Source organism: Corvus hawaiiensis, chromosome 27 (assembly GCF_020740725.1).
Source record: "Corvus hawaiiensis isolate bCorHaw1 chromosome 27, bCorHaw1.pri.cur, whole genome shotgun sequence".
Lineage (NCBI taxonomy): Eukaryota > Metazoa > Chordata > Aves > Passeriformes > Corvidae > Corvus > Corvus hawaiiensis.
In genome coordinates, this window is record NC_063239.1 from 2,357,172 (window position 1) to 2,422,235 (window position 65,064).

A 65,064-nucleotide genomic window follows, 5' to 3' on the forward strand; every position below is an offset into this window, starting at 1 on the left:
GAGCGCTTTGTGCTCGGCTCGCTGCCGGCCTGCGATCAAAACCACCCCGGCGAATGTCGCTGAATGCGCGGGGACAATGGGTGGCAGTGAATGAAAGCCTTGTTGTGGGGCCCCGAGCCACAATGCAGCACCGCACGGCCGGCGCCTGCCCGGGCAGGGGCTGAATTCAGCCCCGTTAGCGCCGGGAGGGGCGCGGGGACCGGGTGGGGGCGAGGTCGGGTCCGCTGAGGGGGCTCTCCAAGCCCTGGCGGCTGCTGTTTGTTTGGGGAGCGAAAAGAGCAGGGCTTGGAGAGCAAAAAGAGCAGGGTTTGGGGAGAAAAAAGAGCAAAAAGAGCAGGGCTTGGAGAGTGAAGGGAGCAGGGTTTGGAGAGTGAAGGGTTTGGAGAGCGAAGGGAGCAGGGTTTGGAGAGCGAAGGGAGCAGGGTTTGGGGAGAAAAAAGAGCAAAAAGAGCAGGGCTTGGAGAGTGAAGGGAGAAGGGTTTGGGGAGCGAAGGGAGCAGGGTTTGGAGAGCAAAGGGAGAAGGGTTTGGGGAGCGAAGGGAGCAGGGTTTGGGGAGCGAAGGGAGCAGGGTTTGGGGAGCGAAGGGAGCAGGGTTTGGAGAGTGAAGGGAGCAGGGTTTGGGGAGCCAGGCCTCAGCTGGGGAGAGCAGCAGGAGCTGGAGCAGAGCCGGGCAGGTGCTCACACAGCCCAGGACGGCTCCCGCTCCTCAGCCTGGTCCATCAGCATTTGGAGATCCTGGAGGCTCCGTCCGGGTTTGGTTCAGCTCCCAAACCCAGCTCAGTGGGAATGCTGCACTCCAGGTTCCGGATTGAGCCATGCCTTCATTAAAGCACAACTCAGATGCTGCAGGTAGCACCTGTGGGGCTTTTCACCATGGAAACGCCCGGTTTCCCCTCTCAGGGCCACATTCCCGGCGTCCCCAAGCCCCAAATCGCCGAGTGGGACAGGGGCACAGCACCTGGCAGCACTCGAGGGAAAGAGGAAGGAGGCTGAGCCCTGAGCCGGGCTCTTGGCAGCCGCTCGGTGTTATCCGCGCATCTCCCAACGAACACCCAAACGTGTGGGAGCATCTGCACGGCGAGGATGAATAATAATCCAGGAGGGAAAAGGAGTGGGCGAGAGCTCGCGGGGAAGAAGGAAGCGCTGGCATTCCAGAGGGGGGGAAGAACAGGCTCGGCAGGGAGCAGAGTAACACGGCGAGGCCTGGGAGGAAGCGAGGGTGACCTGCTCGGGAAGGTGCAGGGAAAGCTGCTGCCTGCGAGAGCTCGGCGGGGAAGGGGGCGAAGCTTCGGAGGCGCCGCGCTGAGGGAGATAAGATGAAATTCCTGCCACCCGTGGGGAAGGAGGCGATGGGAGAGCGGCGCTCCCACGTGCAGGGGAGGCATGACTGGGATGATGAGATGCCATTCATTTTTTCCCCCTTTTCCTGCACAAGCCCGAGTGGGTGAATCCACGTGTTTTGCCCGATCCCGCGGGTTCAGTCCGCGCTGTTTGTCAGGGTCTGTCCCCCAGGACCCCCGCGCTCCCCACCTGAGGGTGGGTGATCTCAGCAGGTGCCTTCCAGCCGTGACCATTCCGGGATTCCCTGATCCACAGGGTGCTGGAAGGCCCTGGAAGGGTCGCAGAGCACAGACACTGTGCTGCTCAGGGAGGGGACACGGGGCTCTCGTGCTGCTGCCACCGCGGTGCCGACAAAAGACCCTTGAAAGGCTCATTTGCTGCAGGCACAGAGCGCCAGGGACAGGCTCGTGCCTTTTCTGGCTCTCTGTGCCCGCTAATTGATGAGTGACAGCGCAAACCCGGCTCAGGGGAATCACACTCAGCGCCCAGAGCTCGGCGGGCGGAGTGCGGGCTCAGAGAGCGGCTCTGGGGACAGCCAGGTTGGTGCGGTGACATCGCGGGGCCCAGCGGGGACACCGTGACCCCACAGCCCGGCACTGCCCCACACCCCACGCGCAGATCCCCGCTCACTGCGGGGGCACGTTTAGGTCACAGGTTGGACTCGATGATCTCAAAGGTCTTTTCTTTTAATTCTGTGATTTTGTGACCTCCAGCCATGTCACACCCCCCAGGCACCCAGTGCTCCCCCTCTGCAGCTGTGCTCCCCATAGCTGGGACACCCCCACTGTCACTCCCTGCATTCCCAGTGTCACTCGCATTTATTTTTTCCCCATTTTACGCTTTGCAATGTTCCTGCTCTGACTCAGCCAAGCTCGAAACCCCCTTAGATATCCAACCCCGATATATCCACGCAGTTACTGCGTGTGAATGTCCACAGTGACGGGGTTTGGCGGCTCAGCAAACCCCCTCTGGCTCCTTGCAGAGCTGCAGCATCACCGTATTTCACACAGGGGAGAGGCTGAACAAAAAAAGGGGGACAAGCCTGACCCCTTTTTGGAGGTCCCCACAGCTGGAGCAGGAGCTTGTGCCCTCCCAGCTCTGCTGTCTCTTTTTGCCATCGTTGTCCATGAATTCCAACTCCTCCACGGCTTTCCAAGTGTTCATTTTCAAGAGGGAAAGAGAAGGAAAACGTGCCCAACCCTCCCGGGCGCGTGTGGGAGGGCTGGGGTTGATGGAAACGCCTCCTGCCGAGAGGCTGGGAAGTCCCAGCGCTGCCTCCCCGCTACTCCCATCTCCCTCCAAAAATCCAAGGGCGCATCCAGCGAGCCTGGCACCCCCGGAGCAGCAGCTCCGCGCACCCCGCGATCTCTTTAGGGGATCAACCCCCCCCCAGCCCCGCCGCGGGTGCGGTGTAAACGCACCTGGGTGCAAAACAAACGCCCGGGGCTGGGTCACAGCCCGGGGCTGCTCCCCTGCTCCCGCTGGCCGCTGTCTGGGGCCGCTGTGGCCGCAGGTGGCAGCGCTGTCGGTGTCACATCGCCTTTGTCCCCCGCGGGCACCGGCACGGGCTTCTGTGGGGGCTTCTGTGCCGATTATCCCGTCCCTGCAGCGATCCCTCCCCTCATCCCGCGCCTCTTCCCAAAGCCGTTTATCGCTGGTGCCGTATCAGCAGCACCCCGGCAGCCGCTCCGGCCTCGGGTCTTCGTGACTCCGCTCCATCTCCCAGGAAAGGATTTGGGGATTAGCGCGGATGGTCTGTCCGCCCGCCCAGGATTTTCCTCCGGCGCTTCATCAACGCCGGTCCTCGGGGAGAGGAACGCGGCCAAAGCTGAGGGATGAGCGCGGGTGGTGCTGCCCTGCCTGGGAGCCGCCGGCACCGAGCGGGTGTGACAGGGAACGGGAAAAGAGGAGTGGGAAAAGAGAGGAGTGGGAAAAGAGAGGAGTGGGAAAACAGGAGTGACTCTGAGCTTGAGGATGGCGCAGCGAGGAGGCCCCGGCACAGCGTTCCTGCACCCCCTCCACCACCCAACCCTCTCCCACCCCCGATTTAACCCGCAGATTCCTGCTTGGACAATGAGAACTCGGCCTGGGGAGCTCTGGAGCGGAGCTGGAGCACCCAGTGGGAGCTCTGAGCTGTTCCAGGCACAGCACGGAGCAGAAACGCTCCCTCTCTCCTCCTCCTGCTCAAACAGGATCCAGCTCATTTCATTTACGTGCCTCCCCCCCTTCTCCCAGCTCCCCCCTAATTATCGAGGTGGGTCTGCGTCCCCGTTAGAGCCGAGTGTCACAGAGGCCACCAGGAGCTGGGATTTTATTTTATTTATATTTTTTTCTCCCCACAACAAAGCGGACGAGCAGAGAGCCCCGCGTGCCTCCTATCGCTGATCAGCACTCAGCGCACACAGGGCCTCTTGTCCCCTCGAGGGCCGCATTAATTAACGGTAATTAAGCCTCGAGGCGTCCCTTTTCGGGCAGGTTAAGAGGAGCACTGGGAATTGGAGAGGAATCCGGGAGTGCCAGGGATGCGGGAGAGGTCGTGGCTGCTGAGGAGCCGGGATCCATCCAGGAACGGGGGCTCGTTGAGATCGCGCCTGTTAGACACCTAAAACCCGCCATAAATCCCTTTTCCCCCCTTTTGCCATTTTTAAAGGCTCCCGTAGAGAACATTCTTGGCTTTATCCAGGATGATCCCAACCGGAGCCGGGTCAGTGCCCCACCACCCTCTGCGGGAAGAACCTTTCCCTGGTATCCAACCTAAATCCCCCTGGCACAGCTCCAGCCGCTCCCTGCGTCCTGTCCCTGTCACGGAGAGGTCGGCGCTGTCCCTCATGAGGGGGCTGAGGTCCCCCCCGTCTCTCCTCTCAGTTCCCACCCTCACACCCCCATCCCGGGGAGCTTTGCCACCCCCCAGGTGGCTTCTCCTCACTCCCGCCGTGTCCCCGTGTCCCCAGGCTCGCCGCTCCCGGCCGCACCGAGGGCTCTGCTATGATCTGGCCGCGCTGGCCGGCCCCGTGTCCGCGCCGGGAGCAGCATGGGCAGCGTCAGCAGCCTCATCTCCGGCCACAGCTTCCACAGCAAGCACTGCCGCGCGTCCCAGTACAAGCTCCGCAAGTCCTCGCACCTCAAAAAGCTCAACCGCTACTCGGACGGGCTGCTCCGCTTCGGCTTCTCGCAGGACTCCGGCCACAAGTCCGGCTCCAAGAGCAGCAAGAATGAGGATTTCTTTTACATCAAGGTCAGCCAGAAGTCGCACGGCTCCCACCGGCCGGACTACACCGCCCTCGCCGGCGGGGAGCTGGGCGTGCCCGCGGGGACCAGCGGGCTGGACTTCGGGACGCCCACGCCGCAGAAGCTGATGCCCTTCCCCAGCCAGCTGGAGGTGGTGAGTAGGGAAGAGTGGCCCTGGGAGTGCGGGGATGTCCCACGGGAGCCCTTCTGTCCTCAGAGCGGGTCCAGGGTTGTCCTGGTCGTGGTCCGTGAGGAAGCTCAGGGAAGAGAGGGGCGGCTGGGGGCACTCACTGCCACCCTCTGCTTTTGGGAATTTGGATCGCCAACGTGACCCGAAGGATCTGGATCCTTCAATTTCCAAACCCAGCAGGTTTAGCCAGCGGCATCCTCCCGAGCATCCTCCCGAGCCCTCGGGGGACACCGGAGCTGTCCCACCGTGGGGGTGTGGTCCCGGGGGGCAGAAGGGGCGGGAGGACACGCGAGGAGTTTGGGCGGGTGCTGACGGGCTCTGCTCTCCCCTCGCAGGGCGGGGAGAAGCCGCTCCCTCGTCCCACGGCCTTCAAGCCGGTGCTGCCGCGCTCCGGGGCCATCCTGCACTCGTCCCCCGAGAGCGGGGGGCCCCTGTCCCAGCAGCTGCACCCCCCGGAGAAGGCCAAGGAGCAGGAGCTGCGGCCGCTGCCGTGCTCAGGGGGCCTGTCCGACTCCGGCCGCAACTCCATGTCCAGCCTGCCCACGCACAGCACCAGCAGCAGTTACCAGCTCGAGCCCCTCGTGACGCCCATGGGCCCCATCAGCCGCTTCGGGGGCTCTGCCCACAACATCCTGCAGTGTGCCATCATCCAGGACAGCAACATGATGAGCCTCAAGGCCATGTCCTTCTCTGACGGCGGTAACAAGATCCTGAACCCTGGCAAAGCCCCCCACCACCACCCCGCTGTGGAGAAAACCACCTGCGTGCGCTCACCCATCTCCACGGATGAATCCACCATCCAGGAGCTGGAGCAGAAGCTGCTGGAGAGGGAGGGGGAGCTGCAGGAGCTGCAGTCGAGCTTCGAGGAGAAGGAAATCAGCTCATGCCAGGCCTACGAGGAGAAGCAGCGGCGCTGCAAGGAGGAGCTGGAGGGGCTGAAGCAGAAATGCAACAGCAAACTCAAGCAAACCTCGCAGAAAACACAGCGGACACAGCAGGTGCTGCACCTGCAGGTGTTCCAGCTGCAGCAGGAGAAGCAGCAGCTCCGGGAGGAGCTTGAGAAACTCATGAAGGAGCAGAACCTGCTGGAGACCAAGCTGAGGTCCTACGAGAAGGAGAAGACCAGCTTTGCCCCGGCGCTGGAGGAGACGCAGTGGGAGGTGAGGGGCAAAATGGGGCCCAGAGCAAAGGGGGTGTGGAGGGGGAGAGTTCCAAACGCCCCGGCCCTTCCCCATTTCCATTCCCACACCCAGCAGGAGCATCCCAGGCTGTAGGAAAGGGATATCAAACCCCAGGAGAGCCGCAGGCTGTGCCATGGAGAGCTGGGATTGAGGTTCTCGCTGCCCCTCTTCACCCTGCCCCTCACCCAAGGGAACAACCACAGCACAAAACCCCTCAGTCATTAAAACACCTCGGCATTCCCGGCCTCCAGCGTGGGGTTTCCCAGCTCCTGCCCTCCAGGAGCAGTAAAGCTGCCTTGCCACAAGGAAATAGGAACTACTCAGGCTTGCCACGGCCGTCTGCTTGGGAGCAGTAAAACCTTCCACTCTCTGCTCCAGCTTGATTTACTCACTCCTTGGTATTGCTGAGCAAAGAGCATTAAACTGCTGGAAATTCCAAAGTTTAATAGTAGCTGTTTGTAATATTAATGATAAATAGTAACTATAATTAAATGAATAATAAATAATCATAAATAAACTAAATTCAGGCTCTCCACATGCTGAGCCCCAGCTGTGCCCAGCTCACGTGGGTGCCCTGGGCTTCCCCCAGGGCCCAGCCCTAACTCAGGTGCTCATCCCCCCCTCCCAGGTGTGCCAGAAATCCGGGGAGATCTCGCTGCTGAAGCAGCAGCTGAAGGAGTCGCAGACCGAGCTCACCAGCAAGACCACGGAGATCCTGAGCCTGAAGGCGCAGCTGAAGGAGGTGCGGCTGAAGATGGAGGGGCTGGAGATGAAGACCCAGGAGCTGGAGGTGTCGCTGCGCACCAAGGCCATGGAGCTGGAGGTGTGCGAGAACGAGCTGCAGCGCAAGAAGAACGAGTCGGAGCTGCTGCGGGAGAAGGTGAACCTGCTGGAGCAGGAGATCCTGGAGCTGCGCTCCGAGCTCGCCGTGCTCCGCGAGCAGCTCAGCGAGGCCCGCGAGGGGCCGCGGCCGGCGGGGGACGATGCCCAGGCCCTGCAGGGGCAGCTGGAGCGGCTGCGGGCGGAGCTGAAGGCCGAGCGCGACAACAACGAGCAGATGAGCTGCAGCTTCCAGCAGGAGCGGCAGACGTGGAAGGAGGAGAAGGAGAAGGTGATCCAGTACCAGAAGCAGCTGCAGCAGAGCTACCTGCACATGTACAAGAGGAACCAGAGCCTTGAGAAGATGCTGCAGCAGCTGGCGGCGGGGGAGGACGGCAAGGAGCCCATCGAGCTGGACATCCCCGGCGCTGACGTCCCCTACGAGGACATCATCGCCACTGAGATCTGAGCCGCTGTCCCCTCCTCGCAGCCCGGGGAAACGCTCGGCCCCTTGTACAGCCGAGCTGAGCCGTGTCCCCCCTGTCCCTCCGCCGCCCGTCGTGTTCCAGAGGTGACCAAGCCACTCGTGCCAATGGTGACGTGCCCGCAGCTCCCCCGCCCCGGCACCGCCCCGGCACTGCCCCCTCTGCCCCCCGAGGAGCCGCCGGCGGGGCGGGCAGGGATCAGGACTCCAGGGAATTCTCTGCCATCCGTGCCCAGTGCCCAGGGGATGCTCCGCGCCAAGCTCGAGGGAACCCGGCCTGGCACAGCTCCGGGGATGGCACAGCACAGCCCTGCCCACTGCCCGTGACGGGAATCAGCCCCAGCTCCCCGGAGGAAGCTCCCACTCCTCCTCAGCCTCCGTTGGTGCCAACCCCAGGGCGCCGTGGGAGCACAGAGCCACCTCCTGCCACTGCCACATCCACCCCTCCCAGCCCGTGAGGGCCTCAGGAAGGTTCCCCACCTGCACACGCCCTGCTGGGCACAGCCCACACCCCCCGAAATCACTGCCCAGTCCAAGCACAACCCACCCTGCCCTGCCCTCGCTCCCTCCCCCTGCCCGGACCATTCCCAGCTCCCACGGACTCTGTCCCTTTTCCCGGCTGCCAGACAGCAGCTGGATCCAAGAATTCACAGAAGTGTCCCAGCCACGGTCTGACCAAGGAGTGGGGTTTGTGTTCACCCCACAGCACCTCGCACTCGCTGGGAGTGTCCCTCCCGGGACCCCCGGCTGCCTTATCTCCTCCCGTGCGGGATCCCGCCAAGGGAAGCTGGTTCAAAAACCCCAAACCGACCACTCTCACCTTAATTTCTACCCCAGCTCTTAAAATTTCCTCCTGCCACCAGCGAGTGGCTCCATGGATAAAGAGCTGGCGCTGCTGGTGACCCTCGTGTCCCCGTGACTGGGGAGCCAACCAGTAGGGTCCAGTTTGTGGGGTGGGGGCTCCAGCCGGGACCCCTCTGTGCCAGTGCAATGATCTTTTTGCTGCAATTATTTACCCACTGCCCCATTCCAGGGGTCTGGGAGGGGAGGGGGGGAGGGGGCCTTGCACAGTCCCAACGCCGCCAATTCGGCCAAGGGCTCCAAGCTGCGCAAAATTCCGCGTCCCTCGCGCCATTCCAGCCTGGAAAGGTGACACACGGGAGCCAGTCTGTGCCTTCTGCGCCCGGCCCTGAGCACCCCAAACCACTGAGCCCCAGTCCTCCTGGCTGGGCTTGGCACTCCCCAGCCGGTCCTGGCACTCCCCAGCCGGTCCTGGTGCCGGCACAGCCGATCCTCAGCCCTGGCCCGCTGGAAAAAGCCAACGTCCGATTCCCGCAGGTGCAATCCGGGGCCAGCCGGGGCCGAGCCTTTGCCCAGACCTGCCGAAGGATGTTTTGGAAAACTGAAGGATCAGGGCTGGCGAGGCCAGAAGGGATTTTGTGCATCCCCCAAGGCACAGCCCCGCGCCGAGAGCTCTGCGCCCGGAGCCTTCCAGAGCCAACCCCGGGTGCCGAGGGGAGCAGAGCCCTTCCCAAGGCCCCGTCCCGGCAATTCCCTGCTCCTGCTCCCGCCGGCCTCGGTGGCACCGTCCCTGTCCCCAGCCCCGCGTGCCCTCGGCCCCGTGTGCCCCCAGCTCTATGATGTGATCTCCAGAGGCCTCGCCGTGCTGCCTTTGCACAACTCCGCTGTGTGTGCCCGTCGCATTCCAGGTGTGTCGCTCCAGCCGGGAGCCGTGGCCACGCCCGGCCCCAGCCTGGACAGAGAATTATTTTTCTGCAGGTTTTCTTTTTGTTTGGTTTTGGTTTTATTTTTTGGTTTTGTTTTTTTTTTTTTTTTTTTGGATGTTCTTTCTGGTGACTGATGTAAACTACTGGTTAATTTTATGGTTTTATTTATAAATAAATTTTTTAAAACTCCCCCAGCCTCTCCGGGTGCTTGGCGGCGTTCCGGGGGTTTTCCCTGCCCAAGCCAGCCCCGTTTAGCACGACCCACCAGGGTCCCCTCTGGGGACATCCTTCCACCTGGCCCTGCTGCTTCCAGCCCAGCGTTATCTCTGCTCTGCAGCTGGGATAAACCGGGCATGGAAAAGCAGGGATTGGTGGATTAGGAAGGGTGGGATAATCCATCCAGCCCCGCTCCCAGCCTGAGCCCAGCAGCTTCGCCCTCCTGCCCTGCAGCTGAGCCTGATTTTCACCCCATTCCCACCACCCTTGAGCAGGCAGGTCCCAATCCTGAGGAGTTCCCGAGGGAGAGATGAAGCGCGGCCGCTGTGACAAACCCAAGGTTGTATTTTGACTATTTCAGCTGTTTTGCTCCCAACCAAATCAACTCCAGAATAAACAGCATGGAGGGAGAGGCAAAGGGGGAGGTTGAGGAGCAGAAAATGGGGAAAACACTCTAATTTCAGGAAACTCTGCTCATCCTGCCCCATTGTGGGGCTGGGGGGGGTGATCTGGGCACCCCAAAATGGCACCTGGCACCTGCTGCTGCTTTCCAGGGAAATCTTGGCTGTGCTCCCACTGCCTGAGGAGCGAGGGAAGTTTATTTTTAGAGCCTATGGAACTGCTGAGGAGAGAAGGGAAGGGACAGAAAATCTCCGTGAGGGCTCGGTGTCCTGAGGGTCCCTCCTGTCACAGGCATCCCACCCCGGCTGGGGGGGCAGCCCAGCCCTGCCCAGGGAGCCAGGACAAGGGAGCAGCAAGGAGGAGAGCCCTGAGCTCCCAGCTGTGCCCGGGAGAACTCGCAGGGGACATCCCTGTCCCTCAGAGGTCACAGCCGAGCTCAGCAGCACCAGGAGGAGCGAGGGCAGCATCCCTGAGGCCACAAACACCCCAGGGAATTCTTAGGAATGCCCAGGGAAGCCAAAACCTCATCCCTGGAGGCCCAAAGGCCCAGCCCTGGGCCCCTCCTGCCATTAAAGCAGGTGATGGTTCCACCTCGTTTTCTTTTCAAACCCCTCCCGAAACTGCTGCTGAGGACGAGCTGTGCCTGCCTTGCCCTCTCCCTGGCACAAACCTGGCACCGGAGCCGTGCCGGGATGCTGGGAGGGCACCAGGAAATCTCAGACCTTGCTCCTGCAGGAGACTCGAGCAGCAAGGAGCAGCAAGGCCGGATAATCCTAGGGAAAAGTCATTCCCTGGGGACAGCCAGAGCTCCCTCGGGGGCAGGTTGAGCAGGACCAGGGTGGCTCCGGAAGCACCTGGGGGAGGTTCTGGGGGGGCAAAGAGAAGGAGCCCAGCTGGAGCATCCCCCGGCCGGGAGTCCCCGCTCTGGGCCAGCCCCGCTCCAGCTGCCGCAGGAGCAGCGCGGATCGCCGGCCTAATGAGCGCACGCAAATGAGCCCCGAGGCGGCGAGAAGGCGATTTGCATCTCCTTGAAACGCCGGGTGCCACGGGCCCGGTGCCTGGCTGTGCGTGGGGGCAGAGCCAGCCCCAAACCTCCTCCGCCCACCGGGGCTGGTGTGACAGAGAACGGCTCGCAGGGCCGGGGGGCGCGGAGGCAGAGCCGCTTTTGATGTGCAAATGAGCCCGCAGCTCTGCCCACCAGCCCGGCCCCGGCCCTGCCTCGCATCTGCCACCGGCGCGGAGCCCCCGGGGCGGGGAGGGACCCGCCCGGCGCTGTCCCCTGCCCTCCCCAGCGAGGGGACAGCTGGTGCGTGCCCGTGGCAGGGACCGGCTGCCGTCCCTCGGCGAGGGCTGAGCCCCCGGGCGCTGCTCGTTACTCATTAGGGGATAAAGAGCTGAATTAGAAAAGCAGCCGGCTGTGAAGGCCCGGCGGCGGCAGCTGGGAGAGCAGCGCGGCCCTTGGAGCCGGTACCTGCTGTCCCCGCTGTCCCCGCGCCGGGACAGTGCCAGGAGCTGGCACAGCACTGCCAGGGGACAGACGGACAGAGGGACAGCCCCACAGCCGGCCCTGAGCAGCCTTTGTTCATCCCACAACGCTGAGCAGCGCGGGGGGAAGCGCAGTGCTGAGCCCCAGGGCCTGCCGAGGGGGGACCCAAAGCCGGGTTTGTTCATTCCTGGCTTTGCCATTCCCGGGCTTTCCAAAGCTGGCTTTGCTATTCCTGTTTTCCAGGGCCCTGGGCCAGGCTTGAGCTGTTCCCACCTGGGACAGGGTCTGTCCTAACCCTGGGCCCTGCCCAGGGTGACAGCGGTGCCCAGGGGAGGGAACGGGGCTGGGGTCACTGACTGAGCCCCCCTCCCCAGTGCTGATTACATCAAAAATCCCAACCAAACTCGGGCCTAAAGCTCGTTTTCCAGGAGTTTCAGGTTTCCAAGCCTCCTCCAGCACACACTGCCCGTGGAGAGGGAGGGATGTGGGGACAGAGGGATCACAGCCCCTGTGCATTCCTGCAAAGCCTTTCCCTGTGACTGCTCTGAGCACCCCGGCCGAGGCTGAAGGTCAGACCCTCCTCCTCCTCCTCCTCAGCCCCCAGCTCCAGGGACAGCACAGGGGTGGCTCCAGGGACCCTCAGTCCACACCAAAGGTGCTCCATTCCTATTCCCAGGATCATCCCAGGCCCTGCTGAACACCCAAAGGGATTTTCCAACCCCGCAATCACCGCAGCTCCCGTTTGTTCAACACCTTCCATATTTAATTTATTTAGAGGTTCTCTACATTAAAGTATTTTCATGCCAACGCTTTCCGCCCTCTCGTCCTGAGCTCAGGAAAAAGAGACTGGACACAGCTTTGGGTGGAATGCACTGGAATAAAGTTGCTGTTGCAGCCACAGAGAACACGGAACAAACCAGAGAACTGCACACGGGAGACGTCAGGGAAAGCTGGAATTAGCACATTCCAGTCATGTTAGCACCTTCCCAGACGGCACTGGAGGCGTGCAGGGAGGTGCAACATGCTCTGGTGAGCCAGACCAGAGCTCAGACTACAGGAAAGCCTGGAAAAAGCATGGAATTGTGCCAGCAGCAGCGGGCCCAGAGCCTCGGCTGAACCCGTCGGAAAAGGAACAACACGGAATTGCCCAGCCAAGATTGCAGAGTTTGGGAATGCTGAGCTCAGGGCTGAGGCAAATCTGTGCCTGGAGTGCAAACCACAACAGCTTCAGCCATGGCACAGGCCCAGCACACCTCGAGCAGGTTCAAAATATCCTTTCTCACACTGAAAGCTGCCTTTTTGGTTAACTCCTGTTACCTTGTGTAGTGCAGGCCACTGAGCTCGCTCCAGCACACTTGGGCCAGGTTTTAGGTTGGTTTTCACCTCTCAGGATCCCCTTCAGCAGCAGCACAAAGCCCTGAATTACCAACAGCTGTGGTGACACTGCTGAGCTGCTGGTTCTGTCTGGCATCTCCAGAATTCAACCAAAGAAGGGTTAAGGAGGAAATTTACTCTGTAAACTCAAAATTTAAAATGTAATTCAGTAATTAAGCTTTATCCTGCTGCTGTCAGGTAGCACCTCACTGGCCTTTGTCCTCGGAAAGGACAAGGACTTTTCCACCTTTGCCATTGGGAGAGTCCCCAGTGTCACTTCCCTGTGTGCTCAGTTCACACAACCCTTCCAGAATGCGCAGCCCTGGTTAAAAACCGGCATTTTCACAGAGCAATGTTGTCCTGCAAGCCCCATTTCCTCTCTCGTTTTTCTAACCCACGGCTTCAAAGTGAAGATTTGCAATTCCTGCTCATGCTCAGCCTTGAAAACCCTACAAAAGGCTCAGTTCAAAGCCCAAACCCCGTGGTGGTTATTGCACATTTTCAGAGCTGGCCTAAACATCCTCCTGAAGATCCAGGCTTTGGGAGAAGGGATATTTTCCAAACTGCTCTCAGTGGGAACACTGCCACAGGTGTCACCTGCTGCTGGTTCGGGCTGGGAGGGTGACAGGGGAACACCAACACATGGAAAAGGAAACCAAACCAGCATCGCACGGGGCAGGGGCACAGGGAGCCGTGCTAGTGCTTGGCATCCCGAGGGTAGAACTCGGCCAGGGTGCTCTGGGGGATCCTCTTGAGCATCTCCTTGGGGAAGATCCTGAGGAGCTGCCAGCCGATGTCCAGGGTCTCGTACACGGTGCGGTTCTCGTAGGGCCCTGGGGGGACAGCCACGGCGGGGATGTGGGGCAGGGAATGCCAGAGGCAGCCCTGGGACAAGCCAGGGAGGTGCTGGGATCCTTACCCTGGGCAATGAAGTTCTTCTCAAACTTCTGCAGGAACTCCAGGTACAGGAGATCGTCCGAGGTCAGGGCTTCCTCACCCACCACGGCCTTCATGGCCTGCACGTCCTTGCCGATGGCGTAGCAGGCGTACTGGGATGGGAACAGGGCTTGACCCAGCTCAGGAACCCATGGAACATCTGCCAGGGGCCTTAAACATCACCTCATCCCCCCCCCGCCATGGCAGAGACACCTCCCACCGTCCCAGGTTATCCCAACCTGGCCTTGGACACTGCCAGGGGTGGGGCAGCCACAGCTTCTCTGGGAATTCCAGCCCAGCCCCTCACAGCCAGCAATTCCTTCCCAATATCCCATCCAGCCCTGCCCTCTGGCAGTGGGAAGCCATTCCCTGTATCCTGTCCCTCCATCCCTTGCCCCCAGTCCTGCCCCAGCTCTCCTGGAGTCCCTTTAGGCTCTGAGGTCTCCCTGGAGCTTCTCCAGGTGAACACTCCCAGCTTGGCTGCTCCCTCCTCTCTAATCACCCACAATTCCTGTTCAAACCCAAAACTCCTCACTGCACACTCAGCCAAGGCTTTAAAGCAGCCTCAGGAATGTTCTGGATCCCAACCACTCTGGCCTTTCCAGGCTGGGCAGCCAAAGGCGTGCTGGAAACCAGCCCCTGTTGCCAGAGGAATGTTTTACCCACCAGCTGGTTGGACACATCTGCGTGGTCCTTCCTGGTCATCCCCTCGCCGATGGCCGACTTCATCAGCCGGGACAGGGAGGGCAGGACATTGATGGGGGGGTAAATCTGGGGGAAAACCACACAGGCATTACCATGAAGCCTTAAAAAATGAGAGCAACCTTCAGCACGTTGTGAGCAGCGTGGCACACACCTGCCTGTTGTGCAGCTGCCTGTCCACGTAGATCTGGCCCTCAGTGATGTATCCAGTCAAGTCAGGGATGGGATGAGTGATATCTGTGGAAAAAAACCAGCTCAGTAGTTTTCAGTCCTTTTATATTCATTTTAGCACTGAGCTGCAGCTTTTTGTTACCAAGTGACTTCATCAATTATTCCCCTCCACAACTCCTGAGTGCTCTTGGATCGGGGCTATGAGCACCAAGCCTGATGCCTCAAAGGCAAAGCACTTTTAGTAGAAGCAGCCAAAAAGTGAAATATTAAAGAAACCTAAAGGCCACAGGACTGCTGTGCTGCTGTGTGCCCCAAAGAAGGCAGGGTGCCCTGAGGGAGCCCCTCTAAGTGCTGCTCCTGAGAACAAGGGACCAAAACTCACCGTCATTGGGCATGGTGAGGATGGGGATCTGGGTGATGGAGCCATTCCTGCCCTCCACTCGCCCGGCACGCTCATAGATGGTGGCCAGGTCCGTGTACATGTAGCCAGGGAAGCCACGGCGCCCAGGCACCTCCTCCCGAGCTGCTGACACCTGGAACAGCCACAAAAACATTCCCAAGGAGTCAGATCCCGCCCAGGCAGCCGCTGCCTCCCCGGGTTTGTGCACCAGGCACTTCGAGCAGCTCTTCCTGCCAAGTGCAGCCACAAATCCCCCTCAGGTGTTTGTCAGCGCAGCCATGTGTGACAGGACAAGACAAATCTAAAATTAGGGCATCAAACTGCTGATTCATGGAATTATGGAGTGGTTTGGGTTGGAAAGAAACTAAAATAGCATCCAGTGCCATGGCAGGGACACCTCCCACTATCCCAGGCTGCTCCAAGCCCTGTCCAACCTGGCCTTGGGCACTTCCAGGAGTGGAATTGCCACCAGTGAAATAAATCCCAGCCAATCGAGGATTAACTCTCATCCTCACCGGCTGTTCCCAAACATTCCAATGAATATTAATCACAACAGCTCGAGCAGCAGCTTCGCTTCTCACTTCTCACCACCACCCCTTTCTGCCAGCACCCAGCCTGGTAACAAACACATTAATTAACATGTTAATGAGCACACACCTCTCTGAGGGCCTCAGCATAGGAGCTCATGTCTGTCAGGATGACCAGCACGTGCTTCTCGCACTGGTAAGCCAGGAACTCTGCCGTGGTCAGGGCCAGGCGGGGTGTGATGATGCGCTCGATGCTGGAACACAACCCTGCCCTCAGTGGGGGCTGCCAGGGACACTTGGGAGCCACATGGAGCTTCCAGGCACCACCTGGAGCACCACCAGCATTTCCTCTGCACCTTTGCTGCCACAAAAGCCCACCACAAGTGGCACCCCCACAGCTGGTTTGTTCTTCCCAGCTTTCCCCCAGCGCAGGGAGTGGCCACTCACGTGGGATCGTTGGCCAGGTTCAGGAACAGGCACACGTTGTCCATGGAGCCGTTCTCCTCGAAGTCTGACTTGAAGAACCGAGCGGTTTCCATGTTCACCTAAAGCACAGCGCCGAGGCCTCAGTTCCGGGGTTACCCTGGCACATTCTGCACCCTGTTAAGGGCTGATGGCCTCATTAATAACCCACAGCAAAGATCTCCATCAGGAAGCCTCCTCTACGCTCCCAGAGTGGGCAGCTTCTGGAATTCCAGGCTGGAGATCAAGTTTGAGACACTTTCTCCTGATCAGACACGCTTTGTTAGAATCAGGGAATGGTTTGGGTTGGAAGGGACCCTAAAACCCCTCCAGTGCCACCCCCTGCCATGGGCAGGGACACTTCCCACTATCCCAGGGTGCTCCAAGCCCCATCCAACCTTGGACACCTCCAGGGATGGGGCAGCCACAGCTTCTCTGGGCACCCTGTGCCAGAGCCAGATTCCAGCACTTCTGACTTTTGGGATTTTCACCCATCCTTTAATTCCGTACACACAAAACCCGCTCAGACTCCAGCCACTCTCAGGACCCTCCCTAATTCCTCCAGCCCTGTTTTCCCCCAGCACCGTGGGCTCACCCCCATAGCAGCAAAGACGATGGCAAAGTTCTCCTCGCTGTAATCCATCACATCTTTGGATTTCTTCACCAAGCCAGCCTGGCGACAGATCTGAGCTGCAATCTAGGCAAGAAATACTCCAGGGTTTGCATTTGATGCTGTTCCACAGCCCAGAATTAGATTTAGTTTTGACTCCCACAAGGCTTGGAGCAGCTCTGAGGCCTCACCTCGTTGTGGGGCAGCCCAGCAGCTGAGAAAATGGGGATTTTCTGGCCCCTGGCAATACTGTTCATGCCATCTATGGCCGAAATTCCAGTCTGGATCATTTCCTCGGGATAGATCCGACACTGGGGGTTGATTGGCTGGCCTGTGGGATTTTTGAAGAGAACACAATGTTACTCCCTGCACATGCTGGAAGCTTTATCAAAGAGCCCCTGATAAAGGGGTACAAACCCCACTGTGACACCAACAGATCTTCAGCTGCACCTGATCACACCCGAGCCTTTCAAACCCCCCAAGACTCTGATGTTACACGTTCATGTCAGGGGTAAGAATGATTTAAAACCCCGCCAGGTTATCAGCTTTTCATCTTTAGATGTCGTAGAACTAAGTCTACAAATAATAAAGAACAGCTTCCAAACGTTGCAGAAAATCTTCTGCTACCTCATGTCCCTGCACTTGGGTGATTTGATGCCACACACAATCAAAAATAAGATGAAGCTCCTCCTAAGTTAGATCTTGTGTGCTACACCAAATATATAAATTCAGAAAGCTGAAACACCCGGGTTGAATTTACCCCCAACCAGAAAAGGATTAAGAACGAACCCATAATGTCCAGGAAATCCTCAGCCAAGACAATGGGGCCTCTGTCTATGGGTTTTCCTGATCCATTGAACACTCTGCCTACAGAAACAACAATAAAAACGTAAATTCTTGTGAAAATCAGGTAATTTGGGATAAATCTGTTCATTCCTCACACCCACGTGTGAACCCTCACCAAGCATGTCCTCTGAGACCGGGGTTCGCAGGATGTCCCCAGTGAACTCACAGGAGGTTTTCTTGGCATCAATCCCTGAAGTGCCTTCAAATACCTGCAAATACAGCCGAAAAAATAAAAATAAACCCCAGGGCAGAAGTTTTGAGCTTCACAAAATAACTCCTGAATGCTGTTTCACCTGGAGCCCCCTTTCCTGCTCTGGAAAGGGCTTCAAGAGCAAAGTGCTGGCACAAAACACCACAAAACCCTGCTTTTAACAAAATTCATGAATTGTATCAGCAACAACCACCAAACATGGTGCAATTCCTTTGATCGCAAGTGTTTCCCTCTGCCAAGCTTTTCAGGTAAAATAATGTGAACAAGAAACAGCTTTTCAGGAGACATACCAGCACCCACATAGCACAGGGCTGATCTGGAACCCAATACTGCAAACTCCAGGGGATTCCTTTAATCCAGCAGCAGAGGAATCCAGCGGGATGGAATTAAAAAAATCACTGTGCACTGTCAGAAATCCCCTAAAATTATTGATGCCACCTGCACGTGGAATAAGCAGGTGATTTACTGTCTCCATTTAAAAAGAGCTCATCACCAGACAGGTTTGATTCGGTCCAGGGCTCACCCTGACTAATGAAATATGGAAAAAGAGCCTCCTGCTCCTACCTGAACCACAGCCTTGGAGCCGCTGACTTCCAGCACCTGCCCGCTCCTCCTGGTGCCATCAGGCAGGGTCAGGTGCACGATCTCGGCGTACCTGGGGAACTTCAGGGGAAAAAGAGGGAGGAGGGAAGGCATTAAACTGCACAGCAGCAGCCAGCAAACAAAAATCACCACCTCTGAGCCTAGAAACTCCTCAGTTTTAAGAATAATTTAGCATCAGAACAAAACTGCTTCCCAAGGTATTAGATCTCCCAGGCTAAAGCCGTTTTTATAGGAATAAGCAGCATCTGCGGGGCTGGAGCTGCAGAAGGAGCTGTCAGAATCAGTTCTGAAGACCCTGGGAGTCCCAAATGGTGACAGAAAGCCCCAGTGCAGCATCTGACAAGCAGAAAAACCTGCAGCAGCTGTTTGCCCTCCAGAGTAGCGTGAAAAGAAGCCAGAGCTGACCACAGCTTCCTTTTCCAGAGCACTGATGTGGAAACAGAAAGGTCAGGAACAAAGCAAACAGGTTCATCTCAGCTTGGAATTTAAACAGCATTCTGGGGGGTTTGGTAAAACTCAAACTCTGTTTCCTTTCTTTCCCCAGCACCTCTCCCTTTCCTCCAGCCTTAGAGCAATTCCCACCTTCCCATTTATCCCAGCAGCCAGAAATGGGTCGAAATCGCTCCATGGAATTTCCCAGCAGTGTAGATTTCACCTTTCCCAGCTTTTCCTGTCAACTCTCCCTCAAAAAGCTTCATTAACAGCTGGGATTTACCTTCACTTGATCCAGGATAACCAGGGGTCCGTTCACACCCGACACAGTTTTGTAAGCTGGAAAATACACAAGGCATGAGTCAGGCACTTCCTCAGGAATATTCCAGATCCCGTTTCTCCATTTCATCCCTCTCACCGGGCTCGGGTTTAGCAGCTTTGGGGTCTGATTTCTGTTTATTCTGAACTCCACAAGAAGGATTAGGTGCAGGATTGGGTGTCCAGCATTTTTGCTGCTTCCTGCAAAGCCCTGCAGGGGACACTGATGCGATGCCGGTGTTTTCCTGGCCATCACAGGAATTCCCTGCTCAGGTTGGAGGGGGCTTGGAGCACCCTGGGACAGTGGGAAGTGTCCCTGCCCATGGCAGGGGTGGCCCTGGATGGGCTTTAAGGCCCTTCCAAGCCAAACCATTCCATGATTCCAAGGGAGGATTTTGCTGCCAGCCCAGGGAAAAAGCATCACTTGACCTGCTGATGAAGGAAACCCTGAGTCACAGCTCCCTCAGGGTCACGAGGAGCAGCTGGGACTGTTCCTCCCTGGTCCCCAGGAAGGGAAGTGGGGGAGTGGAGCCATCCAGACCCCAGCCAGGATCACCAATTCCATCAGCACCAGGGAGGCACGGAGGCTCTGCAGGCCTGGCAGCTCCCCAGGTGTTGTGTGCACTGTCAACAGCTCTGTGTTTACACTGCAATAAAACAGCTGAAACTGTTGCAATGTGAGATCTTAACGGGCAAAAACCAACCTGCATCAGCTCCGGGCTCAGGGGAGCTGGGATTAAACCTGAATTTCTCAATTTTACTCCTAAAATCCTTCTAAACACCTTGAGACAGAACCCTGTCCCTTAATTACTCCTCATCAGCAGCAGCAGCTGGGCCACTCCTGTGCCCTGAGCAGGGAGATCACCCAGGCATTATCCAGGAGGAAGAATCGGCTCAGAGCCTGAGGGTTTGCAGCCCACAGCAAGTGGAAAACCTGACCCCGAGTGAAGCATTTCGTCCCATGACTGTCTCATGAGCGCTTCTTTCTCAAGCAGCCTCTCGCTTCCCGCTCTGTCCATGAGAAAACATTTCCTGGGCACCAATCAGCACCAGCTCCCCACAAGAGCAGCTCAGCAGCCCCTCAGAATTCCCCTTTGCACCAGGATCAACCAGTTCCACGACAAACCAAACACAACTTGAAACATTTTCCATCCCCAGCTTGATGCCAGTTCAGGGAAAAGCTGGAATCTACGTGGAAAAACCTGGATTGAGGATGGAGTCACCTTGGCTCCGACCCTGACAGAAGCCTCCGCTCCACAGTAAAGACTTAAAGGGAGGCTGGAATTGAAATGGTGGATTTGGCTTCCAAACCTGACGGATATTTCCAAAGGATCCATCACCCAGAAGCTCCTGGGCAGCACCTTGCAGGTCCTGGTGCTATTTAGGGCACAGGTAAAGTCATTTTATGTAATTGGTGCCAGAAAAAACGTCTTCACACACTCTGATTGCTCCCCACCGCGCTGCAATAAAGGGAGTTTACCAAAGTCCTGCATTTCCCCTTTTTCACCCGATTTCTCAATTCAGTGTTAAAGGAACAGACTCCATCCCACCGCCACCATTTCCAGTTCCAGGTATAAAGGCCGGCTTTTTACGAAGGACACGGGACAGCCCGTGTCACCAGCGGGCTGGGCTGCACAACTCCCCGCGCTGCCGGGGGTAATTAAGATTGTTAATTAACAGCCCGACCCCAGACTGTTCTGAGGGGATGGGCGAGCCTGGGGCTGCGGCCTGCCCGGGCCCGGCGCTGCGGCCCGGCCGGTGCGCGGCCCCCGAGCAGGGCCAACCCCCCCCTCCCCGCAGCCCCCCGGGTCCCCCGCACTCACTGAGGCGCGGCTGGGACAGGAAGTCGCGGGTCAGGGCCGCCGCCTGCTCGCGGGGCCCGCCGGGCCCGGCGCCGTTCACGGCCCCGCGCAGCGCCCGCACCGCCGCCATGTCGGACCGGCTGCTGAGGGGGCGCGCGCGCATGCGCGGTTATAGCGGGGAGGACACGCCCCTTCCCGCCTGGCCACGCCCACCGCGGCCGGGGCGGGGCCGGAGCTGTCCCGGGTCCTGAAAGGGAAAGGAAAAGGGACAAGGAGAGGAAAAGGAAAAGGAAAAGGAAAAGGAAAAGGAAAAGGAAAAGGAAAAGGAAAAGGAAAAGGGACAAGGAAAAGGGACAAGGAAAGGAAAAGGAAAAGGGACAAGGAAAGGAAAAGGAAAAGGGACAAGGAAAGGAAAAGGGACAAGGAAAGGGAACGAAAAGGGACAAGGAAAGGAAACGGGACAAGGAAAGGAAAAGGGACAAGGAAAGGAAAAGGAAAGAAAAAGGGACAAAGAAAGAAAAAGGGACAAGGAAAGGAAAAGGGAGGAGGAAACAGAACGAGAAGGGGAAGGGGAAAATGAAGAGGAAGGGGAAGGGGAAGAGGAAGAAAAAGAGGAAGAGGAAGGGGAAGAGGAAGAGGAAGGGGAATAGGAAAAGGAAGAGGAAAAGGAAGGGGAAGGGGAGAAGGAAAAGGAAGAGGAAAGGGAAGAGGAAGAGGAAGAGGAAGAGGAAGAGGAAGGAGAATGGGAAGAGGAAGAGGAAGGGGAAGGGGAAAAGGAAGAGGAAGAGGAAGAGGAAGGGGAAGGGGAAGGGGAAGGGGGAAAGGAAGAGGAAGGGGAAGACGAAGAGGAAGAGGAAGGAGAAGGGGAAGGGGAAGGGAAAGAGGAAGAGGAAGAGGAAGGGGAAGATGAAGAAGAAGGGGAAGAGGAAGAGGAAGGGGAAGGGGAAGGAGAAGGGGAAGGGGAAGGAGAAGAGGCAGAGGAAGAGGAAGAGGCAGAGGAAGAGGAAGAGAGGGAGAGGTTAATAGATAAGAATAAAAAAATGAATAGTCAAAAGGGGAAAGGTATGAGGAAAAAGGAAAAGAGAAAAGAGGAAGAGGAAAATAAGGGAAAGGAAAGAAGAAAAATAAAAGAGAAAAAGAGAAAAAGGTAAAACTAATAAGAGATGGAAAAATAGAGAAAAAGAAGAATAAAAAACAAAAGGAAGAAAAAGGGAAAGAAAGTGAGAAAGACGCAGCAGTGAGTCAGAACGGATCGGGGTCAGAAGCCAATCCCCTCCCTCCTGCTGGCTCAGAACTGGAAATATTTGGGGCAAATACAAGTGCAAAGAGATCTGGGTGATTCTGTGCTGCTCGGGGGAGCAGCCAAGCCGAGGTGCTGGGGGAAACGAAACCTCCTGAGGAGGGAGCAAAGAGAATAAATAATTCCAGAGAAAGGATTAAATTAAGAAAAGGATTAAATTAAGAAAAAGAGGGAGTAAAAGGTAAAAAAAGAGAAAGAGGAAGGTCCCCACATGCTGGAGGAGAGTCTGGATCCTTCCCCGGGCTCTCTCAGCAGATGGTGCTGCTGCACTGCTCATGCCCTGCCTCGGCTCCACACACCGGGAAAGCAATTTCCAGGCCCGGGCATTCAATTCTCCGCTCGTGAAATCCACTTAAAGGCTTCAACTCCTGCTCTAATGCCCACCCAGGGAATTCCTGGGCAGGATGTTCTCATCTGCCGTTATTGGCAATGGTTTTGGGGCCAGGCAGGAGGCAGACAAATGGCCCCAGCGGCAGATTTACGTGCCAGAGGAGGAAAGGTGAATCTGTTCAGGATTTATTCCCTCTCCCTGCAGTAAATCTCTGCGTCCTGGATGAAGGATGGTATCGGTTTGGCGTTTAAAAGAGAAATCATGGAGCCAAGTGTCAAAAGTTTAAGAAAGCAGAAATGATGGAGGAAAAGAGAGTCCGTTGCCAACGGCCTCTGCAGAACCTCGCCGTGCCTGGGGGGATCTTCCATCCCCCTCTGCCTGTGAGGAACCAGCCTGCCTGGTCCAGGAAGATCTCCTTGTCCCTGGAGGCAGGATAACGGCACCGGGAAAAGCCATGGAGAGCATCCCATGGGGCAGAGGCAGCACTGAGGTGAGGAGGGACCACAACCTGTTGGTACCCACATCTCCCAGAGCTCCAAAATGCCAGGCCAGGTGCCCAGATCCAGGCAGGAATTCTGGTGCTTGGGGAGGAATCAGTCCTGCTGGAAGCTGGGAGTGAGGATAAACATTCCTGCCCCGCTCCCAGCCCTCAGCCCACCCCTGCTGACGCACAGAGAGCTCCAGGACACTCGTGTGAGGTTCCAATTAAACCTGCGGGGACGAGGGACACTCCTCTCCTCTCCTGATAACAGGGAATCGTAAATCCCGGGGGATCAGAGCTCGGCGAGGCAGCGGCAGCAGCTCCACGCTCCCAGATGGGTGCCGGGGTAAGAGAACATTTTCCTCTGCTCCATACAGCAGAGAAAGGGGACAGGGAGAGCTTAAACTACGTGTCTTTATTGCCTCTGCTTTCTCTCTCTTAAATTTATTTATATTCATACTCTTTTGCATGAATTCTGGTGTTTGGGATTTCCTTGGAGGTGCAGTGAGAGTTTTCCACCTCGTGTGGCACTTCCCCGTGATGACAAAGCATTTGGAGTGCTTGCTTTTTGTAATGAAAGCCTGGCAACTCCCATTGCCTGGGATTTCAGGAAAGCCCAGGATTACTGGGAAGAGGGAGAGCTTGGACTCAGCTCCATCCATTTTGCCACTCAGTCCCCAGGAGCTGGGGGGTTCAATTGGTTGGTTTAATGCAAATTTCGGAGGGATATTTTTGGAGTGTTGTTTCCGTGGAAGCTTCGATCTCAATCACATCCATGAGGCTTTGAAGTGCCGTGTCTGGCCCTGACATTTCAATCGAAAGACACGGAACGTAAATGAATTTCCTTTGAGGCTCAATTGAATCTCCAAAGAACAAACAGGGAATAAAAGATGTCAAGATTACCTTGGATAAGCTGAGGCTTGATCTGTGCTTGGAGTCTCTGTGAGGAGGCTTAAACGATGCCTTGAAGCAGGTACAAGATGCCTCGGGAATGGTTTGAGAACGCTCCAGCTGGGATTTTAAAAGCAGGATTGATGAAAACACGTCATTTGATAGCAGAGCTGGTGGTCCCAGCTCCTGGGGAAAGCTCACAGATCCTGGGAAAAGCACTCAGCTCTTGGGGACAGCACCCAGATCTTGAGAAGGGCACCCAGACCATGGGGAATGGCACCCAGATCCTGGGGAAAGCAGATAGATCCTGGGAAAAGCACATGGCACCTGGGGAATGGCACTCAGATCCTGGGAAAAGCTCCCAGCTCCTGGAAAAAAGCACCCAGCTCCTGGAAAAAGCAGCCAGATCCCAGAACTCCCAGCTCCTGGGGATGGCACAGAGATCTTGGGGAAGGCACAGAGATCCTGGGGATGCACTGAGTGACCCTAGGAGTTGCGTTCCCCAGGGAGAAGCCCTGATCCGAGGGAGGTTTAACCTGGAATCTTCTCTTGGCAGGTTTTTGGAGGCCTTGACCCCTGAGCCCAGGAGCCCACAGGACCTTGGACATGTCCCCGGCCGGGTCCCAGCACTGGCTGGCCACGGGCAGGGCCTCGCCCAGGCTGGTGCTGGTGGTGGTGTTTGTGGCACTGCTGCTGGACAACATCCTGCTCACCGTCGTGGGTACGGGGCTTGGGGCTGCCGGGGGGTGCAGAGTGGGGCTCTTTGGGGCTGCTTGGGGGCACAGAGTGGGGTTTTGTGGGGTCTGTCTCAGGGCTACAGAGTGGGGCTCTTTGGGGGCACAGTCTGCTCCATCAGTCCCGGGTGATGCCAGGGGTTCCCTGCCCAGGGGACCTTCCAGGACCCCCCCACCCGGCCAGCACCGCTCAGTTCAGCTGCATGCCGAGCTAAAAAATGGAGGAAAATCCCAAATTAATCCTTCTCCTGGCTTTTTTTCCAGTACCCATCGTCCCCACCTTCCTCTACACGACAGAGTACGAAGGTGCCAACAGCTCTGTGAGCTCAGCCCTGCCTGAGCCAACTCCTGCAGCCCCGAGGGCTCCTCCTTTCTCCTCTGTGCTCTCCTCCTTTGACAACACCACCGTGGAGCTGCCGAACGGGTCGGGGAGCAGCACCCCAGGACACCCCCCCAGCACCCCCCAAACCCCACCCGGGGGCTGCTTGGAGGGTGGGGAGTTCCTGGCCCAGGAGAACACCCGAGTGGGGCTGCTCTTCGCCTCCAAGGCTCTGGTCCAGCTGCTGGTCAACCCCTGGGTGGGTCTGCTGACCAACAGGTAGGTCAGACCCCGGGGTTCCTGCAATTCCATGCGATTCCTCGGCTCCTGCTTGCTGCTGGAACCACCAGGAGCTGAGGAATCACAAAGATTGCGGGGGGGAATAGCAAGGGGGAGAATACAGCCACGAAAACGGCAGGAATTTTACCTTTTCTAACAGCCTGCACATGGCTTGTGAGTTTATATCCCAGCACAAACCTCGCTCGTGCTCTCCTCAGGTGCTGGCAGATGCTGTTGAATACCAGCGACCACGGAATAAACAAACACAGCTTCCCAGTCTGTTGTGGATAAAATGTTATTTTCATGTTTTCTTTGTCTCCTGCAGACACAGTGAGCTGTGCTGGGGTGGGCAGATGGGCTGGGGAGCAGAGCTGTGTCCCTGGGTGGGCTCTGCAGTGTTACTGGGGGGGCACGGGGGGCCCCCTTGGCCAGCACTTGTGGGCACATCTCCCCCTCAGGAGCTGCTCCCCAGCCCACACACATTTCCCAGGGGGAATGAGGAGCCCTCCTGAGCTGGGGCCTCTTTGTTCCCGTTCCAGGATCGGATACCACATCCCCATGTTCATTGGGTTCACCATCATGTTCCTCTCCACAGTCAGTGAGTATCGCCCTCCCCTCTGCCCTCCCCACACTGCACAGCACAGACTCCTCTGCTCTGTGTGAGAAAGGACAGAGCAGAGAACCCAGGCTCTGGAAAGGGTGACAAGGACATCTCGCTGCCCTCAAACTGGTGCCAGCTGGGGCCAGCCTTGCCCTGTGCTGCAGGGTTTGACCCCAGCTCTCCCCTCCCTCCGCAGTGTTTGCTTTCTCAGGCACCTACACCCTGCTGCTCATCGCCAGAGCCCTCCAAGGCGTCGGCTCCTCCTTCTCATCGGTGGCAGGTGAAGCTTTTGGCTACACCTCAGTCCCTGCGTCAGCTCCCCTCGGCTGGGTTATCGTCATCCTCCTCCTCCTTCTCATTGCACCCACCCCAGCCAGGGAGCAGCTGAACCTCCCCCAAATCCCAGCGGCTTCCAGAGAGGAGCCCCCTCCATGGGCCCAGGCTGAGGTGGGCTCTGCCTGTGCCCCCCAGGCCTGGGCCTGCTGGCCAGCGTGTACCCGGACGACTCGGAGAGGGGCAGTGCCATGGGCATTGCCCTGGGAGGCCTGGCCTTGGGACTGCTGAGTAAGGAGCCCCTGTTCCCAACGGGGCACGGCCGCTGCATCTCCTGCTCCTGCAATCCCACCTGCCTGGCCGTGCCTTCCACAGGCTGGGTGCTCCCCTCCCTCCCTCCCTCCCTCCCTCTGCCCATTCCCTGTGGGACCGACACCTTCCCAAACACCCAGCAGGGACCCAGAGCAGCTCCAGGCTCGGGGGACGGTGGCACTGCCAGGGTGTGACCCAGCCCTTCCCTTGCAGTCGGGGCACCCTTCGGGAGCATCATGTACGAGTTCGTGGGGAAAGCGTCGCCCTTCCTGGTGCTGGCCTTCCTCGCCCTTCTGGATGGAGGTGAGAAACCAAAGGGTTTAGCCCTACAAATAAAGAAAATGTGAAAAGATTGGAATATGGATGCTTCAGGCAGAGTCTGTGGGGAAGAAGAGGCCCATTAACACGGATGGGTGGTACCATCAGCACTGGTTATTCTGTCAGGGCTAAATCACATGTTTGCTGTCTCCAGATGACTGACACAGCAACAGAGCAGGAATTAATCCCTCATTACTTAATAAACCCCCTGATTCCTTTCATGGCTCAAACAGCACGTTTAGTGAAGCTCTTTGAACTGTGAATTCTTTGGCAAGACACCCTTGTGTGCAGCCTCTTGGTGCCGTGAAGGAATCAGGCTTTGCCAGCAGAAATGGTGCCTTGTTCTTGCCCCCAGACGAAGGCCACGGGAGCCTTCTGAGTGCCACAGCAAAGTTCCAGCCAGCAGGAACTGCATTTGCAGTGGGAAGCCTGGAGCTAATTAAATTACAACCCCAGTTACCGTCCCTGTCTGGCTGCAAAACAAGATATCCATAATGGAGCGTGCAAGAGCTGCTGCAAAATGAAACGTGGGCCTCGTGCCTATCACACTTCCTGCTTTAATCCTTTCCTTTTCCACATCCCATCTCTGTCACACTCCGGTGGCAGCTCCCCAGATGGCAGCCTGGTGGGAGCATTTGCACTTTTGACTGCTTCAGGGGTTGACAAAACCTCCCAACACACTCGGGGCAGTTTTGCTGCTCCCTCCTGCCCTGCCCGCTCCAACCATGTCCCCAAGCAGCTCCTGAATCCCAGGGTTCTGCTGCTGGGATGGGTCGGGCTGAGGGGAAGGAGAGGTGCTTGGGAGGGGTGGTGCCTGCAGGAAGGAGCCATCAGCAGTGTTCTGTCCCCAGCTCTGCAGCTGTGCATCCTGCAGCCCTCCCGGATCTCCCCGGAGGTGAGCACGGGCCTGAGCGGTGCTGGGTGAGGGAGGTGGGCACTGCCCAGGGCCGGGGGCTGTGCCAGGACCAGGAGAGGGCACGCACAGCCCCCAGCCCACCTTGCCCCCTGTGCAGAGCACCAAAGCCACCCCATTGTCCACCCTGCTGCGAGACCCCTACATCCTGGTGGCTGCAGGTAAAGGTGGACGTTTGTCCCCTGGTTAAAGACTCCCTCGTGCCTGCTTGAAACAGCAGCAAAAAGGGCTAAAATGGAGCTTTCCTCCCTCTTCTCCCTTTTCCAGGAGCCCTCTGCTTCTCCAACATGGGGGTGGCCATGCTGGAGCCCACGCTGCCCATCTGGATGCTGCAGACCATGTGCTCCCCACAGTGGCAGCTCGGTAGGTCCCGAGCTTTGCAGCCTCTTCCCCTGAGCTTCAGAGAGTTTAGGATCACAGGATCATTCGGAAAAACCCTCCCAGGCCACCGAGTCCAACCTGTGACCAGCCCAGAGCACTGAGTGCCATGTCCAGGTGTTCCTTGGACACTTCCAGGGACCAAGAATTGTCCCTGCCTGGGCACTGCGGGAGGGATTGAATCATCTTTTATATCACTCCATAAAAAGAAGGAAACATCTGCCCTCATGCCTGTGGAGTGAGAGATCCCAGGCTGTGCACGGCTCCAATTCCAGCTGGAAACATCCTCAGTGGTGGCTGTGCCGTGTGCTCTGCTCTGTTATTGCAAAAATTGTATGGAATTTGCTCCCCAGCAGAGCAGTAACGGGGCAGGGAGGCTGTGGGGTGCCCCGGGAGCCCATCTTCTGCAGGGCAGACAATGGGCTCGTGCTGGGCTGCGATTGTGGAGGCCAGATGGGCTCTGCAGAGGCAGCTCCGAGTGAAACGAGGCCGTTCCCAGCATCCCAGGCAGGGCAGGATGGGCTGTGCTGATTGCCAGCTGCCCGGAAAATGGGATGTGGAGATAACAGCGCCTGTGTTCGCTGCAGAAATAACCAGTAATGGTTATAAAACCCAATTGGCGCAGGAATGACCGGGGGGGTGCCCCGGGCTGCACTTAGATCCCAAATTGGATTGCAGGCTTGGAGCAGGGGGCTGGAATTGCTCCTGATCGAGTTATCCTCTGGGCAGGCAGCCACTAAAAGCCTCGGCTGCTTCTCTGGAGCAAGGATGGGCAAGGTGAAAGCGGCACCCAGGGATTCTGGGAGCGGGAGAAGGGACAGAACGCAGGGAAAAAGCACTCAGGGCTCCCCTGTCACCGAGAGGAGCTTTGAGGTGACTTAACAAAACAAAATCCCAAAGATATTCCCTAAGATGTTCAGGTACCTGAGATGTGAGAGCAGTTTGGATTCAGAGTTCAGCACCAACCCACCCACCACAAGCTGTTCCGGACCCAAGGGGCTTCTTTATTTTGTCTCCTCCCATAATTCTGGGAAATTCGGGCAAAATCCGCAGGATTAACCATATTCTGTAGCTGTTAGAGAGAGGAGAGGAAACCAAACACAAATCAGCGTGTTCCAACAAGGAAGCTGTCCCAGGGAAATGGAGCTGATCACTTTTATTTACTGTCAGCAGGAGAGGATATGAAAAATAAACACCTGGTAAAGCTGCAGGGAGAGCAAATATTTAATCGTGAGCTACATAATGATCCCCGAGCTTTTTACTTAAGCAGTTGTGTTATTCCTCTTTATTTAGTGAGGGAAAATGTGGAGACGTGGGAGAGGGAGAAATTATGAGAGGAGATGTTCACATGCCTGGCCTGGCTCGTGTATTCTCCAAAGTAGGCAATTAGGGAATGAAAATTGGTGCAAATCTGGGTTTTTCTGGGCATGAAACATTCTTTTTAATCCCTTCTCTCTCCAGGGATGGCATTCCTGCCTGCCAGCATATCCTACCTCATTGGCACCAACGTCTTTGGGATTCTGGCTAACAGGATGGGCAGGTAAGTGGGATATTAAAGATTTTGGCTCAGCCCAGCCCAAATTTCAGCAGGTTCTGCTCGAGGCTGAGAACTCCTGCCCTCTGCTCACTTTGCAGGTGGCTGTGCTCCATGATTGGAATGGCTGTGGTGGGAATCAGCCTCCTCTGTGTGAGTAGCAGGAGAATCCACAGGGATTTTCATGGTCCTGGCACAGCAGATGCTGAGGGGTTGCACCTCTGGATGGGTTTTTGCAGATCTGGGAAAGGTCTCCAGATCTTCAGGCTGAGAGATTTGGGATTGCTCAGCCTGGAAAAGGCTTTGGGGTGACCAAATGGTGGTGGTCCAGGACCTGAAGGGAGCCTGCAGGGAAGACAGGGAGAGAATACTTACAGGGGATGGAGGGACAGGACACAGGGAATGGCTTCAAAGTGACAGAGGGCAGCGTTAGGTGGGATATTGGGGAGGAATTCCTCCCTGTGAGGGTGGGGAGGGGCTGGGATGGAATTCCCAGGGAAGTTGCAGCTGCCCCTGGATCTCTGGCAGTGTCCAAGGCCAAACACCCTGGGACAGTGGGAGGTGTCCCCGCCCATGGCAGAGGGGGTTGGATTAGGTGGTCTTTAACCTTCCAACACAACCCATTCTGTGATTCCATGCCCTGTGTCCCCCCCTCCCACCTCCCACAGCTCTTCTGGCCTCACACCTCCTCTCTCTCCTCTCCCAGGTCCCTCTGGCCACCAACATTTACGGCCTGATCGGCCCCAACGCCGGGCTGGGCTTTGCCATAGGTGAGCTGGGGGTGCTGCGGCTGCTCCCGGGCAGCTCCCCCGGGGCAGCAGGGACTGAGGAGCCTGTCCTTGCTCCGGCCAGGAATGGTGGACTCCTCCATGATGCCCATCATGGGCTACCTGGTGGACCTGCGCCACACCTCTGCCTACGGCACCGTGTACGCCATCGCCGACGTGGCCTTTTGCATGGGCTTTGCCATCGGTAGGAGAGCTTTACTCACGGTGTAGCTACTCAGGGTGTATCCCCCTGGCGTTCTGTCCCTTTTTGATGTTTGAATTTGCAGGCCCCTCCACGGGCGGGGCGATTGTGCGAGCCCTCGGCTTCCCCTGGCTGATGGTCATCATCGGGGTGCTGAACATGGCCTACGCCCCGCTCTGCTGCCTCCTGCGCAGCCCCCCGGCCACAGAGGAGAAGATGGTCAGTCAGGGATGCTTTCCTGGAGTTTCATATCCCAGGGATTTGGGGGAATTAAGAATAAATTTGCCAGGGGTTGCGTCTTCCCTGGTGGGCTCTGTTCTGCCCTCAAAAAGCAACAAAAAAACTCCGATAAAAGCAGGAAAGTTTCGAGCGTCCTTCCCTGTGCTCACGGCTCGTATTCCCTGGGGAAAAGCCAGCTTTGGCTTTTTGCCAATGTGACAATGCTCCTGTTAACTGCTCAAACAAATCATTGTTTTTATTAAAGCGTGATTTCTGCTCTGCTTCACCCAGGCCATCCTGAGCCAGGAGTGCCCCATGCAACCCAAAAGCTACACCCCAAAGGAAGCCCTGCGGGAATTCCCCCTCACGGAGGAGAGCGACAGCGAGGCAGGAAATGTGGAGTAGCCACGGCAAGGAATGCGTGCCCTGCTCTGGAGCCAATATTCCGGCTACAGAACGCGGATGTGTGAGCAGCCACAGCCAAACCTGCCTATTCCACACTCGTGGGAGGCTGAATTTCCAACCTCTTCTCCAACCACCAGGATTTGGAGGCTCCAGGCCTTTAGTGAAGCCACTGTGGGACTGAACCATGGAATCAGCTGGCAGCTGGCAATAAAGATGTCACTACAATGTCACTGCTCCTCTGAGGACGCTAAAAAACCTTTGTTTCTGTCTTGGTACAGTTTGATGTATTGTGCTATGTCTGTGCTACTCAGAGCTCGTGTGTCCTTCCCAACATACATTAAATTAATTTATTCGTTTGAAGAACTCTAAAGAAACTGAGGTGGGAATAAGGTTTAGACTCAGCCAACAAAGCCAGTCAGATCACTGTATTTAATGGGGATATGTCAGGTGCTTCAGCCGGGGGGTCTCGAAAGCTCTGAGGGAAGAGTTTAGCAGAGAATCCGCAGTTTCTCCCACGGCTCCAGAGTGCGGAATTAACCCACACCAAACGTATTGCTCAGGGCCCCTCAGCGTCTGTTCGTGCCGGGGGTTCCTTCGATGCCCGCCCTGAGGGGAGGCGCCACGGCCGCCATGACAGCGGGGCCCGCCCCCTTCCCGCCCCCAGCACCGCCGCTCTCGCGAGACTTCGCGCGCCCCGGCCCCTTCCGGTAATGGCGGCGCCCTAGCCCGCGCGGCCGGCCCCGCCAGCACCGTCAGTCACCGCCGCGGGCACCGCTGTCCCCGTCACTGGCACCTCTGAGCCGCCGCTGGCACCGCTGGCACCGCCACCATGCATTCGGACGATGTGAGTCCGACCGTTCTTACGGCCCCGTGTCAAACGCCCGCCCCGCCGCTGGGCCCGGCCGTGCGCCCGTCCCACGTGGCCGGGGGTCCCCAGTCCCCGGCGCGGGGGTGGCTCGAGGGGGGCAGCTGGGCCGGGGGCTGAGAACGGGCATTCGGCAGCAGCAGATGCGATGTGTCTGCGCTTCTTGGAGCACCGCGCTCTCCCTGCTGGGGGAACATGGAGAAAACCCCAATGTTTGTGAGGTTTCCGGCGTCAGAGCCGCACCGGGGGCTGCCGGAGCCGGCGGGGGACGTGGGGGGCCGGGTGAGGGGTGTCGCGGTGTGTCACCCGCTGTTTGTGCTCGCAGGTTGTCTGGAGCATGCTGGGGAACAGGCAGTTCTGCTCCTACAAGATGACGTGAGTTTGGGGGGACGGGGTGGGGCTTTGGGGGGATCCAGCAGGGAAAGGAACTGGAGGGACACGCTCGGCTACCCCTCAAACCCCACAGTGTCCCCCCTGTGCCACCACTCGCTGCGAGTCACAGAGGATGGGGTGAGCTGGAGGGGCAGTGGGGTCTTCCTGCTTTTCCCTCATTAATTCCTTGTCCCCTCTTTCCCAGCACCAAAACGCAGAACTTCTGCCGGAACGAGTACAACCTGACGGGGCTGTGCAACCGCTCCTCCTGCCCGCTGGCCAACAGCCAGTACGCCACTGTCCGCGAGGAGAAAGGTGGGAGCGGGGACAGCGGGAGGAATTTCCCCATGGAGAGCGCAGTCAGGCCTTGGAAGGGGCTGCCCGGGGGGGTTTGGAGTCCTCACCCCTGGAGGTGTCGAGGGAACGCCTGGGTGTGGCACTCAGTGGGGTTTGTTCCCTGTTCCAGGTCGCTGTTATCTCTACATGAAGACGATCGAGCGGGCGGCGTTTCCCCGGCGCCTCTGGGAGCGGGTGAGCTTGGGGACACGGCAGTGACGGGAGGGAGGAAACGGCCTCAGGCTGGACCAGGGGAGGCTCAGGTTGGACAGCAGCAGGAATTTCCCCATGGAAAGGGTGCTGAAGCCTTGGCAGGGGCTGCCCAGGGAGGTTTGGAGTGCCCATCCCTGGAGGTGGCACTCAGAGCTCTGGGCTGGGGACAAGGTGGGCATCGGGCACAGGGTGGAGTTCACGACTTTGGAGGGCTTTTCCTTAATGGCTCCGTGACTCTGGGAGCGATGCAGCCCCTCCCAAGCGTCCCTGCTTTGTCCTGCTCTGTCACCCACCCCTTCCCCTGTCCCCGCAGGTGCTGCTGAGCAAGAACTACGAGAAGGCTCTGGAGGAGATCGATGAGAACCTCATCTACTGGCCCCGCTTCATCCGGCACAAGTGCAAGCAGAGGTTCACCAAGATCACGCAGTACCTGATCCGCATCCGCAAGCTGACCCTCAAGAGACAGTAAGGGACACAGGGAGTGACCATGGAGTGACCACTGGTGGCTTATGGAGCTGCTGCCCCTCTCCTGAGCTGCTGGCACTGCTGGACGTGGAGCTGGTCACTGTTTTCCTGAGGGGTTTGACATGGATCTGTGTGGCGTGGATGAGCCGCAGGGAGTCGGGTGTATAAATGCACTGAGGGAATGTCCGGAGCTGGAAGGGACCCACAGGGATCACTGACCCCAAATCCTGGCCCTGCACAGACCCCCCAACAACCCCAGCCTGGGCATCCCTGGCAGCGCTGCCCAAACGCTCCTGGAGCTCTGGCAGCCTCGGGGCCGTGCCCATTCCCTGGGGAGCCTGGGCAGTGCCCAGCACCCTCTGGGGGCAGAACCTTTCCCTAAAATCCATCCCAACCCCCCTGGCACAGCTCCGGCCGTTCCCTGGGTCCTGTCTCTGTCACAGGGAGCAGAGATCGGAGCTGTCCCCTTGGAGGAGCTGCTCCAGGTGCCCTCAGCTGCTCCTCCTGTGGCCCCTCCAGACCCTTCCCCATCCTCTGGACCCTCTCCAACAGCTGTAGATCTTTGTTATCCTGAGGCAGCCTACGCTGCCCCCAGGACATTGCACATGCTGCAGCCACGTTTGGAATGCTGGAGCTGCTGGCTGTTGCTGCCAGAGGCTGCCAGATTCCCAGAGCTGTCGTTCCCTGCAGGAGGAAGCTCGTCCCGCTGCGCAGGAAGATCGAGAGGCGCGAGAACAGGCGAGAGGTAGCGATGGCTCCGTGTCACCTCCTGCCACTGCCCCTGTCCCCACTGCCCCTCAGCCTCACACAGCTGCTCTGTGTCCCGTAGGAGAAAGCCCTGATTGCTGCCCAGCTGGACAATGCCATCGAGAAGGAGCTGCTGGAAAGGCTGAAGCAGGACACGGTGAGGGTCACACAGAGCTCACAGTGCTGCCCCTGTGCTGCTGCCTTCGGGGGGGATAGGGGGTGCCTGGCTCCCCAAAACACAGGGAGCCCCAAAACACGAGGGCTCCCCTCCTGTTCTGTGCAGGAGCATGGGGTCAGACGTGGCAAGGGGCTTTCACCTCAGTCTGATGCTGTCCCGTGCCCAAAGTCCATCTTCCTCCTGTGGCTTACGGAAAATCCCCATTTTCCTTTCAGTATGGAGACATTTACAACTTCCCCATCCACGCCTTTGACAAGGCCCTCCAACAGCAAGATGCAGAGAGCGAGAGCGAGTCGGATGCAGAGAGGGAAGAAGATGAAGATGATGATGAGGTAAAGCTTTCAGCCCTGCCCTGGTGCTCTCAGGTGCCTCCACCTGCTGGCTGAGAACACCTCAGGAGAGCTCAGAACAACCTTGTGGTGGCTCTTGCACGAGTCGTGGCACTGCTGTGCTCAGTCCCTGCCTCTGTTCCCTGCAGGACGTGGACAAAAGGGAGTTTGTGGAAGCAGAGGACAGCGAGCTCAGCGACTTCGAGGTAGGTGAAGCACCAGGTGCAAACTGAGGCTGAGCTGGATGGGCACCTCCAGCCTTGGGTGTCTCTGGGGATGGGGAGGAGGCAGCCAAATCGGAGTTGTGGAAGAGAATTGTACAGTGGGACCCCAGCCCAGCTCCTCTGGAGCCAGGGATTGTGGAATGGGATCATCCACGAGGTGATTTTGGGGAAAAGAGGAGGTTTAGTTACACAGCCTGCTCTGACATCACTCCCGTCACCCAATTCTTCCTCAGGACATGGATAAGTTGGAGACGAGCAGTGAAGAGGAGCAGGAAGAGGAGGAAGAAGTAGAGAAGAAAGCCTCCCACCCCAAATCTAAAGGGAAAACTCCCCTGAAGGGCCCAGCCAGGAGAAAACGTCCCTACATTGAAATAGAGTACGAAGAGGAAACAGAGCCAAGCACCAAGACAAAAGCAGCCTGAACCTTCCCTGATCCCATTTTGTACTGACTGGCAGAGCTCCAGATGTGTCACCAGAATGGCACTGCAGGGTGTCCCCACCTTCCACCCCTGGACAGGACCCTCAGTGACTCCTGGTTTTATATTCCACACATTTTCTGCAAGAACAGCGGGGTTTCTGTCCTGACCCCAGGGAACTGCAGTGAGTTTGTACAACTGGATGAAGCAAAGGAACATCCCCCCCCTCTACAACCACAGAAAGCTCAGCCCAGACTCTGCTCCAGGAAGGGCCCTGGCCTGGGGGGCTCTGCTGCTTCCTGTAAGGCTGGAGGAGCCACACGTGGCCTGGATGTGTCTGGGGGAGGTGTGGGGCTCACAGGTGGGACAAGAATGACAGAACTTTAAATAAATACAACAATTTTACTGTACAAAAGGGGGTGAGCAGTGTCAGGCACCTCAGCTGCTCTCCTGCACCTTCCTGAGGCACTCCCGCACCTGGTTCTCCTCACAGCTGCTGTGCACCCCTTCCAGCAGCACCTGCAGGGAGAAAAGCAGCATTTGCAGTGCTTGGGTTACGGTGTCACCCAGCCCCCCCAGCCCTCGGGTGGAGCAAAGCACAGATTGATCCCCATCGATTGGTATCGAGGCACTGATCAATCGATTATTGATGTTGGGGAGGGGAAATGCCAAATCCTGCTGAGAGGGAAGAGGGCACTGGCACAGAGTCCCTGACTCACCTTCACCTGGCCCTGGGAGCAGCGATCCAGCAGGATGAGGCACTGGGTGGCCCTGTGGAGCAGGGCAGCTCTGACGGGCGCCGGCGTCGGGCCCTGCTCCGTGTGAACGTCCCAGAGCAGCCTCAGCAGGGCCTTGAGGAGCACGGGGAGCCTGCAGGGCATCCTGCAAGGGCAACACCTCATCCCAAACCCTTCCCAAGGCAGGGGACAGCACAGCTTTGCTGAGCAGCTCCTGGTTCTGGTGTGGGGCAGGGCTGGTGCCAGCCTGAGGAAGCAGCTGCCTCGGTCAGGGTGCCAGGACAGCCCTGGACACACAGGAACCTCGGGATGGTGTGGCAGGAGTGCTGTCCCTGCACAGCCCAGGGCTTACTCCACATTGATTTAATTTGTAACCACTCATGCTTTTGGAACAGGCACAAGGTGGGTCAAACCCAGAGAGAGAGAACCCAGCTTAATTCTGGAGCCAGGTTTTTCAGTAATGCCAGCAAGTGCTTCCTGGGACAGATTCTCCCTTAGGATTTGAGGGCCTTTTCCTCAAGAAGAAGTAGCTTTGGGTCTTATGAAAACATTCAGGACAGGAATGAAGCACTCATGTCAGGACGGGCTTCCAGGAGAGCTTTTCTGGGTGTAATCCCCCCAGAGAGGTACCTGGGCCAGGCGTGCTCTATGGTGCACTGCAGTGTCTCCAGGATTCCCAGTCTGGCTTCTTCCTCGGGACCATCAGAGACTTCCAGGTAGCCCACGATGACTCGCTCCAGCCTCTTCAGGTGCCTCACAATGAGGATGCCGAGTCTGGAGGCACAAACACACCCTGAGGCAGAGGATACCCTTGGGTGCAAGCCCAGGGCCCATCCCCGTGGGGTCACAGCTCTCATCTGGTCTGCTCTCAGCTCCTCAGGAAGGTGGGCAGGGCCCCCAGGTCCCCCTGTCCCCTGTGTCTCACCTGGTGACGAAGGCGGGCAGGGTCCCCGCGTAGACCCTGCGCAGCGCCAGCCGATGCTCGGCCTCCATGTGGGTCAGCACCAGCTGCAGCACCTGGTCCCAGGGGGACGTGGCTCTCCCGTGGCCCTGGTGCCGCTGGCCTCGCTCCAGGACGGGCAGCAGGTCCAGCAGGCACAGCAGCACTGCCTGGTTTGGGGACAGATGGGGAACCTGAGCTCATGTTCTCTCCAAAACCCAGTAAATCCCAACCCTGTGACCACCCACGGCCGCTGCTGCTCACCCGACAGGCCCGAGTGCTTCAAACCTGTTACCTGCCCTGGAACGGGGCAGGAGGATTCCCTCTGCTCTGGCATTTTCCTGGAATCTCCCGAGCTACTCTGTCTCACAGGCTGGTGACAGCCTGACTGGACTGTGAGAGGCAACAGGCTCAGCCTCCTCCTGCCTTAAACTGCGCGGCTGCCAATAGCCCAAGGCACGTTAAACCCAAGCCCAGCCGTCCTACCTGGATGAGAGGGGCCTCCCGTGAGTAGAGGTGGTTGTAGAGGGCGTGGAACACCACCTGGGCCCTGTTGAACTGGCACAGATCCGCACCCGGCTGCAACAACAGACACCAGGGCGTTGTTCCTGGGCAGCACATTCTGCTAAAACCTAAGGAAAGCACATCCCGCCCAAACCCTGGGAGACCCCGAGCGTGAGGAACTGCTGTGAACGCAGGGTAAGCCCTGCCGTGCGCCAGGAGGAGAAGTTAGGAACCTGACCCACTCGAGGGAATGGCTGGAGCTGTGCCAGGGCAGGGTTAGGTTGGATTTTAGGGTGCTGGGTACTGCCCAGGCTCCCCAGGAGCTGCTTGGACACCGCTCGCAGGGATGAGATTGTTGGGGTGTCTGTGCCAGGCCGGGGGTTGGACTCTGGTCCTTGTGGGTCCCCTCGAGCTCAGGACATTCTGGGATTGACCCTTCTGTCAGCAACACCCGGAAAGGGCTCCAAGCCCTGCCCTCCCTCCCTCACCACGTTGAGGACGATGTGGTGCAGGCAGCGCACGCCCAGCACTTTGTTCTCCTCCTGGAAGTCATCGGAGAGGAGCAGCGCGGGCGGCAGCACCCGCTCCAGGTGAGGGCACAGCCAGGGCCGGCTGACGTGGAGCAGAGTCCAGGAGAATACGTGTTTGGAGCCTGGGTTACGCTTCCAGGTGTCTCTGGAGGGACAAACACAGCTCAGGGAACACTGAGAGTACTCATTTCCCGTGCACTTGAGGTTCTCAGCTGGCAGCAAACTTGACAATCATCCCCCAGCACCTTCCACTGCTGGGCATTTGTAAAGCTCCTGGCCTCCTGTTTAGCATCTCTTGAGCCTGAGCTCCGTTTCCCAGCATTTCCTACACAGAGACCCTCCAAGCGCCACGTTCCCCTTCGCACTCACTTGGTTAACTCCTGCTTCAGGAGCCCCATCACTGCTCCGAATCTTCCTTCCTCATCCCCCTCCTTTCCCCGCAGGAATTCCGCCACGGACCCGCAGCCGGCAGCCTGGAGCAGCCGCTCCAGCAGCTCCTGAGCCACTGCCCGAGTGCTCGCCGTGGTCCAGGGCCTCTCGTCCTTGTGCGTGACGGCGAAGATGAACGCGTGTCCCAGCACCCGGCGCAGGACGGGCCCCACCACGGCCATCCCCAGCGACTCCTGACTCTTGGCAGCTTCCAGCTTCTGGAGCAGGAGCAGGAACACGGCGCCAACGCGCTCCGCTCGCTCAGCCACGGCGGCCAGCGCTGCGTCCTGCCCGGGGGGCTCGGTCCCGTCCTGCTCCCGGCGCGGCGGAGCCGCGAAGCCGCCCAGGGCCGCGGCCAGCGAGCCCAGCGCCGCGGGGCTCGCCGAGCCCAGGAGCCAGCGCGGATCCGCCGCCTCCAGCAGCGCGCCCAGCTCCCGGAGGGCTCCCGGCCGCTCGGACAGCGCCAGCCGCGCCTGCAGCAGCACGTGCTCGGCCGAGGGGGCGGCGGGCGGCGGCTCCGCCTGCCCGGGACCCCGCTCCGGGCTCAGCGCCCGCGTCGGGCTGCTGACATCCATGGCCTGGCACGACCCCCAGAGGGACGCCCCCGCCCTAAAACCCCTCTAAAGACACATCGCCGGTGGCAGCAGCGCCCCGCGGGCAGCGCGAACCCCCGGGACCCCTTCGGAGAGCCCCGAGCGCCCCCGCTCCCCTCACCGCAGCACCACGCGCGCGCGCTGTCGCAAATCCCCCCCAGTTGCCGTAAAGCAGGAGGGCGAAGGGGGGGCGTGGCGTTGCGTGAATAAATTAGCATTACTAATTAAGAATCGCGGTGCGGCGAACAGCGGCCGTGAGGGGCGGAGAGGGCAGAAACCGGGACGGGGGGGCGGCGGGCGGTGGTGCGGAGGGGGCTGAAACGGAAGGGGGGGGAGCTAGATGAGAACGGTGATATCACCGTGACTTCAGAGTAGTGGCGTGACTGTGGGGCCCGGCGCGGGAAGAAACGCTTTTGATCCTTCCGGTTCATGGAGATGATGAATGGGAGTAGCACGCGCTTGCGTGACGTGTGCGCCCTGCGTTACGACATTGCACAGTCCCATCTGACCGCCGGGGGGGTCCTGACGTCATTGCGACGTCATTTTCTCTTTTTGGCGTCAAAGAACAGCCGCAGTGGGGTAATGAGGAGGTGACGTCGCTGTGACGTAATTACCGTGACGTCATTTTTGTGGCGTGATGGGTGGGTGGTGCTGCTCTGACGTTATCGCTTTTCAGTGTCAGAAATCAGTGGAAATGAGCAAATTGTGATGTCATCGCTGACGCCGCGTTCTCTCGGACATGTCAGAAATGAGTGGGAATGGGCAAATTAGTGGGGGGGTCCACCCTGATGTGGGCACAGCTTGGGGGGTGCCCGGCCCTGGAGGGGTCAGTGATGTCACCGCTGATGTCATCTTCTCTCGGACATGTCAAAAATGAGTGAAAACGGGGAGATCTGGGGGTTCCGCCCTGATTTGGGCACAGCCGGGGGGTCCTGGCCCTGGGGAGGGGAGGCACGTCGATGCTGTTCGGGGCAGTTTGGGTGATTTGTCACTCCATTAAAGGGTCACGGCCAGCAGTGTCCCCTCCTCGCGCACCTGGGGGTTTCAGCATCCCCTTGGCCTTTATTGGGGCCCCCTGGCAGCACCCACAGCTGAGACAGACTAAGAAATCATCCATTTAATCATTTTTTTACACAAAACTGTACAATCCCTCTGCCCCGTGGGGATCCTGGGGGTCCGGAGGGGCTCAGGTACAAAAATAACTCTGCAGCAGAAGTGGGGACAGGAGCCCACCCGCGCCCTGGGGCTCAGCTTCCCGCAGGGAAGCCCGGGGCCGTCCCGGCTCCATGGGGAGCACAGCCCGGACAGCGGCAAATCCCAAACCAAGCCACGGCCTGCGGGGTCAAAATCCCAACCGGGAAACCCCGGATCCTTCCAGAGGGACCCTGGGCAGGCGGGGTGGGCAATGCCGGGCGTGCGGAGCCGCGGTCCCGCGGTGGATCCCGACGGATCCCGACGGATCCTGCAGGATGTGGAGCGGGGCTGGCTCACACCAGCTCATCCAGGAGGGTCCCGATGCCGGCTCGGGGCTGCCCCGGCCCCGCCATGGGTTTGTTGCACATGGGGCACACGCAGCGCACCTCCAGCCACTTCACCAGGCACCTGCGGGCAGGAAGGCGGCAATGCCGATTCCCGCAGGGAATTCCCCGCTCCCGCCCCGCTCTGCCAGCCCCACTCACTTTCTGTGGAAGGCGTGCTGGCACGGCAGCACCCCCAGCTCCTCCTTCACCCGAAAATCCTCCAGGCAGACGGCGCAGGTCTGCTGTGGGAGGTGAGACGGAGGCTGAGGGCGGGTGCGAACATGTGGGACCCGCCAGAAATGCCACGGCTCGGGAAATCCCGGGTGTTTCCAGCCGGGAGCTCGGTCCCGCTCCCAAACCACCCGCGGGGAGGGGGATTTTGGGGCACACATCCCCACATCGCATCCCTAGCCTGTCCCAGCCCTGCTCCTGAGCACAGGGGATGTGTCCCGAGGGTTGTCCCTGTTAATCCCAGCTCCATCCCGATCCAGAGGTGGTCCCGCTCACCCCGTGCACGTTCAGCCTGCGGGCATCGCCTTTCAAAACCACCTGAAGGAGAGAAGGAGGGGAGGATTTAACTGCAGGAAGGATCTTGCCCCAGGAGGAGCTGAAGGGAGCCGTGCGCGGGCGGGTTGAGCCCGGGGGGTTCCGGGCAGGGTGTCCCGTCCCAGCGCTTTGGAACGCGCAGCCCCGGTCCCCGCTGTGTCCCCGCTCATCCCAAACCCCGCCCGGCTGGTGCGGGAACATCCCCCGCGTTACCTCCTTGTACCCGAAGCGCTCGCTCTGCGCCTGCTGCCGCAGCTTGCTGGGGACAGGGAGAGAAAGGCACCGTGAGTTTTGCAGCCAAAAATGCTCGGGAGGCACCTGAAATCACGGGGAACGCGCCCCTCCCGCCCGGGATTCGGGATCAGCGGCTCCGTTTGTGCAGGAGCAGCCCGAGCTGGCCCCGGGAATGGGCAGTGGGGGCGATAAGGGCGGCAGGGGCGATTGTTTGCCTTCGGAAGTCGTTCGCGGGGCAGGAAGCGCCGCATTTCCAGCGCTCGGCTGCCAGCAGCTCCCGGCCCCGCCGTGACCTTGGCCGGGGAAACGCGGCTGGCCCAGAACCGCGGGGATGGGGAGAACGGGACGGCCTCTCCTCCAAGCCGGGCCCCAAAACGCGCTCCCACTGCCCCTGAAGTGGCTGAGGGATGCGGGGGACATCCCGCGGGGCAGGGCTGAGCCGGCCCTCCAGGAACAGCAGCCTCGGCTTTGGGGTTAAAAATAGCGCTCCCCGAGCAGAGAGCGCAGGGAAAGGCACATCCTCCACCGCTCCTTCCCTGCCCCGCACAGTGCGGCCCTCGCACGTTCCCTGGAAAACAGGAGCCCCTTCCTGCGCTTCCTGCCCTGCTCCGGGCTGCGGGGCCCCGGCACCGACCGGCGGTTTGTCCCGGTTTTCTGGGAAAAACCAGGATCTGGGGATGCCCAGGGACACCGGGCCCCCGGCGCAGTCCCCGGCTCACCTGATGAAGTAGCAGCAGAAGATGAGGCTGAGCACAAAGATGAAGATGCCGGTGCCGAAAATGACCATGTAGATGTTGAGGGGCAGGTCCTGGAAGGTGATGGGCGGCATCGTACAGGGTTTAGTGGGATAAATCAGCCCCAGGCTGCAGGAGCACCCTTGGCAGGAAGAGAAATGAGAGAAATTCAGCGTTTAGGTGAAAAGGAGGTGAAGAAGATGCGCTGAGAGAGCACAGAGAGCCTGGGCTGGCTCCGTCCCCTGTGGAGTTTGCCAAGTGGGCAAAAAGCAGCACTAAGACATCGTCCTGTGCCCGGTGAGGTGAGAGCTCCCCTGGAAGAGCAGCAGCCCCTCAGAGCAGCTCAGCTGCATTTCCACAGCCACCAGCCCCTTCTGCAGCAGCTGCAGGAGCAGCAGGCCCCGGGATTTCATCTCCAGGGGAATACACGGAGGCTGGAAAGGGATTTAGGGAAGGACGAAGCTAAAAACCAGCCTGAAAAACAGCAACAGTTGGCGGCTGCCATCGCCCCAGGAGGAGCAAGCGGCTGCTTCGGCCCCGGCGTGGGGAGAGGCGCTGGGGTCACTGAGCACCAGCTGACCCAGTCCCCTGTCCCAGCAAAGCCACGGGTGCCACCCCAGGGCCACCACGGGGGACACATGGGTGTCACGCAGGGCTGGTGACAGCACAGCCACCCCGGGAGGCTCCCACGGAGCCCCAGCCCCCTGACACGGCTCAGGGCTGCTGCAAAGCCGGGCTCTGGCACGGAATGAGCCCCGTTTTATGTCTGGGAATGGCTCTGACCCCCCTGGAGTCAGGGCTTTGATTTCTCCTCGGCTCTCACTTGAAAGGAGAGGAGCTCCCAGCCCCATCTGTGCCCCACGGAGCAGCTCCCCTGGCCCCTTCCTTCTGCCCAGCACCCTGCTCCTCATCAAACAGCTCCTCCAGGAGCACTCCTGGCTTTAATTACAGCCCCCTAGCCCCTCCGCCTGTTCCTCAGGAGAGGCTGGAATTCGCTCTGCAGGGACAGGCAGGAGTGGGCAGCAGAACCTCCTGCACCAGCGGAGACACCCAGGGCTGGTCTGTCTGGTGTCCTCCCCACGGTGACAGGGGACAGCAGGACACCACCCCAGCAGGGTGGGCAGGTGGCACTTCTGAGCTGGGACACCCAAATTCCAGCCATTCCCAGGAATCTGCTCTGCTGGGTGGGGGAGTTCACATGTCCCATCGATGCCATGGCCAAGCCACCGTGGCCAGGAGCCACCTGGCACTGGGGACACCAGTTTGGTGCCGCGCAGCTGCAGCAGAGGAGAGCCTGGGCTGTAGGAAATGGGGTTTTCCTGCCCCAGAGCCACACGCTCTGTGCCTCCTGGAATGACCGGAGACAATCCGTCATCCACCTCAGCCACAGCGGGAAAGGGAGGATTTGTTTGTCAGGTCCTGCTGCTCCCAGGACCACCAGGTGCAGGAAGAGACAATAGGAAAGGTTCATTATTTTTTTTCATTTCCTTGCTGGAAGTGATTGAGAAATACTCCAAAAAAACCCCCAAAACAAAACAAAACAAAACAAAACGCTTACAGCTCTGAAAAAAACCCACTGAGTAAGACATGAGGTAATGCTGGAGCACCGGCTGGTGGGGCACGGGCTGGAGAGCCCCAGCACATCCCTCTGGGCTCATTTAAGGGATTCAAAACCCAGCTCACAACACCAAAACCCAGCTCCTGACCCCAGAAACCACCCCAGCCACCTCTCCTCTCCTCCTACAGCCCCCACGCTCTGCCCCATCCCATGGGGTGAAATGCTGTCTCTGACCCCACAAGGGCCCTTTTGGGACTCACCAGCTCAGCCAGGGGCATTCCTGCTGGATGGGCCTTCAGGAACTCCCGGGCTGGGGGTGCAGCTCCAGGGAAATTCCCTTTGCTGCTCTGGGAGAGGCCATGGGATGTGAGGAGGAGCTGCCAGAACCTGGAGCAGGGGGTCCCTGCGGAGCTCAGCCCCCTCTCCCTCCCAGCCCCTTCCCTGGATGGTTTTGATTAAACCCCCCTGCCCGACAGAGGCCTTTGTGTTTTCAGTTCCAGGGGAACGGATCAAGTCCCGGCTTACCCGACGTGAGATGAGGCCCTGATGGGCACCGAGGAGAAACAACCCCGGCCACCAGCTCCTGGCTCCTGGTTTGACACCAGAACCAGAACCCCTGAAGGCTGGGGCGATTGTTGAGTGGAAAAAGGGGAAAAAAGGGATCTGCAAACATCTGGGGAAGTGGCCACAGACACACGGTGCCTTTGTGGACTCCTGCGCGAAGGACGCGCACAGGGAGCTGCTTCAGTTTGGCCAGAAAAGCGTTTTCCATGCGAACTCCCACAGCTCCTCTTGGAAGGAGAAGGAGCCCAGGTACAGTTTGGCCCATCAGGGCTGTGGTTTGCCCCTCTTCCTCCTCCTCCCCACACAGATTTATCCCAAACCCCCTCTGTGAGCTGCGCTGGGGACACAGAGCCTTGAGCCCCCCAACGGGGTGACCCCAGCCCTGTCCCCCACACCAAACCCGACAGCCTGACCTCAACCCCACAGCCCCACAGCCAACCCCTCCTCAAAGCCCTGGTGCTCCAGCAAAGCCAAGTTTGGCCCCTCAGACCCCACATTTTGATTTATTCCACAGCATTTCCAGTCAGGACCCACACAAGTTTCCTCCCCCTCACTGCGCAGGGGTTTTGCTGAGCTGAGCTTCTCCCTCACCCCAATTCCTGTTCAATAAAACCAATGGGAAACTCAGCAGGTCATTAAATAAAACCATTCCTTCTCCTCCCACACAAAAGCTGTGGGCTCTGCACCAGAGAATGGAACACAGTTTCCATCTCGGTTTTGCTGGGATGCTGAAAAAAATCCCTGCACAAAGCTGCCCTGAAGCCAAGTCCAGCACGGGGGATGAGGAGCTGCCCCCCAAATGAAGTTCCCGGGGTCTGCAAAGTCCTGAGCTCCAGGTGAGCAGCAGCAGGGAAAGCTGGGCTGCGAAGGAGGAGCTGAAATCCCAGGCAGCGGCCGCCTGTCAGGATATTCTGAATAAACCCATTTAGGTTAAAATGTGATTTTTCCACCAGCCCTGTGAAGGCCCTTAACAGCACCGGGCTCTGATTTATCAAATATCTCTGAGCCTCGGGCTCGAAGCCAAAGCGCACAAGTCGGGTGCCCAGGCCCTGTCCCCTCAACCCACGCCTCGGCCTGGGAACAAGGCTGGGCTCTGTCCTGCCGTCCCCAAAGCCTCGCTGGAGGCTGGAGACAGCTGGGGCTGCTCAGAGCCTCGGGAAGCAAAATCTCTCTTATTTAGGAGGTTTCTTGGACACAGCCGAGCGTGGAGCTGCTGCGGAGCATTTCCCTGCACCCACACGCTGCCACATGTGTGGGACAACTGCCCGGGGGAGCGGTGGCTCCGTGTCCCCCACGTCCCCCAGGGCACACGAGGGATGTGTTACAGGAGAGGAAGCCACTGCTCGCTTTATATTTAGCTTCAAAGGCTGTAACCCTTCCATAAATTAAACCAGCCCGGCCTTTGTTGCCGGGGCAGGGCTTTGATGCTGGAATTCCCAGCGCAGCTCCTCCACTCCTCGGGCACAAAAATAACCCAGTTCTCCTTTGAACCGAGCCCCCCCTCGCATGTGCAAACCCAGCGCCACGTTCCTGAGAGCTCCTCACGGCGAGCGCGACCCTGAGGGGCCGAGGCCGTGTCCGGGGACCCCTAAAAAATGACTTTGTTCCACTTTTGCGGGCACATGAACGACGGTTTGAGGTTGGGGTTTTTTGGTGCGAGCAGCCAAAGCGTGGCCAATCCATTCCGCCGGGTGCTTTCTCCCTGAGAGCCGAGCGGGACGCGCCGTGCCGGGGGCGGAACGGGGGGATCGAGACCCCGGGAGCCCTCGGAGCGGAGGGAGGCGGGGGGGGCACCGAGCGCCCGCCCCGCACGGAGCGGCCGGGGGTGCCCGGGGGATGGCCGGGGATGCCCGGGGGATGGCCGGGGATGCCCGGGGGTGCCCGGGGGATGCCCAGGGGGTGCCCGGGGGTGCCCGGGGGATGGCCGGGGATGCCCGGGGGTGCCCGGGGGATGCCCAGGGGGTGCCCCGCTCCCCCCCGCAGTCAGTGCCCCCCTTCCCGGGCAGCAAGGAGGGGACAGCCCCTGCCCACCCACCCGCCCCCTCCCCGCGCTCACCGTGGCACCACTGGAACGGGGGCATCGGGCGGCTTCGCGGGGCCGCGGCTGCTCCGCCGGGCCATGGCCGTGCCCGCAAACCCCGCCCCAGCCCCGCAGCCCCCCCGGGGCCGCCCCCGGACCGCCCCCGCCCCGCCGGCACCGGTGGTGGTGGCCCCGGGCGGCCGCACCCCCGGCGTGTCCCTGCCCGGGCGGGGCTGCGCTCGCATCCACGAGCCGCGTTCCGAGGGCATCGCCTGCCCCGGGTGGCACCAGGCGACTCAGGCGGCACCCAGCCCATCCTCGGGCACGCAGAAGTCCTTTGGGGGAGCCCCCCCGAGGGCACGGAGCTCCTCGGGGGTCTCGGTGTCAGGTTTGGGACACCGTAAGTTGGATATTCGGGAAGATTTCTTCGTGGAAAGGGTTTTCCTCTCCCTATTGCACTTGAAGGCAGGAAGGAATTCCTCCCTGGGGGGAGCTGGGATGGCATTGCCAGAGAAGCTGTGGCTGCCCCCTCCCTGGCAGTGTCCAAGGCCGGGCTGGGATGGTGGGAGGTATCCCTGCCACGGCAGGGGTGGGGTGAGATGGGATTTAAGGTCCCTCCAACCCAAACCAGTCTGGGATTCTGTGACTCCCGGCGCGGGGTCGGGGTCACCAGTCAGCTCAGCGGTGCCAGGGTGCTGGCACAGGCCTCGCTGTGCCCCAAGCCACGGCGCTGTCCCTGCACGGCCCCCAGGCCCCTCTCCCTCCCCGTTTCCACGATCCCAGCTCGGCACAGCTGCAGGCCAGCGCTGCTCCGGGGCCCTCCGGAAGCGCAGGAAGAATGGAGCTATAACGGGAGCAGGAGGACAATGAGGGCTGGCAGCCTGCGGCCACCCGGGCCACCGGGCCACCCCTTCCCGGCCTTGGCACCCTCCTGGGCTCGGCCCAGCCAGCCCTGCTGCTCTCTGGGGTGTTTGTCACAGCCTGGGTGGCCACTTGGAGCTGCCTTTGGGACACTGATGCGGCCACCTCGTGTGGGACAGTGACCCTGGGACTGCCAGCCCGGCTCTGCTTCCCACCAGGAGCCACAGTTGGTCCCCACTGCTGGGAAAAAGAGTGGGAACCCCAGGACAGGCACTGAGCGGGGGCTCAGATTTGGGCACTGAGTGGAGGCAAAGATTTGATCCTTGGACTGAGAATTTGGGGGGATTCGGGTCCATGTGGACCCCGAGCACTCGGGTGATGCTCTGTCCCGCAGTCCTGTGACAGATCCCAGCCTGAGCTGTCCCCAAGCATGCCAGGGGTGTCCAGGCTCTTCCTTAGCACTGCCTTTATTTCCACAGGGTGACACGAGGCATGGGGAACACCCAAACACTACGACAGGAGTTTGCCTGGGCCCACAGCCCAGAGCTGACTGACATCACCAGAAACACACGGGACACACAACAGGGACACATGGAGCTGCAGTGTCCTGGCAGGGAGGGACACGACTGCCTGGGCAGATGCCGGGGGGGACAACGAAGCCTTGAAGGCTCCCTGGAGCCCACAGGGATGGAGTGACCGGTGACAGTGACGTGGGGCCGAGTCCTCCAGAGGCGTCTTGGAGCGAGCGGGGTGGGGAGGAGGCCATGGCCAGGCCTCCCTGGGTGGCAGAGCTGCAGGTGGAGGGCCCGGGCCGGACCATGGGGACGGCTCACAGGTCTGGGGACCCCCTGAGCTGGGGGGGCTGCAGGTGACCCATAGGCAGAGCCCGAGCTGGGCGGGGCGCGGGGGCCGGGCAGGCAGAGCCCCCACAGCGCCCGCCCTCCCTCAGGAGCTCCTCTTGAGCCGCAGGGCGTTGTCCAGGGCCACCAGCTGGCGCAGGAAGCCGCGGTTGGGGATGATCCCGCGGTGGTCCTTGACCGTCTTTATGGCTTCGACCAGGGGCATGTGGTGGCGGATCATGAGGTAGGCGAGGACCAAGGTGGCGGACCTGCTCACCCCGACGGCACAGTGCACGAGGATCCTCCCTGGGGGGACACAGCGGCTGCGTCACAGCAGAGCCAAAACATCCCAGTTAAAAACCTGCTGAGCACCCAGCTGTGCCACGGAGCACCCGGAGCCCTGGCTCAGGTGGGCAGCACCTGGCGGGGCATGAGGGGGTCCCAGCTGTGAGGCACCGAGGTCATCTCATGGCAAAGGGTGTCAGCGTGTCCTGAGAGCCCAAAAGAGACCCAGAAACAGGTCAGAACAAAAACTGTGACCTGGGGGGACGGTGCTCTCATCCAGCCTGTGCCCTCTGGGGAGGAGGTGATGCTGTGCAGGGGACACCACTGGGGTGATCCCATCCAGGGGACACCATTGAGGTGACCCCATCCAGGGGACACCATCCCAGCCTAGAAACTTCTGTTTGATGGTGGAATTCCCAGCGCAGCTCCTCCACTCCACAGGACACCACCCCAGCTCCCCCCCTTCCCAGGGCAGTTCCCCCCATCCTTTCTCCCTCTCCTCTCCCAGAACCTTCCCCAGGGACCTTCGTTGAGGGCTTGGTGGATGAAGTCGGCGGCGGGGTAGAAGTAGGGGCTCATGTCGAAGGAGGGGGAGTCGTGGGCCTCGATGCCCAGGTAGCGGATGCCGGTGCCCTCGTAGTACTCGGCACCGCCGCGCCAGCGGCAGTGAGAGGCATTCAGCACGTGGGTGATGCGCAGCTGCAGCAGCTCCCGCCGGTTGGACGCGATATCTCTGCAGGGACAGCAGGGAGGGGACACTTCAGACCAGGAACAGTATCCCAGCATGGTGGAAAGGCTGCCCGGGACAAACGTTTCTGGCTGAGAGAGCTGGAGGCAAAAACCTGACAGATTTTTGAGGTTTTTGGGTTTTAAGGCGATCTCCCAGCCCTGGCTCTGTGGACACCCCACCTGTGTCCACCCCAGCTCAGCAGAGCTGTGACCTCCCTGCACAGACAGCCCTGCTCACCTCCTTCCTCCTTCGTCCCAGTGCTCTGCACCCATCACATCCTGTGCTCCCTCACCCATCACATCCTGTGCTCCCTCACCTTCCCCACCTCCCCATGTGCCCAAAATGCCCCCTGTCCCTGTGCCCTGCCACACTTACTGGTCGCCCAGGTAGAGGCCTGGCCACACCTCGTCGGCGTGGTTGCAGGCCGTTTTCCCCGTGTACAGCAGCCGCTCCAGCTCGAAGACGCTGAGGATGGGGTGGCTCCCGCGCTCGTCCCGCGGGGCCCGGCTCGGGGACCTGCTGCTGTTCCTGTAGAACCTGGACAGGAAAGCCATGGGAGCTGCCCAGACCCACACGGCATGCCTGTGGGGGCGGAGGAGAGGCCGGACAGGGGCCTGGGGGTCACTTCTGCTGCTGCTGCCACCCACGGTCCTGTTGGGAAGCAGTGGAGAGGCTGTCAGGAGAAACGGCCCCTCAGCGAGGGGAGTGTCCAGGGGAGAGAACGGAGCTGGGAAGGGGCTGGAGAACTCCTGAGGGATCTGGGAAAGGGGCTCAGCCTGGAGCAAAGGAGGCTCAGGGGGGACCTTGTGGCTCTGCACAAGTCCCTGACAGGAGGGGGCAGCCGGGGGGGTCGGGCTCTGCTCGCAGGGAACAGGGACAGGAGGAGAGGGGAACGGCCTCAGGCTGGGCCAGGGGAGGCTCAGGGTGGACAGCAGCAGGAATTTCTCAGTGGAAAGGGTGCTCAGGCCTTGGAACTGTCCAGGGAATTTTGGAGTGCCCATCCCTGGGGGTGTCCAAGGAACACCTGGATGTGGCACTCGGTGACAAGGTGGGGATCGGGCACAGCTTGGACTCGATGATCCCGGAGGGCTTTTCCAACCTCGGGGGTTCTGGGATTCTGTGGTGCTGCAAACACACTCCATCCCTGTTGTGGAAACACCGGCCCAGAGCAGCCAGGTCTCCCCCTGCTGATGTCAGGTCACCAACCCGCTGCTCCCCAGTGTGAGCCGAGCATTCCAAGAAGGAAAACTGCTGGGGAGAAGTTCCTGCTGCCAGGGCTGGGGAGCAGCCAGAACCCCGAGCCTCCACAGGCCGAGCTTTCGCTTCAGCCCCGCGACTTTGGGCTGCGGCCACCTTGGCAGGAGGTGCTCTGCACAGGACCCCTCCCGTGGCTCTGCTGCCAGGGGACGGTGCCAGCTCGGGGCTGGCGCTGCCAACCTGCGCTGGCAGGCGAGGAAAGGCGGCCAGGTCTGGGCACGGCACCAGGGCTGGGGAGGAAAAGCCCCCGAACAGGTGGAGGATTCCATATGGCACCAGGAGCCTGGCCAGGGCCCAGCCTCCTCCAGAGCCTGCAGGGAGGGCGGGGCAGGGTTAACCCCTCCATGGGCACGGCTCTGCAGCTGCTCTGGAACATCCAGGGCCGCTTTGGGGTGAGAAGAGTTAACAGGGCACGAGAAAGCTCCTTTTACCCAGCAGCTGCTCCAGGACACAGCCCTGCTCCCAAACCTTCACTGCTTGTTACACATCTGCAAGGACCCTCCCCCCCCGGGCAGCCCGACCCAGCGGTTCCTGCTGCCAGATGTGGTCAGAGAGGCCTTTTTGTGCTGCCTTCGCTGCTGCCCCTCCCTCAGGAGGAGAAATTCTGTCCCACCTCGCTGCTGCTGCCCCGGAGCTGCCCCGGAGCCTCCCCTCCCCTCCCCTCCCCTCCCAGCACTGCCCAGTTGGGGCTGGGGGGCACAGCGACCCAATGTCCCTCCGCTGTGACATTGCCCCGAGGCTCCGCCGGCGGAGCAGAAGGAAGGAGCCTCCAGCCCCCATTTGTTGGCAACGCAGAGGAAAACGTGGCAAGGGCATGGGGGAGCTCGGAGGAAGCCCCAGAGAGACCCAGGGTGTCCCCCTGCCCCTTCCCTGCTCCAGGGGCCGCAGCTCAGAGCCCTGCGCAGGACGGGCCAGCCCTGCCCAAGTGTCACCCCCCGGTCCCCAGCACAGCTCACACCCCCAGGGCCAGGTGCCAGCCCGACTCATTCCCCCTGCTCTGATCCAACCTGGGCTCCTCCAGGCTGGGAATTGAGGTTGGCAAAGCCCACCCGGGCAAGGCGCCGGGCAGGGCCGAGTGCCGGGGCCCTTAAACCCTGAGTGACCTTGGCTGCGGCACAGCCACACGTCCCCAGCCCCGGGCAGCGCCGGGGCACAGCAGCAGCAGGGGCTGGAAAAAGCGGCTGGATCATGGAGAGGGCTGGAGGCAGCCGAATTCCAGCCCCTCTTATCACCACAGCTGGCTGGAAAAAACAACCGTCCCCACCCAGGCCGGGGTGCAGCCGCCGGAACCCCGGCCCAGAGAGGCTTCCCGGGGGTCAGGGGAGAGGCTCTGCCCCACATCCCGAGCCGGGAACAGCCCCTGGAGCGCTCCTGGCGCCTCCCAGGCAGGGGCTGTCCCCCTTGTTTGGGAGGCGATCCGGGGGCTCGCTCGCTGCTCCCCCGGCCCCTGTGCCCGGCTGGGAGGGAGGGGACGTTCTGTGGGATGCGGGGAGCGGTCCCAGATGCAGGAATGATCCTGTGGGATGCAGGAATGGTCCTGTGGGATGCGGGGAGAGGTGCGGGATGCAGGAATGATCCCGTGGGATGCAGGAATGGTCCCGTGGGATGCAGGAGGGTGCTGTGCCGAAGCTCCGTGGCTCAGGGACACCCCGGGACCCGCGGGGAGGGGACGGCCACCCCCGAGCGTACCTTGGCGAGGGCCGGGATGCGGCGCCGGGATCGGGGCGGGATCGGAGCGGGATCAGCTCCAGTCGGCCATGTCTCGCTGCTGCCGCCGCCGCTGGAGGGAGGCTGATGTAGGAACATCTATTTTAAGGCATGACATGGCCAGAGGCTGGGTTGTTTATGCCAGGCTGGGCACGGAGGGGCGCGGGAGGACCGAGGGACACGCACGGACACCGCACAAGCGCCCGTGGCCGCGCAGCAGCGACAGCGACAACAACAACGTCCCCAAATCCTCCCCCAGCCCCGCTCTCCCTCCTCCGCCTCCCTCCCCGAGCCACAGGCGCGCAGGGGAGAGAAGGAAAAGCTGCCGAAGCGGTGCTGAGGACTCGACTTCCCTCCCCGGGGATCTGCAGCTGTCTCCAGGCCATGTTTCTTCGTGTTTTTTTTCACAGCTGACCTCGTCCCCCGCTCCCTTTGCACATCCAGGGCTCGGTGAGATTTTCTCGGTTTGCAAAGAAAATAAACCCTGGATTTATGGGGGATAACAAATCAGAGAATGGCGTGGCTTGGAAAGGACCTTAAAGATCACCTCGTTCCATGGGCAGGGGACAATTATGACAATTTACAAATTCCTGTCAAAGTCAGGGATTTTTTTTTTCCCCAGGGGGAAAAGAAATTAAAAAAAAAAAAAAGGAATTCAGGATTGAAGCTTTTTTGTTTTGACAGCTTCTAAACGCCACCATTCATTTCACAAGTGCTGCAATGTTTCAGTTAAACATTTTCCAGGCAGAATATGCTCCCTTTCCCTTTGAAGCGCTGCCTTCCCAGCGAAAAGTTTGACTCAGATCAGAAAGTGGGAGTGTGGTGGGAAAAACAACCCGAGGAAGGATGGAAATGAGCTGTTCCAGGCTGAGTGACACATTCCGAGATTCGTGGCGTGCCCTCCCCCACTCCTGCTTGATTGAAAAGCAGGAAATTCTCCCGGTTTTTTGCAGCTGAACCTGTGTTTATCCCGGGATATAATCCCGGGATTATCCCAGAAGGATCGAACAGGGAGGTCCTGGGTGGGGGCTGCTTCTGTGTCCTCACTGAGCCAACGGGATTTCGCAGCTCTGGGATGCTTCAGCTTGGGAAAAACCTGTCCTGAACCCTGGGAAACGGGGTGAAAAATTGAGAAATTGCAGAAAAATTGAACTTTTCACTTCTGCCTGGCCACACTCCTCCAAAAAAACAGGCACTGAAAGGAAATTTCTGAGCTCTCAGAGACACTTTCAGTGTGGACAGCAGCAGCCCTGTCCCTCCCCTGCCCCAGAGAATTCCATTCCCGGCAGTGTGGAAAATGCGCTTCTGAACAGAAGCGCCTACAAAGCCCGGCACAAAAGGTTAAATCTGAATTTAAAAAAAAAAAAAAAACAACAACAAACCCACACGAAAGAAAATGAGGTGGATAAATGTTTTGGCAGAGCGTTGCCTGCAGGGAGCTCGCCGGTCATTTAAGCGGAGGATTAGTGGTTGTTCTGTTTTTGTTCCAATAATAGTGCTGGAATTGCTTTGTAAAGCGGCCAGAAGGCCCCAACAAAGCCGGGGAGTGCTCCTCGGATAATGAAATTTCAGCTGCTTTGAGACGCCCGGGCAGCTGCATCGAGGAACAGCGTCAGCGATTTCTCTGTCTGGGACACAGCCCGGACCTCTTTCCTCCCCCGTCCCCGTTTTCCGTGGACAGCAGCGCTGAGCTGCTCCCTGCAGGATTTATCCGCTCTCAGGAGCTCCTGGAGCTGCTGCCCGGGGAGTCACGAGGCCTCTCAGAGCCTGGGGCTGGGCCAGAGCTGGGGGGGACACACAGACACCCCCCGGGCTTTGTGTCACCGTCACCTGCGCCTTGCTCTGGTCCCGGTCACCGCCAGGTCCCTGAGGGGGTCCTGAGGGGCCTGGGCAGCAAAATCCCCGCTGAGAAGGAATCCCCGAGGCACAGGGGAGGATTTAAAGGCCATCCCCAAACTCTGCCTCCTCCTTCGGAGCTGTTCCCTCTGGGAAGCCTCCAGCTGCAGGACGGGTCACAGAGGGCTCCTGCCACCTCCTGTCCCTGCCAGCTGTGTCACCCCCCAGCGCCTGAGCCCACCCTCCGCTCCTTGGCGCATTCGGATGATTTGGGAGCACGGGCAGGGTCTGAGCAGGGGTCCCGCGGGGCCGGGGGCTGCAGGACCCCGTGGGATGGGATGAAAGCCCGGCTGGAAAAGTTCACGGCTCCAGCCACTGGAGGCTGCTCTGGTTATACATAAATCACCTCCGAGCTCGGTCAGACCGCACCGCTCAGCCCAGGGAAGGGAAGGGCAGAGGCTGGGCAGCTCCAGAGCCGCCTTTCCCGGCTTTAAACTCCCCAGGAATGCAAATCCAGCGCGGGCTTCAAAGCCCGGGTTGAAAGTTCAGGGATCGATCACTTCCCGCGGGCAGTGCCGCGTGTCCAGGGCTCAGGAGCCGGGTTTTGTTAAACTCGGTCGTAAACAGGAGGGGATGGGTTTCATCCAGAGGAGCTCTTTGAGGGACCAGGGAGCTGGAGCAAAACGAGGTGGAAGGAAGGGAACTGTGACAGTCAGGGAGAGGAGGGGCCATGGTGGGAATGGGCAGGGCAGGGTGGGAGAGCAGCTGAGGGAGCTGGGGAAGGGCCTTCCCTTCCCTTCCCTTCCCCCTTCCCCTTCCCCTTCCCCTTCCCCTTCCCCTTCCCCTCTCCCCTCCCCCTCCCCCTCCCCCTCCCCCTCTCCCTTTCCCCCTTTCCCCTTTCCCCTTTCCCCTTTCCCCTTTCCCCTTTCCCCTCCCCTCCCCTCCCTTCCCCTCCCTTCCCCTCCCCTCCCCTTCCCCACAGTGACGTTTCCAGTTCCACTGTAGGAATGGTTCTCCCTCTGGAAATCCAACTGCTTGGTTCCCTAGATGGGAAATTCTGTCCTGCTGATCCCCTGGGAGGCTCTCACTTGGCCTGGTTGAGTTATTCCAATAAAAAGCTCCAATTTCCCAGTTCCGTCCAAGGCCGCTGTAGAACTCTGCACATCTCACAGGCAGGATTTACCAGCACGCTTTGCTGTGCCTCAGGGTCCTTGGGTTTTTAAATTCCGGGTGGTTTTCACTATTTTTTGTTGAGGAACAGCTCTGTCAACAACTCCAAGGGTTCCATTAGGAATTATCCCATCCTTCTGGCCCTAAATGGGAACAGGACTTGGACTTCCAGCCTCGTTTTCCATCTGGTACAGCCAACATGGAAATACTCATGTGCCAAGGGGAGAAAAAGAAGGAGAACACAGCAGGGCTGCTGATTTAGCTGGGAAAGGGCAGCCCACATCCTCCAGAACCCTCGGAGAGGAAAAACCTTTCCCCAGCCAGAATGTTTGGTGCAGTGGGAAGAGAGGCTGATTTTCCCCTTCTGTTTTTCTGCACTGACGTTGATTTTAGCAAAAAAAAAAAGGGAAAGGTCACGGAGGACAAAAGATTTGGAGGTGGTAAAACCCAAACCTTCTCCTCCCTCCCCACAGCCCTGACAGCCTGAGCTGCTTTGCCTAATGGAAACAGGCAGCAGAGAGCAGTTCGACTTTAATAATTCTAATTATGCCACGGCATTGTGAAATAAATTAGAAATCCAAATGAAATCAGTGTCCCATGGCACGGGGAAATGTTCAGTCACAGAGTGCAGGTACCAAAATCCATCCCGAGGTCTGTCTTGCATAGACCAGACAGAAAATAATAGAAATTATGCTCAGAAATAGGAGAGAAAATTAAAGCACCCGGTGACTGCTGCAAAGCCATCCCAGGAGCTGAAGCGAAACCAATCCTCAAGCTCAGCCTCCTGCCAGTGACTCCTTTTCCCAACTTTTCAGGAGCCCAGGAAGGTGTTTCCCTCTTTCCCATTCCAGGGATCTGCAGCGGGGTTTTTGCAGGATCACATCCTGGAGCTCTGTGATGCACGGGGACAGCGGGACACAGGGCCTGCCCCAAAGGATTGGCATTTCAGTAGCCAAGGCCCCAGTTCAGTAGCCAAGGCCCCAGTTCCGTAGCCAAGGCCCCAGTTCTGTAGCCATAGCCAAGGCCCCAGTTCCGTAGCCAAGGCCCCAGTTCAGTAGCCGAGGCCCCAGTTCAGTAGCCGAGGCCCCACTTCCCGTAGCCGAGGCCCCATTTCAGTAGCCAAGGCCCCATTTAAGCAGCCAAGGCAGACTGGAAATGAAACACTTTTATTTTGCAGGTAGAGAACTGAAGCAGGACGAGATTGGCTGCTTTGCAGCATTCCTGTGAGAAATGGGATCCAATTCAGGAAAAAGTGAAAAGTTTGGCTCTCCTGAGCCCAACGCAGCACCCTGAGGGCAGGTACCTGCCTGGCAGCCCAGCCCAGCCCCCCAGGGCTCCCCAAAACGGGCCCAGCCCTGCAGATCTGCCCCTCGCAGAGCCCTCCTTGGCCATTCTGCCATCAGCCCCCCACAGATCCAGATCTGCCCCTCACAGAGCCCTCCTTGGCCCTTCTGCCATCAGCCACCCCCAGATCCAGATCTGCCCCTCGCAGAGCCCTCCTTGGCCATTCTGCCATCAGCCACCCACAGATCCATATCTGCCCCTCACAGAGCCCTCCTTGGCCCTTCTGCCATCAGCCACCCCCAGATCCAGATCTGCCCCTCGCAGAGCCCTCCTTGGCCCTTCTGCCATCAGCCACCCCCAGATCCAGATCTGCCCCTCACAGAGCCCTCCTTGGCCCTTCTGCCATCAGCCACCCCCAGATCCAGATCTGCCCCTCGCAGAGCCCTCCTTGGCCATTCTGCCATCAGCCCCCCACAGATCCAGATCTGCCCCTCACAGAGCCCTCCTTGGCCCTTCTGCCATCAGCCACCCCCAGATCCAGATCTGCCCCTCACAGAGCCCTCCTTGGCCCTTCTGCCATCAGCCCCCCACAGATCCAGATCTGCCCCTCACAGAGCCCTCCTTGGCCCTTCTGCCATCAGCCACCCCCAGATCCAGATCTGCCCCTCACAGAGCCCTCCTTGGCCCTTCTGCCATCAGCCACCCACAGATCCAGATCTGCCCCTCACAGAGCCCTCCTTGGCCCTTCTGCCATCAGCCACCCCCAGATCCAGATCTGCCCCTCACAGAGCCCTCCTTGGCCCTTCTGCCATCAGCCACCCACAGATCCTTCGGGACTCCCAGCCCGCGTTGCTGAGGTGAGGGTGGAGCAGAGGCCCAGCTCTCCCAGGCAGGGCCGGGCTCCTGGGGCTCAATCCTTTGTTCTTTTCCCTCAGCTTTGCCGATCTCCCTCTGTGAGCTTCCCAAAAGTGACAACGGCAATTTATTCCGTGCTCGGGGGGCCTTGGGAAGCTCCTGGAGACGCACCATCCCTGCCATTATCCCCCTCACCAGGAGCACGAAGGACGCCGGGCATTGGCCATTAATCATTTTTACGCCCAGAGCTGCAGCTCCCTCCTGCATCCCAATCACTCCTCATCTCCTGCTCCATTTTTCAGGGCAGCCCTCACAAGGATTGTTTCACGCTGCTGCTTCCAGGTGCCTCAATGACCAACCTTCAGTTCAAGGTGCACTCCATGGGGGAAATCTACTCCAGCTCCACATCTCCTTCCCGGCTGTTCTCCCTCAGGGAGGGGGCAGGGATGGGGGAGCGAGGGGGAGGCCTGGCAGGAGGGGTTTGGTTTGGGGGAGAAGCCAGAGAAGGGTTCTCCTGGAGCTTGGAGAGGTTGTGATTGAGAAATGGAAGATCCAGAAGCAGGAATCCATGTGGGAAGGGAGGAATGGTGACAAAATGCAATGATTTGAGCTTGGCCTGGCCTCATTTCTGGCCCATGAGGTGCAGCTGCCCCTGAGAGTGTGCCAGGGGCTCAGAACCCTGCTCTGGCATTGCCACCTGGGACACACCACGGGCATAGCACTTCCCTCCCAGGCTGGGTTTAACAGAGCCAGACCTGCAGGGTCACACCAGGCTGGGCCGGTTTTGCTCAGGCTTTGATTTCTGCACCTCCGTGGGCATTCCCAGCTTCTCAAAAGGGCATTGTTAATAATGCCAGACCCCCAAACCTGAGCTCTGAGGCCTTCAGGGAGGCAGCAGGACCCTCCCAGAGCATGGAGAGAATGTGTAGAATCTAAAAATAACCCTAAAACTGGACCTTGAGTGACTCCCTTCCTCTGCTGGACTCCTCCCAGCTTCTCCCGACGCTAATTCAGTGCCGGCTCTGTCTGCAGGGAACAGCAGAGCCCGGCCCCTGGCATCTGGGATCAGTGGCCCTTCCTTCATGTGCCTGTTCTGGCAGCTCCAGCCGTGTGGAATTAATTTCAGATGACAAAAAAGTCACCCTGGCTCCTTACACGGGGGTCAGGCCCTGCTGCTGCTCCGTGGGCACAGGATGAGCTCTCCCAGCATTGCCATTCCCACCCTGTGCCACCTCATTTCAATACAAAAAGCATCAAACACAGGAGCAGGAGATTGGGAAAGACCTCCTGGACCACGGGGTTCAGCTCTTTGAGGCACAATTTCATTCGTGCCCTGCCAAGTTTTCTCTCCCAACCATTCCTCTCCCACTGCCCTTATTCCAGGAGTGTTTCCAACTCCCGAATTCCCCAAGTTTGCTCACCCTGAGGTTGCTCCTGTCCTTCATTCCACCTCAATTTCACCATTAGCATCGCTAATTGCTAATTAGGGGCCTGGAGAGGCCCCAAAACTGCAGTGGGGAGCTAAAATCTGAGGGCTGGACAAAGGGAAACACGAGGAGGGAAGAAGAAAACCTCATTCCCTTGTGAGGAGCAGTTCCCAGCCAGCTGCTGGGTGCCCTGGGAGCAGGGAGAGGGGGAAAAAGGAGAGGGGGAAAAGGGAGGGACGTCCTCACTGCCTTTCAGGCTGGACCTACATCAAACTCCCTCCTGTCAATGGGAGGGGAACTGAACCCTGCTTTGCTGTAACCCTAATGAATCCCTCACCAGTTACAGTAAATTTATTCTTTTGATTCCCCTTTCTCCCTCTACCTTGTTTCATGGGTTTTTTTATTTTCCCCCCTCTTTTATTCAATGTTCTGGCAGCTTCTCCTTTTTTTTAGTTCTCTTCTATTTGAAACCCAGTTAAAAAGCTGGGGTTGGTCCCAATTAAAGTCCCCCTTTGGGATTACTCAGACACACACCCTCACAAGGACCCCCTCTTTGATTGTTGCCGTGGAAACATTTAAATATCTCGTTCACGGCGGCCAAGTGAGGAGCTGAAGGATTTGGAGGAGCTCTTTCCTTCCCTGCTCCCTCTGCTCCCAAATCCCTGCAGCTGCTGGGATACACACATTGCCCCAGCCAGGCACCATCAGGAATACATCAGCAAACTCCTGGAATTCCACAGGAGGAGGATTAGGCTGAGAAAATGTGGATTACAGTAACACAGAGCTGTTGGAATTACTCAGGAATTGTGGGAATGGCGGGGAAGTGTCAGGAGCAGGACAGGTAGCACTGGGGGGCCCGTGGGGACACGTCCAGCCCCAGCAGTGCCAGGTGGGGACAGGGTACGGCCAGGAGTGTCCCTGGAACATCCCAGCCCCACCCACACCCGGGCAGTGCTGGATCCGCTGCTTCCCATGGACCTGGGGATCCGTGATCCATAACCCCCCATGCACAGCCCCTGCTGTGCCTCGACGTTCCCCTTCCCTCCCTCTGCCCTGCCCTGGCTGCTCAGCACCTCCTAAATCTCAGTTCTCGGCTGCTCAGCAGGGCCAGGAGTGGGGGCAGACATCTGTAATCCATCACTGGAGACAAAGAGGACTCCAAAGCGGGGACGGGAGCATCCCAGGGATGCGAAATTAAAAAGCGGCGGCAGCAGAGACCATCATTTAAATTCCCCGGTTCCAATTTTGCAAGGTGCTCCTGTAGCTGCTGCTGAATGAGCTGAGAGGGGCTGGGAGATAAATGGGTCAGGCTGAGCCTCTGTCAGCACTCCTGCATCTCTACAGCTCCGGGATCCTTCCACTGCTGGGATTGTTTGCTGGGTTCCCAGGCTTAGGGAGGCATTTCCTACAGAACAGGCAGGGCCCACAGTCCCTCCCTTGGTCACCACGAGGAAGAGTTCTCCCTGCAGAAAAATTGCACTTTCTCACCCGAAAATATCTACAAATGGATGGAAAGAGGGAGGGTAAGGAGAGGCATGGAATCCTGGGATGGTTTGGGTTAGAAAGGATTACATCCCATCTCATCCCACCCCTGCCATGGGCAGCAACACCTCCCACATCTCAGGGCACTTTCAGGGCTCTGAAAAACACACAGGGAAGGCCGAGGGGAGAAGCCTGGAAGTTGCAGGAACAAAAACACCACAGGATTTGAGGCTGAAGGGCCTCTGAGATCAGGATTTTACCCCTCAGAGTTCCCCAGACTGGGCCAATGCAGGAAACACGGAACCCTGGAATTTTTAAGTGAGCCCAGGGCTAAAATAGCAAAGCATTTAACTGCTGCTGTTCCCCAAGCACTAGAGAGGGCTCCAGGTCTGGAAGAGCTCCGATAAAAGTTGTCCTGCTGCCCCAAGCAGCCGCTGCCCGTCCCGGCTCTCCCGGCGAGCTCTAAACTCTGTTCATTCCCAGATTCCAGCGCCCAGTGATGATGGGGAAATCCAAGCTCTGTCCACGCTGCCTTTCAGACACTTTATCACTGCAGAAGAGACTCCAAGTGGAATTTAGCGAGCAGCCAGGGCGGTCCTGTGGCGGGGCTCGCTCCCGCAGTGTTCCTGGGGCCAGCAGGTGGGAAAGGAAACATCCACCGCCGTTATCCCAACAATCCCGGGCCATCCCACCCATGGAGCTCCTGCGGTTCTGGCTCTCGGCTTTTCCTGCCAGCTGGGCTTTGGCATGGAGGGAAATTTGGGATTTTCAAATATCTGAGTGTTTGGGAGTATCAAATACCCACTCACAGGTGATTTTACAACCTGTGGAGGGGCTGAACGCCTGCACAGCTTCTCCTCACAGCCCTGCTGTCCCAGCTCCAGGGTTCCTCGGGCAGGGCAGGAATGACACCAGATCCTTTGGAGATGCAGGGACTGAGAGTTTTCCAAGGCCAGGCCCAAAAGCAGCTCAGGATGAGTTTCCAGCTCCTGTTTCACTTCCCCGTCCTCTGCCCCGACTCGGACATTTCCTCGCAGCGAGTTTCCCAGGTCCTCCCCAGCTGATGGGAGGGATTTATTTCCATTCCTTTGGTGCTTCAGCTTGAAGCACAGCAATAACTCAGCGTATCTCATTTTGGAGGAATGAAAGATTGCCCTTATTTTCAGCTCATTTTTGGGTGAGTTTTATTTCCCTCTCTCTCTCTCTCTCTCTCTTTTATTGAGCTCTGAACATTAATAATCAACCCTCATTAATTCAGTTAATTCTTCCCATTCTCATATTCTCCATGCCCAGTACCACAAAGCTGAGGAGGAGACTAATGATAGCTGAAGAGATGGTTGGAGTTATTAAAAATCAATTCCTTTATTTGGGAACCCTGGGGGTGTGAATGTTCTCATCTTGCATCTTCCCAGCGCCATCCCTCCCTCAGGAATTCCGAGCTCCGTAGCTTTGCAGGAAGCAGAAGGGCCCATCCCAAGCTTCTGGGATCCCTGAGTTTTCAGGTGTTGTGGTCACCTGGGAGTTGTGATGTTCCAGGACCTTCTCCTGGGGCACGGGAAGGAGGAGAAGAGCTCTGGAGCATCAAGTGTTCCCTGTGGTGGGGGATGGATTTGGGAATCCACCTGGGATGGAGCCCCCAGCTCTGGCACGGCAGGGCTCTGCCTCTCCTGTGAGCCAGGCGAGGATGGAAAATGCAGAACTTTAAACACAGGGTGAGGCTGACAAACAGAGCTGGGCCAGGGGTGTGAAAATGGGGTCAAGAGTTTGGGTTTATGTCAAGCTTAAGAAATAAGAGAGGCGATATTCAGGTGTTGCCCCAGTTCCCTCCTGTCTTGGTTTGGATCCGGCTCCGCTCCCTCTCCTCTGGCAGCTTTTCCAATTCGTGGATTCCTTTTCACACCTCTGTTCACCTGTGCCAAAGGCTGAACGCTCCTGCTCCCTTCCCTGGGTGAGCCCAAGGGGATCCTGGCAAATCCTGGGTGTGGAAAGCCGGCCCTGAGGCTGAGGAGAGGGAAGGAAACCCAGCAGAGCGCAGAGAGCCCCGGTTCCCTCTGCAGGGCGGGACAGGGGGAGCACAGGGCTGCTTTAGGGGCGTGGGAGGGGAAGTTTAGGGGCCTTTTAGGGGAAAAAGGGATGGGAAAGGCTGGGAATCCCGGGGTGTGGGGGGTGTGCAGAGGCGCTGCCTGGGGGAGCTCAGCCCTCATCGAGTCTCGGATGGGCTCCATGGCAACCGAGGCGTTGCCATTCCCTCACCTCAGCATGCTTCTTCCCTTCCCAGTCCCCTTTTTTGGGGAATGGGAGACAAATCCTTCACCAAAGGCACAGGAAGAGCCTTTGCCAGCACCTCCCTTCCCCTAAATGCAAATAAACCTGGAGAAACCCCTCTTGGAGAGGAGCTCCATCAGCTTCCAGCCCCACTTCTGTGGGATTTCTGGCCGTGACCTTCAGCCCTGTCCCTGCCGGCACTTTTGGGTGCCTCCCTCTCCCCTCCTGCGGCATTCCCATTGTTCTGCCGGCCAGGTTCCTGCGGGATTCACTCTGAAATCTCCTCTTCAAACAGATAATTAAAACGTAATGGTGTTTACATTGCAGATGGAGCCGAGAGAAAAATAATAATAGTAATAATAATCGTAATAAACACGACTTGGCTGCTCAGGGGAGTTTGTCAAATGGCTCCTGGAGAGGCTGGGCACACTTTAATGAGTTTAAAGACGAGGATTTACACTCAGCAAACTTATTCAATTGTTCACAGGTGACTGCTGAGGTGAAGCTGCTTTCAGGGGCAGCCGGAGCTGTGACCGCAGCAGGACAAAATAAAAATAAAATTTAAAAAAAGGGCATTAAAATGCCATAACTTTTACAGCAGCGGATCTGCAGAATGGAATTGCAGCTCTGCAGAGTCCAGAAGCGATTCTGAATTAATGGCTCGGCTTTTCCAGGCCGTTCAAACGGGTTCATTTCATGCAAGATAAATTACAGGACCCTGCCACCCGCAGTACCTGAAAAAGCTTCAGATAACTCAGGGATGATCAGGGAAGGGCAGCTGGGCCTGGTGTCCCATCCTGTGGCACAGGGCCCCGCTCTGGGGGCTGCAGGACTGGCTGCACCCACCCCCAGCTGGAACAAGAAGTTCCTGTCTAAGCAAAAAGGACCAAAGGCAAACTCCCAGTCCAGCCCCTAACCCAATCCCATGAGAATTAAGGCTTGTGCTGCACAAATATCTTTAAAAATCGAGTGTCTGCCTTATTTTGTGGGACAAAAAAGCTTCATTTGGTTGGAGAGTCTGGCAGAGGGGAGGTGGCTCCAGGTCTGACCTTAACCCTGTAGCAAAGAAAGAGGCAGCCCCGACCTGACAGAGCTGAGAAATCCAATGGCTGCAACCCCGAATCCCAATTTTCTGGCAGTAAAATCGGCTCAATCCACCCAAAGAGGAGCTCAGAGCCTGACTCCCAGCTCTCCTTTCCTTAGAAAGGCTTGGGAGGCAATGGGAATATCCAGGACTTCGCCTCTGTTCCCCTCCTGCCCCTCCCTGCTGTTTTTGTCACCCACTCGGGCCACTCCATCACTGCTCCCGGTTCCTTTTGGAAACCGCTGACGTGTAATTATTGCCGTGATTAACGCTCTTGTGCAGCTAATTGTAATTACACCTTCTCATCCCGAGCCTCAATTACACATCTTTGCCTCAGCCCAATGTTTTCCTTTCTCCGAGTTTCTGGAAGTTGTCTGGGCTGGATAAACGCTCTCAGCATCCCAAACTCCTCTGTTTTCTCCACAGGGATTAATTCCAGGCCATAATGATGAATAAAGGCTGGATCACTGGGGGGTGTAAATCAGAGTAGCTCCCCTCGTGTCACCACAGCCGCGGTGATTTACAGCAGGGGAGGTGTCAGATATTTCACTGAGAAGCCGCTGACATCCCAGGAAATATTGCTGAGGGAGTTTTCGTGTATCCAGAAACGCGTAATTTCTCTTTTTATACCTCCATCCCCTTAAATATTTCGGAGAAGTGAGGAGAACCAGCGCTGCTGTGCCCGTGTCAGGCTGTGGGCTGTGCAGGAGTTTGAAAGGGGTTTCAGCCCCCACCTTGCAGCCACACAGGGGCTGCTCCTCCTGTCCCTTTTCCCGGGGTGTTGCTGTCACTTGGAACGGAGCAGCCCCTGCTTTACACCCCAGGCTCCGCCTGGATACATCACTTCTACAGGGAGGATGTTGGAATAAATCCCGATCCAAGCCACAAACAGGAAGCTCCAGAGCCAAAGCCACAACCGGAACAACTTCCAGAACAAGGTGGTTTTCAGCTCAAAAGCCTGGCAGGGCTCTGCTGGGCTCGCTGCAGACCAGGTGACAACAGATTTATTAATTGCAGTGGGCCCCCAGGAGCTGGGAGTGGGGATTTAATGGAGCTGAGCTGTTCCTGGAGCTGTGGGAAGGCAGGATGGCATCATGTGGAAGCCTGATGGAAAACCGGCAGCACGGGCTCCGCGCTTCACGTGGTCACAGACCTTTTTATGGGGCACTGTAAGGGCCCTGGCACACCTTTAAAATGCCCGAAAACCACCCAGACACCGGGCCAGGACACATCTGCATTTCCTGCCTGTCCCTGTTCCTGGCTTTTGGGATGGATCAGGTGTGCAGGTGCAGATCAGCCGGGCTGGGGCTGTGTGTGCAGACAATGCCTCTCACTCCTGAGGTTCGTGGTCCTGCACTCCCCCTCCCCAGCCCCCCCGGCCCCAGCAATGCTGCTTTGATCCCCCTCAAATCAGAAGCATCTCCCAAAAATCCAGGTTGTGCTCGGAGCCTTATCCTTAATCGCTCAGTTTGAGTGCATTGATGAGGAAATACCAATTAAGATTCCCACTCCCCTGCCGGACCCACAGCCAGAGACTGAGGGGATTATGGGATCGCTCTCATTTCCCACTCAGGAATGTTAAATAATTACAACTTTATCTCCTTCCAGCAGCAGCCGCCCCAGAGCTCCAGAGGCCTCCTGGCCTGTTTGTTGGGACCACTGCAGGTGCCCCCTGACCTTCAGTCCCAGCCCTGGGCGGCCTCTGCATCTTCCCAGGAGAGATTTCAGTGATGGGAGCTGGGAGCACCCGGCAGCAGCCGACCCAGACAGAGGCAGGCGTGGTGACAATGGCAGTGAGGGTGACAATGGCAGTCAGGGTGACAGTGGCAGTGAGGGTGACAATGGCAATGAGGATGACAATGGCAATGAGGATGACAATGGCAGGGTGACAATGGCAGTGAGGGTGACAATGGCAGGGTGACAGTGGCAGGGTGACAGTAGCAGTCAGAGTGACAATGGCAGTGAGGATGACAATGGCAGGCACGGTGACAATGGCAGGGTGACAATGACAAGGTGACAATTGCAGTGAGGGTGACAATGGCAAGGTGACAGTGGCAGTCAGGTTGACAATGGCAGTGAGGGTGACAGTGGCAGTGAGGGTGACAATGGCAGGGTGACAATGACAAGGTGACAATGGCAGTCAGGGTGACAATGGCAGTTCAGGGTGACAATGGCAGGGTGACAGTGGCAGTCAGGGTGACA

The 65,064-nt window shown here is 58.7% G+C and overlaps 7 protein-coding genes and 1 non-coding gene across 10 annotated transcripts in view; 4 read left to right on the top strand and 4 right to left on the bottom strand.

Annotated features, from left to right (window-relative positions):
* LZTS1 (leucine zipper tumor suppressor 1) overlaps positions 1-9,160 on the top strand; it is a 17,272-nt gene extending 8,112 nt beyond the window's left edge. Inside the window, exons 2-4 of one of the 2 annotated variants that reach the window (XM_048287282.1) lie at positions 4,294-4,724; positions 5,096-5,920; positions 6,570-9,160. In XM_048287282.1, the coding sequence (XP_048143239.1) occupies positions 4,374-4,724; positions 5,096-5,920; positions 6,570-7,229 (1,836 nt within the window). In that variant the 5' untranslated portion in view covers positions 4,294-4,373 and the 3' untranslated portion in view covers positions 7,230-9,160. Of the gene's footprint in view, positions 1-573; positions 4,725-5,095; positions 5,921-6,569 lie in introns of those variants that run through there. The other variant, XM_048287281.1, reaches the window with a different exon arrangement.
* A 2,772-nt stretch (positions 9,161-11,932) lies between these two features.
* On the bottom strand, positions 11,933-20,614 carry ATP6V1B2 (ATPase H+ transporting V1 subunit B2). Its single transcript, XM_048287283.1, has 14 exons — positions 20,491-20,614; positions 18,633-18,688; positions 17,879-17,977; positions 17,219-17,312; positions 17,047-17,124; positions 16,449-16,588; positions 16,243-16,344; positions 15,633-15,730; positions 15,316-15,439; positions 14,641-14,791; positions 14,242-14,324; positions 14,052-14,156; positions 13,369-13,498; positions 11,933-13,282 (listed from the first exon to the last, which is right to left on the bottom strand). The coding sequence occupies exons 1-14, from the start codon at positions 20,597-20,599 to the stop codon at positions 13,146-13,148; spliced, it is 1,506 nt and encodes a 501-aa protein (XP_048143240.1). The 5' UTR covers positions 20,600-20,614; the 3' UTR covers positions 11,933-13,145.
* Positions 20,615-22,829: 2,215 nt separating this feature from the next.
* SLC18A1 (solute carrier family 18 member A1) lies at positions 22,830-31,086 on the top strand. Its single transcript, XM_048287436.1, has 16 exons — positions 22,830-22,927; positions 24,029-24,193; positions 24,471-24,804; positions 25,344-25,402; positions 25,602-25,685; positions 25,877-25,969; positions 26,204-26,293; positions 27,160-27,203; positions 27,322-27,382; positions 27,489-27,584; positions 29,061-29,139; positions 29,235-29,286; positions 29,840-29,903; positions 29,986-30,105; positions 30,188-30,321; positions 30,613-31,086. Exons 2-16 carry the CDS (start codon positions 24,079-24,081, stop codon positions 30,724-30,726), a joined length of 1,539 nt encoding a protein of 512 aa, XP_048143393.1. The 5' UTR covers positions 22,830-22,927; positions 24,029-24,078; the 3' UTR covers positions 30,727-31,086.
* A 334-nt stretch (positions 31,087-31,420) lies between these two features.
* MAK16 (MAK16 homolog) lies at positions 31,421-35,281 on the top strand. The gene is made up of 10 exons (XM_048287487.1): positions 31,421-31,570; positions 31,917-31,966; positions 32,169-32,278; positions 32,430-32,494; positions 32,826-32,977; positions 33,668-33,722; positions 33,807-33,881; positions 34,118-34,234; positions 34,381-34,437; positions 34,689-35,281. Exons 1-10 carry the CDS (start codon positions 31,556-31,558, stop codon positions 34,875-34,877), a joined length of 885 nt encoding a protein of 294 aa, XP_048143444.1. The 5' UTR covers positions 31,421-31,555; the 3' UTR covers positions 34,878-35,281.
* Positions 35,254-38,701, bottom strand: TTI2 (TELO2 interacting protein 2). Its single transcript, XM_048287486.1, has 7 exons — positions 37,952-38,701; positions 37,541-37,727; positions 37,035-37,127; positions 36,534-36,718; positions 36,239-36,382; positions 35,591-35,753; positions 35,254-35,390 (listed from the first exon to the last, which is right to left on the bottom strand). Exons 1-7 carry the CDS (start codon positions 38,584-38,586, stop codon positions 35,310-35,312), a joined length of 1,488 nt encoding a protein of 495 aa, XP_048143443.1. The 5' UTR covers positions 38,587-38,701; the 3' UTR covers positions 35,254-35,309.
* A 319-nt stretch (positions 38,702-39,020) lies between these two features.
* Positions 39,021-39,114, top strand: LOC125317643. Its single transcript, XR_007200144.1, has one exon. It is a non-coding gene; the product is annotated as a small nucleolar RNA U13 (small nucleolar RNA).
* A 592-nt stretch (positions 39,115-39,706) lies between these two features.
* RNF122 (ring finger protein 122) lies at positions 39,707-45,897 on the bottom strand. 2 transcript variants are annotated; one of them, XM_048287520.1, is made up of 6 exons: positions 45,817-45,897; positions 41,624-41,780; positions 40,884-40,929; positions 40,632-40,673; positions 40,284-40,363; positions 39,707-40,206 (listed from the first exon to the last, which is right to left on the bottom strand). In XM_048287520.1, the coding sequence occupies exons 1-6, from the start codon at positions 45,839-45,841 to the stop codon at positions 40,092-40,094; spliced, it is 465 nt and encodes a 154-aa protein (XP_048143477.1). In that variant the 5' UTR covers positions 45,842-45,897; the 3' UTR covers positions 39,707-40,091. The 2 variants fall into 2 exon arrangements, with proteins under 2 accessions (XP_048143477.1, XP_048143475.1); XM_048287518.1 differs by having other exon boundaries at positions 40,284-40,366.
* Positions 45,898-47,090: 1,193 nt separating this feature from the next.
* Positions 47,091-51,689, bottom strand: DUSP26 (dual specificity phosphatase 26). The gene is made up of 4 exons (XM_048287499.1): positions 51,442-51,689; positions 48,871-49,146; positions 48,290-48,498; positions 47,091-47,786 (listed from the first exon to the last, which is right to left on the bottom strand). Exons 2-4 carry the CDS (start codon positions 49,047-49,049, stop codon positions 47,587-47,589), a joined length of 588 nt encoding a protein of 195 aa, XP_048143456.1. The 5' UTR covers positions 49,050-49,146; positions 51,442-51,689; the 3' UTR covers positions 47,091-47,586.
* Positions 51,690-65,064: the final 13,375 nt, after the last annotated feature.

What these genes read in the sequence shown, in the direction of transcription:
- TTI2 (XM_048287486.1), bottom strand. Translation starts at nt 38,586, where the DNA reads ATGGATGTCAGCAGCCCGACGCGGGCGCTGAGCCCGGAGCGGGGTCCC. An exon ending in CTGAAGCAGGAGTTAACCAA is followed by an intron (nt 37,728 to 37,951) that starts GTGAGTGCGAAG and finishes TTGTCCCTCCAG; the next exon opens with AGACACCTGGAAGCGTAACC. An exon ending in CTGCCCGCCTTCGTCACCAG is followed by an intron (nt 36,383 to 36,533) that starts GTGAGACACAGG and finishes TTGTGCCTCCAG; the next exon opens with ACTCGGCATCCTCATTGTGA.
- SLC18A1 (XM_048287436.1), top strand. Translation starts at nt 24,079, where the DNA reads ATGTCCCCGGCCGGGTCCCAGCACTGGCTGGCCACGGGCAGGGCCTCG. An exon ending in CGGGCTGGGCTTTGCCATAG is followed by an intron (nt 29,904 to 29,985) that starts GTGAGCTGGGGG and finishes TGCTCCGGCCAG; the next exon opens with GAATGGTGGACTCCTCCATG. An exon ending in CGGCCACAGAGGAGAAGATG is followed by an intron (nt 30,322 to 30,612) that starts GTCAGTCAGGGA and finishes TGCTTCACCCAG; the next exon opens with GCCATCCTGAGCCAGGAGTG.
- DUSP26 (XM_048287499.1), bottom strand. Translation starts at nt 49,049, where the DNA reads ATGGCTTTCCTGTCCAGGTTCTACAGGAACAGCAGCAGGTCCCCGAGC. An exon ending in GGCCTCTACCTGGGCGACCA is followed by an intron (nt 48,499 to 48,870) that starts GTAAGTGTGGCA and finishes CTGTCCCTGCAG; the next exon opens with AGATATCGCGTCCAACCGGC. An exon ending in CCACCAAGCCCTCAACGAAG is followed by an intron (nt 47,787 to 48,289) that starts GTCCCTGGGGAA and finishes GTGTCCCCCCAG; the next exon opens with GGAGGATCCTCGTGCACTGT.
- ATP6V1B2 (XM_048287283.1), bottom strand. Translation starts at nt 20,599, where the DNA reads ATGGCGGCGGTGCGGGCGCTGCGCGGGGCCGTGAACGGCGCCGGGCCC. An exon ending in TCGTCTTTGCTGCTATGGGG is followed by an intron (nt 15,731 to 16,242) that starts GTGAGCCCACGG and finishes GCTGTGCTTTAG; the next exon opens with GTGAACATGGAAACCGCTCG. An exon ending in AACCTGGCCAACGATCCCAC is followed by an intron (nt 15,440 to 15,632) that starts GTGAGTGGCCAC and finishes GTTGTGTTCCAG; the next exon opens with CATCGAGCGCATCATCACAC.
- MAK16 (XM_048287487.1), top strand. An exon ending in AAGCTGACCCTCAAGAGACA is followed by an intron (nt 32,978 to 33,667) that starts GTAAGGGACACA and finishes CGTTCCCTGCAG; the next exon opens with GAGGAAGCTCGTCCCGCTGC. An exon ending in AAAGGCTGAAGCAGGACACG is followed by an intron (nt 33,882 to 34,117) that starts GTGAGGGTCACA and finishes TTTTCCTTTCAG; the next exon opens with TATGGAGACATTTACAACTT.
- RNF122 (XM_048287518.1), bottom strand. Translation starts at nt 45,841, where the DNA reads ATGCCCCCGTTCCAGTGGTGCCACG. An exon ending in GCAGGCTGAACGTGCACGGG is followed by an intron (nt 40,367 to 40,631) that starts GTGAGCGGGACC and finishes CACCTCCCACAG; the next exon opens with CAGACCTGCGCCGTCTGCCT. An exon ending in CAGCACGCCTTCCACAGAAA is followed by an intron (nt 40,207 to 40,283) that starts GTGAGTGGGGCT and finishes TCCTGCCCGCAG; the next exon opens with GTGCCTGGTGAAGTGGCTGG.